The sequence below is a fragment of the Nerophis ophidion genome, linkage group LG03, assembly GCF_033978795.1.
Source record: "Nerophis ophidion isolate RoL-2023_Sa linkage group LG03, RoL_Noph_v1.0, whole genome shotgun sequence".
Lineage (NCBI taxonomy): Eukaryota > Metazoa > Chordata > Actinopteri > Syngnathiformes > Syngnathidae > Nerophis > Nerophis ophidion.
In genome coordinates this window covers 38703924-38776012 of record NC_084613.1, presented here as the reverse complement: position 1 = coordinate 38776012, position 72089 = coordinate 38703924, and the positions used below count along the sequence as shown (strand labels likewise).

At 41.5% G+C, this 72089-nt stretch overlaps 2 protein-coding genes across 4 annotated transcripts; both read right to left on the bottom strand.

Annotated features, from left to right (window-relative positions):
- Nucleotides 1–2389: 2389 nt before the first annotated feature.
- On the bottom strand, nucleotides 2390–9924 carry LOC133549566 (glutathione-specific gamma-glutamylcyclotransferase 1-like). 2 transcript variants are annotated; one of them, XM_061895100.1, is made up of 4 exons: nucleotides 9581–9924; nucleotides 9483–9518; nucleotides 4782–4914; nucleotides 2390–3402 (listed from the first exon to the last, which is right to left on the bottom strand). In XM_061895100.1, exons 1-4 carry the CDS (start codon nucleotides 9749–9751, stop codon nucleotides 3248–3250), a joined length of 495 nt encoding a protein of 164 aa, XP_061751084.1. In that variant the 5' UTR covers nucleotides 9752–9924; the 3' UTR covers nucleotides 2390–3247. The 2 variants fall into 2 exon arrangements, with proteins under 2 accessions (XP_061751084.1, XP_061751083.1); XM_061895099.1 differs by lacking the exon at nucleotides 2390–3402 and having other exon boundaries at nucleotides 4287–4914; nucleotides 9581–9909.
- Nucleotides 9925–22715: 12791 nt separating this feature from the next.
- On the bottom strand, nucleotides 22716–48651 carry LOC133549565 (delta-like protein 4). 2 transcript variants are annotated; one of them, XM_061895096.1, is made up of 11 exons: nucleotides 48267–48651; nucleotides 47929–48180; nucleotides 46139–46196; nucleotides 45459–45722; nucleotides 44816–44876; nucleotides 43737–43867; nucleotides 43467–43636; nucleotides 43012–43231; nucleotides 40535–41270; nucleotides 33802–33910; nucleotides 22716–24152 (listed from the first exon to the last, which is right to left on the bottom strand). In XM_061895096.1, exons 1-11 carry the CDS (start codon nucleotides 48318–48320, stop codon nucleotides 24147–24149), a joined length of 2061 nt encoding a protein of 686 aa, XP_061751080.1. In that variant the 5' UTR covers nucleotides 48321–48651; the 3' UTR covers nucleotides 22716–24146. The 2 variants fall into 2 exon arrangements, with proteins under 2 accessions (XP_061751080.1, XP_061751082.1); XM_061895098.1 differs by lacking the exon at nucleotides 33802–33910.
- Between the last annotated feature and the right edge of the window lie 23438 nt (nucleotides 48652–72089).

The following is a 72089-nucleotide window of genomic DNA, read 5'->3' as shown; positions in this document are numbered from 1 at the left end:
GGCGAGATCTCTTAATGGCTCCCCGGCCCGTCTCTGTCGGCTGTACAGCTCGGAGCGAAGTAAGCCAGCCGCTGAGCATTGTCCAAACCTCCTCTTTAATTCTCCCACTAAAGCATCATAGTCACTCCTGTCTTCTGGGCTCAGCAGCAGCAGGCTTGACAGAGCATCCCCGGTGAGGCACATAGCTAGCTGAAGAGCTTTCATTTCTGTGGACCACCTGCCGGCCCGGGCTAACAGTTCGAACTGGGCGTGAAAATCTTCCCAGTCAGCCTTGCCATCATACCTGGGGGCTTTCACTGAGGGCGGGGCGACATTCTCCGTCCTGACGGCGGCTGGCTCTCCACCTGCGGCACGTCCAGCTTTGAGACGGGCGGAGGAGCTGAACCCGGCATCAGCGGCCATCTGAGCAGTCGTTCTCCTCACCCGCTCTCTCTCAGCCGCATCCCAGCCTCCGACAGCGCCGTATTGTTCCGACACCCCGGCTCTCTCCTCCCGCTTCACTTTTTTTCCGTACTCCATTTCTCACCAGAGTGTGGACGTTGCGTCCTTCGTCCTTCTGTGTCCACACGTGTGTAACGGTGGTGTTTAGCGTCTCTTTTCTCTTCTCACCGTCTTTTTTCTTCTGACACCAGTGTAGCGTTTCCACAGAAACCAGTCGAGAGGCGTTGTACACTTGCTGTCTTTATTGTTTGACACGTAACAGGCTACTGTGGGGCGTGACCACCGCCAAAGGCACATTTGTATATCTCTCTAGTATTGCTGTAAACTTATCTCTCGTGCGTCTGTCTCTCTCACTCTCAACCTCCGACTTCTTCACTTCCGCATCCCAGCATACAAAACTCTCCCTCCTATATCTCACCCAATCACAGGTAACCCCCAGCATGCAACACTGAACATGTTGCCTTCACTGGCACTCTGTAAACTTCAGTGTCACAGAACAGTACATGAAACTAAGTACGTGAAAGTTGACACATTAACATTAACATCTCCCCTTAACTCAACCCGTTACAATATGTTGATGCTGTTACATTTTTGCAGTGTTCACTTACCTACTGCACTGATACTCTTGTGGCACACACACACACACGCATGCGCGCGCACACGCACGCACAAACACACACATACACACACACACACGCATGCGCGCGCGCACACACACACACATGCACACTCACATGCGCGCGCACAGACACACACACACACACTATTTTCCTCTGATCCCAAACCTTGAAATTAGAAAAAGCTTAATTAGACTTTGTGATGAGTATGCAATTAAAGGGTAACTGCACTTTTTTGGAATATCATTCACAATACTTATGTAGAACAAGAACCCATGTTTTTCTTTTTTTGTTGTTAATGCATTCTAACTAGTTGTTAAATGCGAGCAGAAGTCCGCTCACAATGGAACCTATGAGGGTCTGCCTATAAAGCACTTATAAAAACATCTAAACACTTACATCAAATGTTTATAGACATGCTGTAAGTATAAATGTAATGTAATAACAGTCATATTCATAATATTTAAGATTTATATATTTTGCTCATTGTAAGTATACGGCAGAGCATTAATTTAAAAGATGATCACATTGTTAGGTTTTTCTGTCAACAACATCACTGATTATAATTCACTGCAGACTTCATGAACAACATACATAATTAAATCTCACTTACTGTACAATGTCTGCTGTCACCAGGATGCCAACTGTTAGTATGTTGATATTTTTCCGTTGGGATGAAGAATGACTCGTGATCCTTGCAAAGAAAAAGAGGGGTGAAACCAAGCGTCTTTTCGTTTTTGTTTTTTCTTGCCATTTACGGGTCAAAGTTGGCTGTAAATGTGTACCATCTTCTCAATTCATTGCCACATTATTTTACCATCTAGGTGTGTGGCATGATTTATCATTTAGAATTAACTTTCATGGGTTCCGAGGCGAGAAAGCAGCTCACCAGCTCACATCAATACAGCAGCAAAAGGGAAGTGGTCTCTCTCTGATCAATGCGCTGCTGAATGTAGGTCCTTAATGTTAGCGCCTATTATACTAACATCAATAAAATTTGGTTAATATTTAAGTCACAAAGTAGATGAATGGGGTATTGTTGGCACTTTTTTGATGTTATTTATTGGGTTTCATGGCCGGAAAAGATGCAATTACCTTATTGCTCCCATTGCCTCTATTGTAAGCTGACTTTTATTTACATTTATTTACGAGTTAAAATGCATTTGGCTCTGTAAAAATTGTGATTTATCAGCAAAATTTAAAAAAAAAGTGAGGTTCCTCTCTAAAAATTGTGGTTGCAATGGGGCCTATTTGTCTTTACCGGTACAAGTTATGTTCAAATCAATTTCCAGCATCTTATTGTCATGACCAGAAATGGACTCCGAACACAGTTGCAGGATTTCAGAAGCAGTTCTTTATTATGGGAAGGGGCCCACAACAGGAAAAACAAAACAGGCTATTAAAACAGATGTAACCTGACCACTAAACTTACAAAATTATCAATAACTCAAAACTCCCCGGCTAAAGAGGGATACAAATTGCTAACAAAAACTAAGTACAACAAAAGGCAATCCAACGGAGGCAATGCTAGGAAGCTAATCTTACCTGACAAAAGCTACAAACCAAGAATCTCCCGTGGATACAAAAGGTACATAAAAACGTGGCTATGGCTGTGGACAAGACTGTGGGAAAGGAACGCTGGAGGTGCGCACAAGAAGATACAAAACTCTCTGGCACAGGACAGAAGGAAGACATTGGGGAACAGGTGAAATCCATCCATCCATCCATTTTCTACCGCTTGTCCCTTTTGGGATTGCGGGGGGTGCTGAAGCCTATCTCAGCTGCATTCACAAATTTGAAGGGGTCTTTGTAGAAAGAAGCGTGTTCTTGTTTGCTCCTTCCTTCTGCATTTCCCTACGTTTGCCTACTCTAGATCTCTTCCTGCAGCAAGTTTATGCCCTCCTTCTCGTCCTCTGTGGCCTTCCTCCATTGCTTCTTCAGCTGCTTCCTCTCCTTGACTTGGCGGTCTATTTCTGTCTGTCTTCTGGACTTAGTGGGGATAGATGGAGCAGATCATTTTCCTTCGACCACTCCAAACCGTTCCACTCCATAGGCATAGATGAGATCCCCCATTCTCTCCAACTTCTTCATGGTGGTGCCTCTGATCCCTTATTTGATGTTGCAGAGATCAGTGTTGACCTCCTTCCACAGTGTCCTGTCGCAGGATTTTGGCCACTTGACTAATGGCCTTAGCCCCTGGATCTTCTTTGCCGTTGCAGGTCGTAATGGGTTGGGTTCAGGTTGTTCTCCCATAACTGGTTCTTCCTCCTCAGGGACAGGGGCGTTGATGTCCTGCAAATTGTGGGTTTTGTCCTGCTGCTGAACTCCAGTCGACTGACTCGACCTGCTTCTCAGAAGGTAGCGGTCAATGCGTGTTCCCTGTTAGAAATTAATTCATTACATTTTGGAATAAGGCTGTGGAAAAAGTTAAGTGCTGTGATAGTTTTTGTCAATACTATTATCGTTGTTATTAATATTTATTTGTCTTATGCCCCCATGCATTCTGTGTACTTCTTTTTCTTTAAAAAAATAATAAAGTCAAATAAAATAAAGTCACATACAAATAATATAATTGTCCAACAAGTAAATCTGTACATCTATATCGATTTTTCAGAGCGGCTGGACGGGACAGATAAAAAAATGAGAATAATAATGAAATAACATACTGTATTTTGTGCTTTAATTTGGGACGTCCGGCGGTCCTACATGGTTGCTTCTGGTAGACACTGACCATAATTTGGGGATCCCTGGTATAGAGTATATAGTATAGCGCTAAGTTCTGTTGGCAACACTAATGCTCCTGAGTGCTTTGTATTCTTATTCTCTGGCAGACAAGGTTATAAAGTGTGTATGATTGAGGGCGAACACATAGCGCCCACTCTTTTCATGGCAGTACAAATGCGTTCATGGCAGGCCGCTGACATATGGGAAAGACTGAGTTATAATCTGCTTTGTATAAACGTGCCAATACTTCACACTGCCTCCAAAAGTGAACTGCATTATTTTTCTTGCAACTTGCCCATTATTTTGAATCCTACCACTAAGGTATAATGTATGGTATATAGGAGGTTCACGATGACATGCACAGAGGCTCCCTTCACGTTGTCGTTGCTTGTACAGTAGTCAGCATTTCCTAGAATGTTACAGCTGTACATTCCTGAGCCACGTGATGTGTGAGCAATGAACGTGAGGTCAACAAGAACCTAGGAAAGTCCATGCAGGAGTCACTGAACTTCAAGGCAATTTTATTACATTACAATTCTTCCATTTATTTACTTTTTTAAAAAGTTCATCACATGCTTTTGTATGCATGATAAAAAAATATGTAAGACAACATTAAAAACAATAATCTAATGTCCCAACGAAATGGTCATAATTCAGGCAACAATCTGCTACATGTCTCACATTACTGTCGAGTGACAGTAAAGTGTTGTAAGGTGCTTAATATATTTTAGACACTCTTCGAAAGGAGGGAGTTTTGTACTGCACAGTTGTGGTAAACGTTCAGAACGGCGGCCTCGATGGAGAAGAGATGCTCGTCCTCCACCTCTGGGCAGGATAGCCTCATGAAGTCAGCCAGTCGAAACAGATACTCCATGTTGTGGCCTGTCTTGCCCCTGCAGGCCACAATTTTGTCGGCGATCTCCTGGTGCGAAGCCGGGCCCAGGTATGTGGGGCTGTTTGCGGTGGCGATGTAAACAATGGCAGGGTGAGAGTCCTTACCCTTCTCCTGCGGGATGAACTCCACTGTTTTTGTTATGTAACCTCCGAGCACCACTTCTCTCACGTTGAGGTACTGAAAGGCCTCATTTATCTCAGCATCTGTCACTTCGTAGGCAACTCCCCACGTGCAAGCCTGCAGGGGACAGAAAATCATTAACTAAAAATATCAGTGGCACACATTGTGTAAGAGTCCAGCAACGATATTAAAAACAAATAAAGCGACGATAATGTCCGGATTGTGGTGGGGGCTTTATGGCAGCGCACCAGCTGGTTCTGAATAATAATCATTTGAGGATGTATGCACTGTTTAACCTATTTTATTTGTCATCAAAAACTTTTTTTTTTTTTTACACTATAGCTAGACCCTTGTGTAATACAGTGTTTGCTCATTAATCAATTAATAGTCGAAGGAAATGTTTTGTTTCAAAATTCTTGGAATATGTTGCCAGAATCCTACATTAAAATTTATATTTTGAAAATATAACAATGCTTATGTTGAGATAAAATTTAAAGTGCGATTCTACAAACCCTGTTTCCATATGAGTTGGGAAATTGTGTTAGATGTAAATATATTAACGGAATACAATGATTTGCAAATCATTTTCAACCCATATTCAGTTGAATATGCTATTTGATGTTCAAACTGTGGACACTTTTTTTTTTTGCAAATAATCATTAACTTTAGAATTTGATGCCAGCAGCACGTGACAAAGAAGTATGGAAAGGTGGCAATTAATACTGATAAAGATGAGGAATTATCATCAAACTCATATTTGGAACATCCCACAGGTGTGCAGGCTAATTGGGAACCGGTGGGTGCCATGATTGGGTATGAAGGCAGCTTCCATGAAATGCTCAGTCATTCACAAACAAGGATTGGGAAACGGTCACCACTTTGTGAACAAATGCGTGAGCAAATTGTCAAACAGTTTAAAAAGAAAAATTCTCAACGGGCTATTGCAAGGAATTTAGGAATTTCACCATATATGGTCCATGGAGGCTTCACGGTGGCAGAGGGGTTAGTGCGTCTGCCTCACAATACGAAGTTCCTGCAGTCCTGGGTTCAAATCCAGGCTCGGGATCTTCCTGTGTGGAGTTTGCATGTTCTCCCCGTGAATGCGTGGGTTCCCTCCGGGTACTCCGGCTTCCTTCCACTTCCAAAGACATGCACCTGGGGATAGGTTGATTGGCTACACTAAATTGGCCCTAGTGTGTGAATGTGAGTGTGAATGTTGTCTGTCTATCTGTGTTGGCCCTGCGATGAGCTGGCGACTTGTCCAGGGTGTACCCCGCCTTCCGCCCGATTGTAGCTGAGATAGGCGCCAGCGCCCCCCGCGACCCCAAAAGGGAATAAGCGGTAGAAAATGGATGGATGGATGGATGGTCCATGGAACCATCAAAAGGTTCAGAGAATCTGAAGAAATCACTGCACGTAAATCTGTATGAAAAACACTACTTTTTTAAACAATTTCCATAGACACAATTGAAAAATATGTTTATTATCCTGTATTGTTGTTGTAGTTTCCAATGAATTGACCAACGCTTCCATTGGTTCTGCGCAGTGATTCTCAAACTGTGGTACATGTACCACAAGTGTTACGCAGGCTCCATTTAGCCTAAGAAGTCTGTAAATATGTACTGTTTATGGAGTATCATTGTTAATGATGTTGTCGTAATGTTGCAATGGTCAAAAATATTAAATATACTTGCTAAATGAAACCTCTGCCTTGTTTTTTAATGAATACTTAGGCCTACTACATCACTGTGTTTTAATGTTAGTCATTATGGTGGTACTTGGAGAGCCAAGTGTTTTTTGAGGTGGTACTTGGTAAAAAAATTTGAGAACCTCTGAATGAGCGTATTTTGCCACAAAATATCATATTAAACAAAGTTCTATCAGTGTGACAACTATAAAAATAAACATGTTTTTAAATGAACATTTTAAAACAAAGGCACTTTTTCGGGGAGTTAAGCGCTTGTGTTGGATCCCATTAAATGTTTGGTTTCGGTTTTAGTTTATTTCGAACATGCATACAATTACACTGAACAAAAATATAAACACAACACTTTTGTTTTTGCTCCCATTTTTCATGAGTTGAACTCAGACATCTAAAACTTTTGTTATATAAACAGAAGACCTATTCCTCTCAAATATTGTTCACAAATCTGTCAATATCTGTGTTAGTGAGCATCTCTTCTTTGCCAAGATAATCTATCCCACCTCACAGGTGTGGCATATTAAGATGCTGATTAAACAGCATAATTATTGCACAGGTGTGTTTTAAGCTGCCCACAATAAAAGGCCACTCTGAAATGTGCAGTTTTATTACATAGCAAAATGCCGCAGATGTCACAACTTTTGAGGGAGCGTGCAGTTGGCATGCTGACTGCAGGAATGTCTACCAGAGCAGTTGTCCTTGAATTGAATGTTCATTTCTCTACTATAAGCCGTCTCCAAAGGTTTTTCAGAGAATTTGGCTGTACATCCAACCGGCCTCAAAATTGCAGACCACATGTAATCACACCAGCCCAGGATCTCCACATCCAGCAGGTGGATTTCAATGACCGTCTAGACCCTCTAACCGGATAAATAAATACAAATTAAAAATACACATTTCAGAATGGCCTTTTATTGTGGGCAGCCTAAGGCACACCTGTGGGATAGGTATTTGTGTATAAAGTACAAGTTGTATATCTTTGTGGGTTCAACTTATGAAAAATGGGAGCAGAAACAAAAGTGTTGTGTTCATATTTTGATCATTATACATTATGATACATCACACACTGTACCTACATATAAAGTTGTGGCCATATACAATATACAAAACTTTTGTTTCTCTCATGTAACTTGTTGCATATAGCCGACCCACAATCTATTTTGCCATCTTGTTTTGTATCATGGCACAGTTTTTGTCCAACACTGTCAAGTGAAAGACTGTTATTTAAAGGCCTACTGAAACCCACTACTACCCACCACGCAGTCTGATAGTTTATATATCAATGATAAAATATTAACATTGCAACACATGCCAATACGGCCTTTTTAGTTTACTAAATTACAATTTTAAATTTTCCGGGAGTTTCGTCTTCGAACCGTCGTGTAATGATGACGTGTACGCAAGACGTCACGGGTTTTTAGCAAGTATGAGCGCTGCATGCACACACATACGGATAAATGTCGTCTGATTTAATGGCATAATTATACAGTTTTTTGGACATCTGTGTTGCTGAATCTTTTGCAATTTGTTCAATTAATATTGGAGAAGTCACAGTAGAAAGATGGAGTTGGGAAGCTTTAGCCTTTAGCCACACAAACACACGGTGATTCCTTGTTTAAAATTCCTGGAGGTGAAACTTTCCTATGGATCACAGCACGGTCAAGAGAACATGGATCCCGACCACATGTCAACCAGCAGGTTTCGGTGAGAAATGTGTGGTTAAAAAGTCAGTTCTTACCGGAGAAAAGCTGAGCTTGTGCCGTCCATAGCTGCCGTCGACTCCCCTGAGACACTGCGCGTCAAGACAACCGTGGAGACACCCTTCCGACTATCAGGTAATATTAAACTCACTAGCAACACAATAGAAAGATAAGGGATTTCCCAGAATTAACCTATTAAATGTGTCTAAAAACATTGGAATCCGTCCCAATGCAACCGTGTTTTTTTTTTTTACTTTTTTTTTTTTTTTTCTAGTCCGTCACTATCAATATTCTCAAACACAAATGTTTCATCCTCGCTCAAATTAGTGGGAAAATTGTCGTTTTCTCGGTCCGAATAGCACTTTTTGTTGGAGGCTCTCATTAAAAACAATGTGAATATGTGAGGAGCCATCAAACATGTGGCGTCATCATCTGCGACTTCCAGTAGAGGCAGGGCATTTCTCTTAGCACCGAAAGTTGCGAACTTTGTCGTGGATGTTCTCTACTAAATCCTTTCAGCAAAAAAATGGCAATATCGCGAAATGATCAAGTATGACACATAGAATGGACCTGCTATCCCCGTTTAAATAAGAAAATCTAATTTCAGTAGGCCTTTAAAAAGAAACAAACTACTTTCCACACAACCAAAAACAACAGGTCTGCTTTTGACCCAAATATTTAAAATGTGATACGAAATTCAGAAAAAAATATTGTCCATATTATGAAAACAGTCCATATGTTGTCAGCCACATGTTTTGGTTGTGTGCATGTGCGTGGTAGAGGGAAAATAGGGATAAGTGGGGGCTGACTGTTTCAACCTGGGGTAATGTAATGAGGGCACAGGTTTTTAAATGTTTCAAATGAATTTGTGCTGCATTTTATATGAACAAAAAGTCCTTCACAAACAACGTTTGAGTGATTGTTTGAAAATGGGACTTATCCTGTGTGCACCGCCTTTTTTCCACTCAATACGTTTTTTCTAAAGTTGCATTATTTTTTTTAAAGTTATACAAATAACTATGCTACACTGTTACTTTTACTAATAACTGTATACAGGTTTTTGTCTATATTTGACCATTTTGCACCACACTTTGAAAAAACACTGCTCCACTTTATTAGTCAAATGTTTTGGATCAAATGTACGTTTCCTTCACGTTGCCACTTATTGGTTGTAAACAGCAGGGTGATGGCGATGATGTCTCAGTAAAGTAAGAACATGGCATGCTATTTATAAAGCAGTGTACAGTTCTGGCTACATATCTCATATCTGTATGATGACTTACCTCCTGGTCCTCTATCAGCGTCACCACCCTTCCTGGCTGTGGAGAATTAGGACACCATGTTAACTCAGTACTTACAGTATATGAAAAGTGCTTCTTACATTCTTCTTGTCTCCTCGATAAAAGTCATCTCCGTGCCAAAATCGTCGTTTGTAGCCTTCAACGTAGCCTATTTGTCTCCTCTGGTAGACAAAATCAGGTTTCCACACTAAGGAGCCGTAACCAAATATCCACTGACTACTTTTCCCTTCCAATATCTCCTGTGGTTTCATTGCTGGTAGTAGCTGCTTCTCACAACTAAAAGTTGTTTTTCTTCCCAGGCAAAAAGTCCCCTAGAAGTGATCGCTTCTCCTTATAGCTGCATATTGCTGCAGGGAGGATGCACTCGAAGCGCCTTTAAATGCTCCAGGATTTGTTTTTTTTTTAACCAGCGCTCCTTTGGTTTTTGCAAACACGTGTAGTTGTTGTCCAAGTGACGTCAGGGCCACACTCTCCCGTCCAATAGGAACCCGGAGGAGGCGGGCCTAGGACACAGATTTCATTTGTCTGGAAAACTGGTGATGATCTGTTCCACCTCCAGTTAAATCAAAACAAAACTACCGCGCCACTTCTCACAACGAAATTACTGTAATACCAGTCAGAACGAAACCATCCACAAGTGAAAGGAAAATAATTTTGGGCTTATGCAATCAGTATTAATATTTGTCTTGTGACTGTGTGTCTTATGATTATGTGTGGGTTTCTTTCTTAAGGTTTTATTCAGAGGTGGGTAGAGTAGCCAGAAATTGTAATCAAGAAAGAGTATTCTTACTTTAGAGATTTACTCCATCCATCCATTTCTACCGCTTATTCCCTTTTTGGGGTTGCGGGGGGCGCTGGCGCTTATCTCAGCTACAATCGGGCGGAAGTCGGCATAGCTCGGTTGGTAGAGTGGCCGTGCCAGCAACTTGAGGGTTGCAGGTTCGATTCCTGCTTATGCCATCCTAGTTACTGCTGTTGTGTCCTTGGGCAAGACACTTTACCCACCTGCTCCCAGTGCCACCCACACTGGTTTAAATGTAACTTAGATATTGGGTGTCACTATGTAAAGCGCTTTGAGTCACTTGAGAAAAGCGCTATATAAATATAATTCACTTCACTACACCCTGGACAAGTCGCCATCGCAGGGCCTAGATATTTATTATTACTCAAGTAAAAGTAAGGAGTAGTCACCCAAATATTTACTTGAGTAAAAGTAAAAAGTATGTTGTGAAAAAACGACTCAAGTACTGAGTAACTGATGAGTAACCTGTTCGTTTAATGATGACGGCAACAAATAATGCACATAAACATTGGAGTAGCAATGAAAAAATTCAGAGCCAGGAATATCGCTTAAGCAACTAAAACAATAAAATTTCAGAATCAGAAATCAGAAATACTTTAATAATCCCAGAGGGGAAAAATATATTATTTAAAAAATTGTATTAATAATATAATATTGTATTAAAATATATTAAGTAATAATACATTAAAATTAAAACAATTAAGGCAAATTGAACCACAATAACGTAACAGCACCATAGAATCAGAAGGCAGAGATTTACAAAGAAAATAAAAAGTTAGCCTTTACGCAAATCATAAACTCTGATAGGTGTGGGCTGCACCTGGGAACACAAGTGCACTTCTGATTGGTGTTTGTTTGCATGCGTGAGTGTGTGTGTCTCTGTCTGTCTATGAGGCTGCAGTACGTTAATAAATTATACCCAAACTACGTACATTTGACAGTGATTCATAGCAGGGAAGCTAACATTAGCCCGTTGTGACTGCCAAAATATCTACTAACGTTACTTACCGCGATGTGTATCCTTAAATTTGACGTTGACTCCATGTAAGCTGAAGTGTCCACTTGTTTGGGGAGACACATATGTCAACGCCTTACATAACTGTTTTTTGGTTGTCTAAAGCGTGAACATCGATTTTATGTGAGGACAGGGGTGTTTGCGTTCGTGTTGTGTCTGCCATTGTTGTTGAAACTTTTTGGGCAGTTAATCATGTGACCACCTGGCTCTGTTTGATTGGTGAAACGGAGTCAAACGTCACCAGTGACTGCATTTGATTGGTGAAACGCAGGCATGCGATAGATCCTACTTTGAAGGTCTGACAAACCAAAACAAAAAAAACATGTAATAACATCCATCCATTTTCTACCGCTTATTCCCTTTTGGGGTCGCGGGGGGCGCTGGCGCCTATCTCAGCTACAATCGGGCAGAAGGCGGGGTACACCCTGGACAAGTCGCCACCTCATCGCAGGGCCAACACAGATAGACAGACAACATTCACGCTCACATTCACACACTAGGGCCAATTTAGTGTTGCCAATCAACCTATCCCCAGGTGCATGTTTTTGGAAGTGGAAGGAAGCCGGAGTACCCGGAGGGAACCCACGCATTCACGGGGAGAACATGCAAACTCCACACAGAAAGATCCCGAGCCTGGATTTGAACCCAGGACTGCAGGACCTTCGTATTGTGAGGCAGACGCACTAACCCCTCTGCCACCGTGAAGCCCACACATGTAATAACAGATCGATAAAAATCAGTAGCGAGTAGCGAGCTGAATGTAGATAAATGGAGTAAAAGTAGCGTTTCTTCTCTATAAAAATACTCAAGTAAAAGTAAAAGTATGTTGCATTAAAACTACTCTTAGACGTACAATTTATCCCAAAAGTTACTCAAGTAGATGTAACGGACTAAATGTAGTGCGTTACTACCCACCTCCGGTTATATTGTGATACAAGTGGTAGTTCATCTTGCATCCACAATTAGGTAATCAGGCTAGTGGTCACCTTTCACATAAATAAATAATAATAAATCAACCTGCTCAACAGCCTTGTGGTCAGAGTGGCGGTAGGTCATACCAAAGACTATAAAAATGGGACCCATTACCTCCCTGTAATGGGTCAGCATCACTGGTTGAAATTGGGGATTAAATCACTAAAATGATTCTTGGGGATTAAATCACTAAAATGATTCTCGGGTGCAGCCACCGCTGCCGCTCACTGCTCCCCTCACCTCCCTGGGGGTGAACAAGGGGATGGGTCGAATGCAGAGGTTAATTTTACCACACCTAATGTGTGTGTGACAATAATTGGTACTTTAAGTTTAACTTTAAATACATTTGCTGTTGTAGCACAGGTTGCTCAAGCTCAATAAGTGTTTGTGGTTAGATCAGGTGATTGATCGATTGAAACTTTTATTAGTAGATTGCACAGTACAGTACATATTCTGTACAATTGACCACTAAATGGTACAATCTGAATACGTTTTTCAACTTGTTTAAGTCGGGGTCCACGTTAATCAATTCACAGTGCAGCATGATCAGTTTATGACCGAGCCCCTGGAGTTCATTGAAAATGTATTCTACCTCTCTTTTCAAACCTTTCACATTTTATGAGCTGAGGTTTTGATTGGAAAAATAAGTTTTGGAAGTTTATGTAAAAGCTAGTGCCATCAAGTGGTGAGAAGAGACATTGCTGGGTGGATCACAGACTGCTTGATGCTTAGTATTGGGCCTCATTTATTGAGAATCAAACATTCAAAGCCAGTCAGATTATTCTGTGTCGCTCGCTGTCCCAAAATCCCATTATATCATTGGTGACCAAAATGCTGCCTGGGAACCATACTCGGCCGATGGGTAGTTTTTTTATTTTAATTGGCCCTCGACATGTTTTGAAAATGAAGAGAATTGATCAATAACAAGGTATATTAGCTATAACAATGTGTGTCACCTAAGAATGTTATTTTCAAACAGCTCAATGCATATACCGTAATTTCGGTCTATAAGCAGCAACTTTTCCATCATGGTTTAAACCAAGTCTTTATAAAACGCTGCAGCTAATTTATGGATTTTTCACTGGTCACAAACTTCACATACCCCAATTGATTTAGTCTCATCATATATCAGAGCAGCGATGGGCAACAATACATCAACACAAAGTGGAAAAACAAATTGGCTTTACATGCTTATTTCCATCCATCCATTTTCTACCGCTTATTCCCTTTTGGGGTCGCGGGGGGTGCTGGCGCCTATCTCAGCTACAATCGGGCGGAAGGCGGGGTACACCCTGGACAAGTCGCCACCTCATCGCAGGGCCAACACAGATAGACAGACAACATTCACACTCACATTCAAACACTAGGGTCAATTTAGTGTTGCCAATCAACCTATCCCCAGGTGCATGTCTTTGGAAGTGGGAGGAACCCACGCATTCACGGGGAGAACATGCAAACTCCACACAGAAAGATCCCGAGCCTGGATTTGAACCCAGGACTGCAGGACATTCGTATTGTGAGGCAGACGCAATAACCCCTCTGCTTGTCTTTCAATATTTTCATTAAACCATATCCATTTGTAGCTACAATCCACAAAGTATGTGAAAACACAGTTTAAACATCACAAAATGCCACAAATTCAGTCAGCCATTTTGAATATTACGCTCTGAATCCTTTTGGCTATTTTCAGAGATTGACACCACAGTACTAACGCTTCTGCACTCTTACCATGTTATCAGATCAGTCATACTGAAAATACGCAAACAATTGGAAAGAGACATGCTGTTTAGCATTCACAATCCTTATGTAAGACAACATCATAAATCAATACCTAGCAATTGAGTCTACATATGGATGGTCCTCTTTTGCCCTCATTATACTCTTTGGAAAACATCCAGAAACCGCCAACAATACAATGTTTTAGCAGCGCATTGATAGCAGTGAGCTAATGCTAGCTTATGCTGCTATTGTTGACAAACTGAAGCGACGGCTGCTTTTGCTTTGTATCAAACTTGCTAAAAGTAAAATTCTAGATTATAATTCATGCATCTCTCACCTGGTAGGGGACTGACAGGCTGGTCGACTTTCACGTCCCAGAGATGGCCAAATAGACCCCAAAAAAATGCTACTTGCAAGAACTTTCTTTTAAACCCTTCGTGAAGACTGCGATTGAACCTTCATCTAAACAGAATTAAAAACCCCGTTTCCGTTTGAGTTGGGAAATTGTGTTAGATGTAAATATAAACGGAATACAATGATTTGCAAATCCTTTTCAACCCATATTCAGTTGAATATGCTTCAAAGACAACATATTTGATATTCAAACTGCTAAACCTTTTTTTTTTTTGCAAATAATCATCAACTTTAGAATTTGATGCCAGCAACACGAGACAAAGAACTTGGGAAAGGTGACAACAAATACTGATAAAGTTGAGGAATGCTCATCAAACACTTATTTGGAACATCCCACAGGTGTGCAGGCTAATTGAGAACAGGTGGGTGCCATGATTGGGTATAAAAACAGCTTACCAAAAAATGCTCAGATTTTCACAAGAAAGGATAGGGTGAGGTACACCCCATTGTCCACAACTGCGTGAGCAAATAGGCAAACAGTTTAAGAACACCGTATTTAGGGATTTCAACATCGACGTTCCATAATATCATCAAAAGGTTCAGAGAATCTGGAGAAATCACTCCACATAAGCGGCATGGCCGGAAACCAACATTGAATGACCGTGACCTTCGATCTGTATCAAAAACCGACATCAATCTCCAAAGGATATCACCACATGGGCTCAGGAACACTTCAGAAAACCACCGTCACTAAATAGAGTTGTTTGCTACATCTGTAAGTGCAAGTTAAAGCTCTACTATGCAAAGCGAAAGCCATTTATCAACAACATCCAGAAACGCTGCCGTCTTCTCTGGGCCCGAGATCATCTAAGATGGACTGATGCAAAGTGGAAAAGTGTTCTGTGGTCTGACGAGTCCACATTTCAAATTGTTTTTGGAAATATTCGACATTGTGTCATCCGGACCAAAGGGTAAGCGAACCATCCAAAATGTTATCGACTCAAAGTTCAAAAGCCAGCATCCGTGATGATATGGGGGTGAATTAGTGCCTAAGGTATGGGTAACTTACACATCTGTGAAGGCACCATTAATGCTAAAAGGTACATTTAGGTTTTGGAACAACATATGCTGCCATCTAAGCGCCATCTTTTTCATCTTTTCTAACTTTTTGCAACTCAACGCCAAAAAAACGGAAATGCTGATTATCGGTCCTGCTAGACACCAAACTCTATTTAATAATACAACTCTAACATTTGACAACCAAACAATTAAACAAGGCGACACGGTAAAGAATCTGGGTATTATCTTCGACCCAACCCTCTCCTTTGAGGCACACATTAAAAGCGTTACTAAAACGGCCTTCTTTCATCTCCGCAATATCGCAAAAATTCGCTCCATTCTGTCCACTAAAGACGCTGAGATCATTATCCATGCGTTTGTTACGTCTCGTCTTGATTACTGTAACGTATTATTTTCGGGTCTCCCCATGTCTAGCATTAAAAGATTACAGTTGGTACAAAATGCGGCTGCTAGACTTTTGACAAGAACAAGAAAGTTTGATCACATTACGCCTGTACTGGCTCACCTGCACTGGCTTCCTGTGCACTTAACATGTGACTTTAAGGTTTTACTACTTACGTATAAAATACTACACGGTCTAGCTCCATCCTATCTTGCCGATTGTATTGTACCATATGTCCCGGCAAGAAATCTGCGTTCAAAGGACTCCGGCTTATTAGTGATTCCCAAAGCCCAAAAAAAGTCTGCGGGCTGTAGAGCTTTTTCATTTCGGGCTCCAGTACTCTGGAATGCCCTCCCGGTAACAGTTCGAGATGCCACCTCAGTAGAAGCATTTAAGTCTCACCTTAAAACTCATTTGTATACTCTAGCCTTTAAATAGACTCCCTTTTTAGACCAGTTGATCTGCCGTTTCTTTTCTTTTTCTTCTATGTCCCACTCTCCTTTGTGGAGGGAGTCCGGTCCGATCCGGTGGCCATGTACTGCTCGCCTGTGTATCGGCTGGGGACATCTCTGCGCTGCTGATCCGCCTCCGCTTGGGATGGTTTCCTGCTGGCTCCGCTGTGAACGGGACTCTCGCTGCTGTGTTGGATCCGCTTTGGACTGGACTCTCGCGACTGTGTTGGATCCATTATGGATTGAACTTTCACAGTATCATGTTAGACCCGCTCGACATCCATTGCTTTCCTCCTCTCCAAGGTTCTCATAGTCATCATTGTCACCGACGTCCCACTGGGTCATTATTGTCACCGATGTCCCACTGGGTGTGAGTTTTCCTTGCCCTTATGTGGGCCTACCGAGGATGTCGTAGTGGTTTGTGCAGCCCTTTGAGACACTAGTGATTTAGGGCTATATAAGTAAACATTGATTGATTGATTGATGGACGCCCCTGCTTATTTCAGCAAGACAATGCCAAGCCACATTCAGCATGTGTTACAACAGCGTGGCTTTATAAAAAAAGAGTGCGGGTACTTTCATGGCCCGACTGCAGTCCAGACCTGTCTCCCATCGAAAATGTGTGGCGCATTATGAAGCGTAAAATACGACAGCGGAGACTCCGGACGTTTGAACAACATAAAAACAAGAATAGGAAAGAATTCCACTTTCAAAGCTTCAACAATTAGTTTCCTCAGTTCCCAAATGTTTATTGAGTGTTGTTAAAAGAAAAGGTGATGTAACACAGTGGTGAACATGCCCTTTCCCAACTACTTTGGCACATGTTGCAGCCATGAAATTGTAACTTAATTATTATTTGCAAAAAAAAAGTTTATAAGTTTGAACATTAAATATCTTGTCTTTGTAGTGCATTAAATTGAATATGGGTTGGAAAGGATTTGAGAATCATTGTATTCCGTTTATATTTACATCTAACACAATTTCCCAACTCATATGGAAACGGGGTTTGTATGTGAGCGTCCTGTCGGTTGGCATCACAGCGAGGGTGGAAATATTACAGAGTGTTTGTTTTATTCTGTTTTTTAATTGTTAGTTTGTATGTTTAGCCCTGAGCAATGCTCTAGTGTCACAAAGAAAACGGCACCCATCACTCAGCTTCTAAAACTTATTGCTCATCCTCTTTGAATTCGGGCTTAAAAATATATGGCCCTGTATCATAATTTTTCCAAATGTAATCATTGTTGGCTCTCACATAGTCTGCTTAATTAGCATTTTTGTTGATGGGGAAGGGCTCGGTTTTTCCTAGCGCGACACCACGCGATCACATGACTGGCTTCCTCATTATCTCTCAAAATGGCTCGGCAATCTCCGCGACATTAATACTATTTTGATCCTATCTATTTATCCGCAAACTTTGGATGTCTTTTGTTGTCATAAATCATATGTATGATTCTTGTTGTAAAGTTAGGACATGCTTAGCTGCATATATATATATATATATATATATATATATATATATATATATATATATATATATATATATATATATATATATATATATAACTCTACAACTCTGTTGTAGAGTTAGGAGACGCTTAGCTGCACATGTATATATATATATATATATATATATATATATATATATATATATATATATATATATCTATATCTATATTTATATATATATATATATGTGCAGCAGATATATATTTGCAGCTATATATATGTGCGGCTAAGCATCTCCTAACTCTACAACAGGTATGTCGTAGTGCTGCAGATTACTCTGTAGAATTTCAAACCTTGGCAGCAGGAAATTTTTTGTAAGGGTCTTAACGAACAGATAAAGGATGAGTTGGCTTGCAGAGAAGAAGAAACAAATTTCACTTCTCTCATTTCATTGGTTATTCGTATAGACAACCGTTTACGTGAGCGCCGCCGGGAAAATCTTGGTCGACCTAAAATCCCTCAGACTATTCACAGGCCAGCAATTGATACCGCAGAAATTCCCCGTCCTGCCCCTCCTGCGGATACTGAAGAACCCATGCAGTTGGGCAGAGCACACCTGACCCTTGAGGAACGGCAGCAACGCATGAGGCTAGGTCAGTGCCTATATTGCAGGAAATCGGGTCATCTAATTTCTTCTTGTCCAGTTAGGCCAAAAGACCGGACTCACCAATAGTCCTGGGAGTAATGGTGAGTCGTCCTGACATACTATCTAGTCCCAGGTTGTTACTTTCGGCTACCCTTAGTTTTGGTCAAGTTTCCCTATGCCCTCTCTCGCCAATTCACCTGTTCTGACACCCCCTCTGGCCCAGTGACCATTCTCCCTTCCACTCGCATTGTGGCAGCCGTTACTTGGGAAATCGAAGGAAAGGTGAAGGAGGCTCAACGCACAGATCCTGATCCAGGTAATGAAGCCAATAACCGCCTCTATGTGCCTAACTCTGTCCATTCTCAAGTGTTGCAATGGATCCACACTGCTCGATTTTCCTGCCACCCTGGAGTCACACGCCCACTCAACCTGCTCAAAAGTAGATTTTGGTGGCCTTCAATGGATGCTGACACACGGAAGTATGTCCTTACCTGCTCCGTCTGCGCCCAAAACAAGTCTTCACACCGTCCACCCTCTGGACTTCTCCAGCCGCTCCCCGTACCTTCTCGACCATGGTCTCATATTTCTATGTACTTTGTCACAGGACTGCCCCTCTCCCAAGGTAATACAGTAATACTCATTTTGTGGCTCTACGTAAACTGCCGACAGCTTTAGAAACTGCAAATCTCCTTGTAAATCATGTCTTTCGTTTACATGGACTGCCTATGGACATTGTCTCAGACCGTGGACCTCAGTTCACCTCTCAAGTATGGCGGCTGTTCTGTAAGTCAATTGGAGCTACAGTCAGTCTTTCTTCTGGTTTTCACCCCCAAACTAATGGCCACACGGAGCGGACAAACCAGGAGTTGGAAGCCGCACTGAAATGCGTGGCAGCAGACAACCCAACCCAGTGGAGCACCCATCTTTCCTGGGTAGAGTATTCCCATAATTCACAATTGAGTTCTGCTACTGGATTAACCCCCTTTGAAGCTTCTCTTGGCTATCAAACCACCACTTTTCCCGGAGCAGGAACAGGAGTTGGCTGTGCCATCCGTCCAACATCATCTGCGTCGATGTAAGAAGATATGGAAGGACACACGAGCTGCCCTCCTACGTACGGCCGAACGCAACAAGATGGTGGCCGATCGTCGCAGAGTTCCTGCTCCAGCCTATCAACCAGGATAATTGGTCTGGTTATCATCCCGGAACATCCCCCTAAAGACTGAGGCTCGTAAACTGTCTCCACGTTTTATTGGTCATTTTCCTGTCGACGTTATTGTCAACCCTACAACCGTCCGTCTAAAGCTGCCCTCTTCTATGAGGATACATCCTGTTTTTCATGTTTCCCAGCTCAAAACAATGACCGTCAGCCCTTTGTGCCCTCCGGCCAACCCCCCTTTGCCCCCCTGGTTCATTGATGATGCGCCTGCCTACACTGTTCGCCGACTGCTCGATGTGCGCAGACGTGGTCGGGGTTTGCAATACCTGGTGGAGTGGGAAGGGTAAGGCCAGGAGGAGCGATCCTGGGTTCCGCCATCCTGGACCCTGGGATGATCCGGGATTTCCATTGTCGGAATCCTGAGAAGCCTGGTGGTCGCCGGGTGGCTCCCCTTGGCTCCCCTCGTCAGTTGCAGGTGTGCTGCCAGCCATCCGAGCCCACCTGCACCTAATCAACGACCTGACTTAAACCCTGGATCTCCACCCAGCCAGTGCCAGTTCGTCCGTTGCCTGTGGTACACTCTAACCTGAACGCTATTATTCTGACCCTTGTCCTGAACCTTTTTTGATTCCTGTTTTTGTATTTCCTCAGATGCTGAACAGACTTTTGACCCCGTCTTCCTGGAGCTGAATTTTTGTTACTCTTAAATTATTTTCTCCATTTATTTTTTGTTATTAAATAGACTTTTTACTAATCCGCAATTGGATTCCTTTTTGAGACCGTAACAATTTTGTATATTGTATGATGATGTAACTGTGCGCTTGTAGGGATGACCTAGAAGAAAGGACTCTGATATTAAAAGAAACAATGAAATACACAACTGTGTTTGTCTGTAAATAAATAAAACGTGTTTTTCCACTCCACTGGTACTTTAACCCTAACTAGCTCCACAGAACCCATTTGAAAAGATACGACAGGAACCCCTATAATAGAAGATTTACAGGTCTTTCAACTCAAGCAGTGATTATCATCCCCCATTTTAATTTCAAGGAACATCAGTTTGACATGCATTAGGCTACATACCCCAATTTAATTTTTTTTGTCATATCACATGTATAATATCAATGTTCATATAACTGAGAGTGTACAAATCGACCCAAATAGAGCCATTTCAATAAAGTACCATCTATTACTATTAACTATCCGTCCTTTTGCTGGGGACACCCTACAACTCCCTCTATTTATTTCAGTTTGCCTTTTCTTTGGCCCACCCCTATAATATTAACTTTCTCTGCCTACAGTAAATGAAAAAAAAGCAGCTTTCTAGATCTTGACCAAAAAATACAATGACCTGTGCTGTTTGGGAACAGGTGATAATGGTTATTTAGAGGAAAACTTTTCATGAACTCAACTCACCCTAATGTGGAGAACGGTTTGGATATTGGTTTACCGAGTGAACAACTAAAAACTAAGGTTTTGGGCGTTGTTTTCTCTAAACGCATGAATGTGTCAAAATATGGCCAATGATACACATTATTGTGGGTTAACCTGATGATGTCTTCTTCACTAAAGGAAACATCTGCACACTACTTTGATAAAACAAATAATATAAAAATAACAGCTATTTTTACCCAAATATTGTTGTGTTCGACGGGGAAGGAGACGACACAGCAACAGGAGTAAAGCTCAACAGTTTTATTTGAACTTGATGATGCGGTGGAGTGTGTATGCTACTGTGTATGTTTTCAGGACTATGTGAAGCGTTACAATGAATATTTACCAGTGGTTGTTGTAAGTGCGTGTTGAGTGAGAAGGCAACCGGTCCAGTAGGGCGAGGCAGGTAGAAGAATCTGTGGTACAGGCAGGGGTCCGTGGGGCTGAGTGGGGCGTCAAGAGGTCCGAGTCCAAAGTGGGGGTCGAGAATTGAGAGAGGCAGTCAAAATCCAGAGGGATCCAGAGAAGTGAGGCGCACAGCTTACTTCCAAAGCAACGGAGGGAATTCTGGGTAAACAAGAGAAGCGACAGGGACAAAATGAGCACAAGGTCAGAAGGTCACTTGGAGCGAACACACAAAGGTGAGCAGCTAGGGACGAAAGTTTACTGCAAGCAGAGAATACGTTCCAGCGTTGGCTCTCTGGGTATGTTGGCTTTTATGGGGAGTCGTGTCATCAGCAGCAGGTGTGTTGAGTTACAATTGCACAGAGCTGTGCCGGCGCGTGACAACAGAAGCAGATAGTGTATGGGCGTGTCCTGCAGTGTGTGTTGATGAAAGAGCAACTGCCGTAACAAATATATTGGAACTCAGTCGTTACACCGAGCAATAAAATATGTCAAATTAGAAATAACCAATATTTGTTATTATGAAAATAAATAGTTAAGCTTATTACTTACATATGTAGCCTTCTCTTTGTTTGTTTTTTGCCATCATTTTCTAGCAAGCACAGTGTAATGTGGGACATTTCTCCTTCCCCTCGATACCTAGGGAGGTATCCGAACTCACCTCTTTTCAAGGGCTGTGCGGTCCCAACACTTGGCCTTTCCCCCTGCCTGACAAGGAATTTGGACGCCACTTGATTGATGTGAATGCGCAAAACCAAGTGTTAAGGGATAAGACAATGGGGTAGGGGTATCATTTGTGTTGAGCCTACATCTCACTTACTCTTGAGCTACAGTACAGTAGCCTTATGGCTTAAGTCTTTGACAGCATTTGGTCAAAGAGGACTTTGTTTAATCCTCAGTCAGGACATATGAAGTAAACGTTTAATTAATCATTAAGGCAATCTTAAAGACAAGAGTAAATTTGATTTAATTTTGCCAATTTTGTACAAAACATAATTAATTTAACATTTTTTTCCCCATATATTCATATTACTCCAAAACATGCATCAACTCCTTTAAAGCCACACCCCCGTACTTAAAACAATTGTGCCCATTCCAAACTTCGTAATATCTGCAGTTTTTTGTCATCTTTATAACACTGTCGTGTTCACATTTCAGCTCTAGTTAAACCAGAGCTCACTTGCAAGCGGACTAAGACCCATCTTCTCAAGAGATCTCAGTTGACGTGCTTGGTGCACACCAGATTTCCAATTATCATGTTCACACCCGTAACTTACCCTTTATCAGCGTTTTAGTTCTGTATTCAAGTCTGCGACGGTGCATGCAATTTTTGAGTAAATTGAAATCACTTTGAAAGACCACATGATTATTTATTTGTGCATACAGATTAGAAAAACAATTATATATCTATATATATTTATATTCATAAGTGATTGAGTAAATCTTTACACTGCTGCCAATTACTGTGGAGTCCACTGAATGATGATTGCTAACACACTGATTTCACATCACGCTCACAGAGATGTCGTGAAAACACAGACAAGGAATCCATAAAAATGCGACCAAATAGACTCTGGATCAGGAGTTTTCAAAGTGTGGCTCACTGCTCCTCGTCTCTAATAATAACAATATATCAGGGCCTTTCCTACACCTACAAAAAACAGATTTTCTGGGCATATTTTGTGGTCACCTCAGACTCCCTTTTTGCTCTGTCACTGTTGAAAATGTAAATGACTTCATTTTTCTCAAAATTGCTGCACTTCCCCCGAAGTCTGCTGACTCTGGAAACACCTGTTCTAGATCATCTAATCACAAATCCCTATTTGACCAACAAATAAACAGTGTACCACATATGTATTCAAGGGTTATTTCCCTATATATCTATATCGTAACAGCAACAGTAATAATAAACAACAACAAAAAAACACTTAAAAAAAAAATTCACACTTTTGGTGCATCAACTTATCAAACATACTTCTAAATTCAACTTACAAATATACACTATGTACAAAATAATCTTATGTATATACTGTAAATATATATGCATATATAAAACAGATCAGTGCGTCTTATTCTTAAATAATTAGTGAAATACTAACATTACATTATTGGTTCAGTAATTTCCATTGAAGGCGTCCTTGGTACAATAGTCACATATTTGTCTTAAGTATGTTTTTTGCATAAGATTAAAAAGTTAACAAGGCCTTATCATGAGTGTCCCTGCATGTGATTACAGAGTTGCATCGCTTTGCCTCTTTTTTTCTTCTGTGCAAAGGAATCAAGATAAGATAAGGCAGGGAGTTTGCTTGAATGTGATCTAAGGCTTTGCGATCTGGACGTTCTGTGACAACCAAAAAATGAACCGTTTTCAGCAGGTTCTCCATTGAGAGCTATGCAGTGTTTTGTTTTGACTGCATCACAAGCCATTAAAGAAACCGCAAAAGTTGACTTTTTTTGCAGGCTCGTCACAAGCACTTGAATGTGTATCAATATGCCAAAGGGGATCAACCTTGTCCTCGCATGAGTCTCTGGGCCTGCTGTCCTTAGAAGAATCTAGATAAAAATGGATTCCAATCATAACAAATGTCCAGATGTGCATCGGCCTGTCCCAACGTCTTTACATTCTTCTGGAGATTTAGTTCTATTGCATTCGATGAGCACTCGGGCTCCGTCCAGTTATCAAGTTTTCAAGAGCAGCAACTTTGCATTTAAATAAATCCCAGTCTCTCCACGCTTGTAAACAGTCCACTACAAGAAATGGTGGTCATGTCTTCCATTTATTACACCTACGAGAAAAAGAAAATACTGTTAGTGACCTGTAGGAAAGAACTGAAATGATAATCCACAAAAGCGTAGGAGCAAAACTTCCATGTGACCAGTGCTAATAGTCAGCGTTTCTCAAGTCTAACTAAATGCCTGGTGCATCATCCATTTGAACAAATAAATGTCTTCCCCCAAAGAGACACCACCCTTTCTCATACTACAAGTATTTGTGCTAATAAACACCTTCCTCAAAAAAGGTCTACCTTCAAATATTTGCCCAGCATGCTAGACAATTGAGTAAAGTATGTTTATTTGAGAAAATATGACACTTAGGGCATGATTTACTAAAGATTTGCGTGTACTAAAACATGTGCAAACCTGACAGTACTCACAACGCTGATCGACTTCAAACGTGTACGAAGTGGATTTTGTCTGTTAAGTGGTCAGAGTAAGGTGCGCAATCAATTCTGTCTTCATCAAAATGCAGAATACATGCTGATCATCAAAACGCCCACAGTACTGGGAGGAGAATGTGCAAATATTTAGCACACGCAATGTAATTTATCAACACCCATCACCGTTTTGCGAGCACTATTTTGCGTTTCATTGAGCACGTGTCAGAAGTACGTGCAAACTGACACTTCCACACACAGCGGCAGGATAAGTGCTGGCGTTGCACAGACAGGCGATGGACAAATGAGCATCCTCTGTCCTACGTGTGTGTCAGCATTTTAGAGGGTTAGTTAGACTTAAACTCTATTCAGCAACATTATAACTTTATAGCTGCTCGAGGATTTAAAGGGGAACTGCACTTTTTTAAGATGTTGCCTATAGTTCACAATCATTATGAAAGAGATGACGACTGATGTATCTTTTTCTATTGCATTTTAACTCGTAAATTAAATAAAAGTCAGCTTACAGCGGAACCAATTGGCGGTCCGCCGATAATATCCAATAAATAACCATCCAAAAAGTGCCAACAATACTCCATTAACATTTTGTGACTTGAATATTAACCAAGTATTAGTGAAATTGTTGTTACAAGGACTAACGCAGACAAATTATTTATAGCGGCGCCGTGATCCCGAGCTGCTTCCTCGTTTCATTGCTCATCAAACTTTATTGTAGATCATAAACAATGCCTTCTACCTCGATAGTAGAACAAAGACATTTTCCGACAAGTTGGTACACAGCCAATTTAAAATCGAAACAACACAAAAAGACGCTTGGTTCCACACCCATTTTCTTCGCAAGGATTATGAGCCATTTTTCATCTCAATGGGAATATAAGGAAATCCTAGCAGTCGGCATCCTAATGAAAGAATACTTTGTACAGTAAGGGATGTTTTATTATGCTTGTTGGCTCTCATGAAGTCTGCAGTGAGCAGTAATCAGTGATGTTGTTGAAAAAAAAAAGAGAGAACGTCATGATGCTTTTCTGAAATTAATGCATCGCGTAGGCTTAAAATGATCAAAATACATACATTTTAAATGTTGTTGTAAACGTGTCCATTCTTACATTAAATGTATACTTGCTTCATGTATATAAAACCTTAATGGAGGTGTTTGGATGTGTTTTAAGTGCTTTATAGGCAGAATAGAGTGGCTACCATAAGCTCCATTGTAAGCGGACTTTTGATCGCATTTGTTTGATATTTAAAATGCAATAAAATAATAAATCCGTCTTCATGTCTTTCATAATGATTGTGAACAATAGGCAAAGATACCCCAAAACTGCAGTTCCTCTTTAGGGACCTACTAAAGTGAAATAATTGTATGCGGTTTGGTGTCATTTAATATTTTTTTATGATATTGGCTTCGTCTCACCTCCAAAGATGTGCACTTGGGGATAGGTTGAATGGCAATTGAATGTTGTCTGTCTATCTGTGTTGGCCCTGCGATGAGGTGGCGACTTGTCCAGGGTGTACTCGACCTTCTGCCCGAGTGCAGCTGAAATAGGCCCAAGCACACTCTGTGACCCCGAGAGGGACAAGTGGTAGAAAATATGTGGATGGATGGATACTTGTTTATTTCACATAGAATATATAATATTAAAATGTAGCTTATACGAAAAAAACTTATGCATTCGTTGGCGTCTTGAGCTGAATAAGTGCAGCCTCTCTCCAATGGGTGTACCTTCCACAATAATAAAACAAAAAAAAAGCGATATCATTGTAGATTTACTGCAGGTCTGCTTCTAAAATGACCATTAAAAATTATAAATGTCTCCTGATTGGTTGAAAACATAACAAATTACCAAAGGTATGAGCATGATAACATGAATGTGGAGTAAAATAAGGATTATATACGTGGTAACAACTTGTATATAATCCTTATTTAAATAAGGTGGTACGCACCAAATTACAATTGTACACACAGTTTTAGTAAATCGCGCACAACACTCACAAATAGTACCCGCTATTTTATAGATTGCTCATGCTATTTGCCGCACGGTGTTTGGATCTTAGTAAATCAGGCCCTTAGAATCTTAAAATAGTTGAAGAGTCTGATTTGACTTGCAACCTAGCTGTCAAATCCTTGGAAAATAAATCCCCCTCCTATTGAGTACCAGAGGTCCCCCATGTATGTACAGCGGGTGTGTTGGGAGGATGTTCCGAGATGGGGGACGCGGAGAGCTCTGTAGTTTCCCCCCATTTCAAACACCTAGCACGCCATGCACACGCGCGCCTCATTGGACTCGCCGGAAATTAGAGCCGGCAAGCTTAGACCAGTTCACTTAGGCCTCCTCAGGAAGCCTCCCTCACGGCTCCACTCTGGCAACAGTAATAATCTTTCAGCAGGTTCACCTACTCGTATTTGGTTTCGACTCAAACGTCCTCTAAATAGTCAAGTTTGACTGTCTTGTTGGCGCCCTGCCAGAGCCAAAGCCAACCTGATCAGAGAACCTCACTAAACCATCTAATCTCTGCAGTGTTTATTTGAGTTGGAAAAGTTTGCAAATGAGATTTATTAGTGGACATCCCCCTTAGCATTGTATTGACATAATAAATGTAGCATACAAGCTAATATACACAAAAAAAATTGAGCTGTCAAAAATACCAAGCTGACCCATGTGATTAATAGCAAAAAGGTTTTGCATTATTCATGTCTACAAAGTATGTAGAGTAATCACATTATCACGATATTACCCTTCAAAACACCCAAATGAGACTTAAGATTAAACTGTAACCAAGTTTTGAGCAAGTAAATCACATACATTTAAGTAAAACATAAAAAAAACAACCTGTATGACATTCTGACAATAAAATAGAATTTGTGTCCAAATATCAATATATATAATTTGTGATAATTCTTGATGATCCAAATTCAAAAGTGTGAATAAAAATAATAACGTTCAACTGCAAATTCGAATCAATCAGATATGACTATGAAAATCCTTAGTCAAAGACAGTCCGCCTATATACACTAAAACCCCTCACATTTTTGCGCACATTTTGTTATTTTTTCACAGAAACTTGGATATTTTATGGAGTAGTCAGTGTAAGCCTACCGCTTCTACAGTATGACGGACTTACCATCCACTGAACATGACTTGGAGGTCTTTAGTGTCTGAATAGCTGAGTAAACGTCATAGTGAACATGTTCCAAGTGTGAATATAATTCTTATGTGGCACTCACATAACACTAGCACCACTATACTTGCTAATGTTTGTGTTGAGTAATTCCACTGGATAGTAAATCTACATAGGTGGGTTGTTTGACGTATTGTGGTTTCAAACGCACTTCCAAACCATAATTTGGGTTCAGTCAACACCAGATGCGCTCTAGAAGTAGTTGGGGAAGAATACAGTAGCTTGTATACATGCATGCGGAGCAATATACTGTGTGTGCCTTGCTTTAGGGCACAGGCACACACTGCATTCTTCTGCCATTACAGCTACTGCAAAATGAGTAGGAATAATGTACATTTATTAGTTCACTTTTTGCTCTTTGTTATACCTCTCAAGCAAAAAAGTAGACTCTTCGGGTGGAACTTTCATATGCCTATCGTTCACAATACTTATGGGAAACAAAAACCCATGGTTTTGGGGTTATTTGCATTATAATTTCTAACCATGGGGTTTTTCCTAGGTGGCTAGAAATGTAGCAAATGCCATTCATCCATCCATCTTCTTCCGCTTATGTGGTTGGGTCATGGGAACTGCAGCCTAAGCAGGGAAGCCCAGACTTCCATCTCCCCAGCCACTTCATCCAGCTCCTCCCGGGGGATCCCGAGGCGTTCCCAGGCCAGCCAGGAGACATAGTCTTCCCAGCGTGTCCTGGGTCTTCCCTGTGGCCTCCTACCGGTCAGACGTGCTCTAAACACCTCCCTCGGGAGGCGCTTGGGTGGCATCCTGACCAGATGCCCAAACCACCTTATCTGGCTCCTCTCGATGTGGAGGAGCAGCGCCTTTACTTTGAGCTCCTACCGAATGACAGAGCTTCTCACCCTATCTCTAAGGGAGAGCCCTGCCACCCAGCGGAGGAAGCTCATTTCGGCCGCTTGTACCCGTGATCTTGTCCTTTCAGACATAACCCAAAGCTCATGACCATAGGTGAGGATGGGAACGTAGATCGATTGGTAAATTGAGACCTTTGCCTTTGGGCTCAGCTCCTTCTTCACCACAACGGATCAATACAGCGTCCGCATTACTGAAGATGCCGCACCGGTCCGCTTGTCGACTTAACGATCCACTTTTCCCTCACTCGTGAACAAGACTCCGAGGTACTTTAACTCCTCCACTTTGGGCAAGATCTCCTCCCCAACCCAGAAATGGCACTCCACCCTTTTCCGGGCGAGAACCACGGACTTGGACTAGGAGGTGCTGATTTTAATCCCACACTCGGCTGCGAACTGATCCAGTGAGAGCTGAAGATCCTGGTCAGATGAAGCCATCAGGACCACATCATCTGCAAAAAGCAAATACCTAATCCTGCAGCCACCAAACCAGATGCCCTCAACGCCCTGACTGCGCCTAGAAATTCTGTCCATATAAGTTATGAACAGAATCGGTGACAAAGGGCAGCCTTGGCGGAGTCCAACCCTCACAGGAAACAGGTCCGACTTACTGCTGGCGATGCGGACCAAGCTCTGACACTGATCATACAGGGATCGGACCGCCACAATCAGACAGTTTGTTACCCCATACTCTCTGAGCACTCCCGACAGGACTTCCTGGGGTACAGGGTCAAATGCCTTCTCCAAGTTCACAAAGCACATGTAGACTGGTTGGGCGCTCCCATTTACCCTCAAGGACCTTGCCGACTGTATAGAGTTGGTCCACAGTTCCACGACCATGACGAAAACCACACTGTTCCTCCTGAATCCGAGGTTTGACTATCCGGCATAGCCTCCTCTCCAGTACACCTGAATAGACCTCACCGGGAAGGCTGAGGAGTGTGATCCCACGATAGTTGGAACACACCCTCTGGTTCCCTTTCTTAGAGAGAGGAACCACCACCCCAGTCTGCCAACATAAAGGTACCGCCCCCGACGTCCACGCGATGTTGCAGAGTCTAGTCAACCAAGACAGCCCCACAGCATTCAGAGCCTTAAGGAACTCCGGGCGGTTCTCATCCACCCCTGGGTACTTGCCACCGATGAGCTTTTTAACTACCTCTGCAACCTTATCCGCAGAAATAGGTGAGCCCACCACAGATTCCCCAGGCACTGCTTCCTCATAGGAAGACGTGTTGGTAGGAGGTCTTCTAAGTATTCCCTCCACCGATCCCCAACATCCGCAGTCGAGGTCAGCAGAACTCCATCCTCACCATACACGGTGTTGACAGTGCACTGCTTCTCCTTCCTGAAGCAGCGGATGGTGGTCCAGAATCTCTTCGAAGCCGTCCGGAAGTCGTTTTCCATGGCTTCCCCAAACCCCTCCCATGTCTGAATTTTGGCCTCTGCGACCGCTGAAGCCTCACGCCGCTTGGCCTGTCGGGACCGGTCCTATGAGCCAAAAGAACCCGATAGAACTCCTTCTTCAGCTTGACGGCATCCCTCACCACTGGTGTCCACCAACGGGTTCTAGGATTACTGCCACGACAGGCACCAACCACCTTAGGGCCACAGCTCCAATCGGCAGCCTCGACAATAGAGGCACGGAACATCGTGCCTCCCTCGTGACATGTTCAAAGTTCTTCCGGAGGTGGGAATTGAAACTCTCTCTGACAGGAGACTCAGCTAGGAATTCCCAGCAAACCCTCACAATACGTTTGGGCCTACCAGGTCTGTCCGGCATCCTCCCCCACCATCGCTGCCAACTCACCATCGGTGATCGGTAGAAAGCTCCACCCCCTCTTCACCCAAGTGTCCAAAACATGAGGCCGCAAATCCGATGCCACAACTACAAAGTTGATCATGGAACTGCGGCCTACGGTGTCCTGGTGCCAAGTACACATATGGACACCCTTATGTTTGAACATGGTGTTTGTTATGGACCTGTGACGAGCACAAAAGTCCAATAACAAAACACCACTCTGGTTCAGATCCGGGCAGCCATTCTTCCTCTCCAGGTTTCACTGTCATTGCCAACATGAGCGTTGAAGTCCCCCAGTAGAACGAGGGAATCACCCGGGGGAGCACTCTCCAGTACTCCCTCGGGTGAATCCAAAAAGGGTGGGTACTCTGAGCTCTTGTTTGGCGCTTAAGCGCAAACAACAGTTGGGACCCGTCCCCCCCACCTAAGGCGTAAGGGAAGCTACCCTCTCGTCTGCTGGGTTGAACTCCAACGTGCAGGCTTTGAGCCGGGGGGGAAACAAGAATTGCCACCCCCGCCCGTCGCCTCTCACTGCCGGCAACGCCAGAGTGGAAGAGAGTCCAGCCCCTCTCGAGAGAACTGGTTCCAGAGCCCTTGCTGTGCGTCGAAATGAGTCCGGCTATATCTAGCCGGAACTTCTCCACCTCGCGCACTAACTCAGGCTCCTTCCACCCCAGCGAGATTACGTTCCACGTCCCAAGAGCTAGCTTATGTAGCCGAGAATCGGACCGCCAAGTGCCCTGCCTTCGGCTGCCGCCCAGCTCACATTGCACCCGACCTCTATGGCCCCTGCTATGGGTGGTGAGCCCATTGCAGGGGGGACCCACGTTTCCTCTTCGGGCTGTGCCCGGCCGGGCCCCATGGGAACAGGCCTGGCCACCAGTCCCTCGCCATCGATTCCCACCTCCGCGCCTGGCTCCAGAGGGGGGCCCGGTGACCCGCGTCCGGGCGAGGGAAATCTGGGTCCTTCATTGTTATTGTTCATAGAGGTCTTCAAGCTGCTCTTTGTCTGATCCCTCACCTAGGACCTGTTTGTCTTGAGTGACCCTACCAGGGGGTACGAAAGCCCCCGGACAATATAGCTCATAGGATCATTGGGACACACAAACTCCTCTACCACGGTAAGGTGGCAGCTCAGAGAGGAATCCATGGATTTGGGGTTTTTTGCATTATAATTTCTAATTATAGGCTTTTTCTTAGGTGGCTAGCAATGTAGCAAATGGGAGCAATCAATTCTGCCTATAAATCACTCTAAAAATGCATCCCAAAAACAGCAACAATACTTAATTTACATATCTTCTGTAACCTGTAAAATAACCAAGCTGTAGCGACATGGTTTTTGTCAGAGTGAACACTGAGAGACATTTTTTTTTTGCATAGTAACACATTGCCATGCTCACAGACACACTCACAGTACTACGGCATTAACAAAAGGAAAGCTAGCTTCTCCAGCATCTGAATTACTTTTGCATTTGTAATGTACAACACAATTTGATGAGCACCAATGTGTACTATTTGAAAAACTTGAGCAATTATGGTAAATGGGTTATACTTGTATAGCGTTTTTCTGTCTTTTTAAAGGACCCAAAGCGCTTTGACACTATTTCCACATTCACCCATTCACACACACATTCACACACTGATGGTGGGAGCTGCCATGCACGGCGCTAACCAGGACCCATCAGGAGCAAGGGTGAAGTGTCTTGCTGAAAGACACAACGGACGTGACTAAGATGGTAGAAGGTGGGGATAGAGCCAGGAACCCTCACGTTGCTGGCACAGCCACTCTCACAACTGCGCCACGCCATCCCCCATTATATAACAGTATCTATAAAGCATTAGCTCACATTTCATGGTTTGTTCATACACAGTTAGCTCGAGAGAGTATGTAGTTGTAATAACAAGCTGCATGTATCATGATCAATATTATAGCGCCTTACTCGATGAACCACTTGGGCCAGCTGACCGGGGACGTTTCCATTTAGTTTTGGGTAGGTCGAAAAAAGTTTTTACCACTGCAGAGCAGCTCAAACAGTCCATGTTCTTGTTGTGATGCAGTTTATTTGGACAATGTCCACCTCGCCAGACTTTAAATCAAAAATAAGATTGTTTGCCACTCAGTGCAACAGAACAACATTTCTGTTGGCTTAGCTTTGACTTGAAAGTCCATATTTACACCGTGATCAAGTCATGCCAATGTTCTGTCAAATTGAGCTCCTTCGTCGAAAACAGCTACCAGTTGCTATTCCTGTTTAAACAATGGTGATGAAAACGAAAATGTAGGCTGCCATTATTTGTGTGAACTTCTTGAGCTGCAAGTTTCTACATGTTTGCTGGTCAGAAAACACAATGAAATAAATGTAATTTAGAATAATTACTTACTTGTAGTCAGAGTGACAAAGTCTTCACAAGGTAAGTCTACACAAAGTACTTCATTTTGATGTTTGAAAAAAACTTTGGCGTTGATGCGCATGCAGTAGCGTTGGCTAGCTCTTTTTTCTTAGAAGTGTAACACCGGTCCTGACTCTTTTGTCTGCTCCATTGTTTCACCCTCTCTTCATGCTAATTAGCCTCCATAAATAACAGTTCATCCTCCGTATATTCAGGTCAAGAAGATAAGGTTGTGAACCCTAATTTTTCCCAAAATAGAAGTTTTGTCATCTTCTAACAGGTCTGCTGTATTAATATTACTGAAAGTGTCTGTTACTACGTTATATATGTATATATACTTTCAGCTTGAATATAAAACGTTGCAAGAGGGTTTTGAAGTTGTTTAGAGGGCCTTGATGGCAATGTAGGGGACTCCCATTAGCCGCATTTTGCAAAAGTTTTTTTTATCTCTAAAATCCTAAAAAAAAATGTATTCTTTTCTCTCAAAATGATTGTGAATGAAATGCAAAATTTCAAAAAAAAGTGCACTTCCCCATTAAGGTTCACTGCGAAGCTGCTGCTGTGGACAATAAAGCAGCAATATGATTTACGGATTATAAAAGCAATAAAGGTGACACATTTTTCCTTCTTGCATTGCATTCATTATACTTTTTGTTACACTGTATACTATTCCATAATCTATCTGATTCTATATTTTATACCCTTCATTATATCTATGTACAGCGTGAGTGACTTTATACTTCATTTAATTAAGAGTCCTGACTTACACTAAAATTCAACTACAACTAGGATCGGAACTCGTTTGACCACTTGTAATGCTGTGCAACTGTACCCAGACTATTTTAAAGTATATCCATGTTTCACTTCTCTCGTATTGTCTTGTGAAAAGATGTACTGTGATAAAATGGTTGCTAAAATGTGACGGGTGTAGTGACCTTTGTTAAATACTGCTTTTAATGAGAAGTCAAATGTCTTCAACATCGAAGAAGAAGTCCATTTGTCTCTAATAATGAGACCGTACCTCAGTTGCAATGATGCAATCATGTTTCTCGTCTGCCATCACAAAGACAGATTGGTACATTGACTCTCTGGAAGAACATATTGTTGATATTCTGCATTCTGGCCTTTCACTGCAAATACATATCATGGTGATTATTATCGATATTGATTTACAAAACCCAAAACAGTGAATTTGGCCTGTTGTGTAATTCGTAAATAAAAACAGAATAAAGATTTGCAAATCCTTTTCAACTTCTATTCATATGAATACATTGCAAAGACAATATATTTAATGTTGGAACTAAGAAACGTATTTTATTTTTGCAAATAATCAATAACTTAGAATTCAATGGCAGCAATACATTGCAAAACATTTGGCAAAGGAGCATTTTTACCACTGTGTTACATTACCTTTCCCTTTAACAACACTCAGTAAATGTTTGGTAACTGAGGAGACCAATTTTTGAAGCTTTTCAGTTGGAATTCTTTCCCATTCTTGCTTGATGTACAGCTTAAGTTGTGCAACAGTTCGGGGTCTCCGTTGTATTTCAGGCTTCATATTAATGGGCATGCGTCGAGCTAGACGGCCGCTGCTGCAGTTCGCCCTGTCTTTGTCTTTTGTCTTTGTTCTTTGTTCGTTTTGTACGTTTGTATACTTTTACATTTAATTTACATTTACTTTTTATCAAGTCGTGCCCTTCTAAACATGCAGTTTAGAAGTGTTTTGTTTGTCCTACTGACGGTGGGGACGCTACTGATGAGCTCAGACGGACAACAACAGTGGAGAAGCCCTTTCATCTACACCAGGGAACAGTTGTTTGTGTTAGCGGCACCAGTTATTACTATCCAGCTAACGGACCCGGCGCTAACTAACCAGATCCCGGAGGAGCTAAAAAGGACTTATGGAGGTGCTTGTGACTGTCGAGGGAAAGGGAGACACTCGAGACAGAAGAGGGCTGAAGCAAGGAGGGAGAGAAGGAAATATAAGCCATATATTCCTTCCGTCGTCATGGGTAATGTGCGCTCTCTGGCAAACAAAATGGATTAGTTGTCCGTGCTTGCCGATAGTCAGAGAGAATATCGTGAGTGTAGCCTAATGTGTTTTACTGAGACGTGGCTGCACGACGACGTTCCGGATAGTAACGTCTCTACAAACGGCTTTGAAATGGTGCGCGCTGATCGGGACCGAACCAACGGCAAGCGGAAAGTAGGGGGGCTTGCTTTGTTTATTAATAAGAAATATTGTCATCCCGGTCATATTACAATAAAAGAGCGCCACTGCGACCCGAATATAGAGATGTTAGCTGTAGGGCTCAGACCATATTATTTGCCTAGGGAGATTCCGCATGTTATAATGATGGCGGTATACATCCCCCCTCTGTGACGTCATCCACAGCTCCATAGCCAGACTACAAACCCAGCACCCGAAAGCTCTCATCCTCATCTTGGGGGATTTTAACCATGTTACTATGGACAAATCACTCCCCAACTTCACTCAGTATGTCAGCTGCCACACCAGAGGAAATAAGATCCTGGACCTGCTGTATACAAATATCACAAATTTATATAGCTCCATAGCACTCCCACAGTTGGGCCGGTCAAAACACAACCTTGTTTATCTCAAAGCCCTGTTATGTGCCTCTGGTCAAAAGACTGTCTGTGACCAAAAAAAAAGCTTTGAGAAGGTGGTCAGAAGGGGTCCAAGAGACACTACAAGGCTGTTTTGAGGTAACTGACTGGCAGGTGCTCATGGAGCCTCATGGTGAGGACATTGACGGTCTCACAGATTGCATCACCGACTATATCAACTTCTGTGCTGACTCAAATGTCCCATCAAAGACGGTCACCTGCCACCCAAACAACAATCCGTGGGTGACCAAAGACTTCAAAGCTATACTGAATGAGAAGAAGAGGGCATTCAATGCTGGCAACAGGGAGTAGGTGAAAAGAGTTCAGGTGCTGCTGAAGACCAAACTAAAGGAAGCCAAGGAGGACTACAGGAGGAAGCTGGCAGGGAAGCTGAAGGACAACAACATGAAGGCGGTTTGGAGAGGTATGCAGACCATCATTAATGACCGGCCTCAAACCGTCGGGGTGTAGGGGGGTGGACGGAGACAAAGAGAGGGCCAATGAGCTAAACCAGTTCTTTAACAGGTTTGACACAGTGGCTCCAACAAGCTCCTGCTCCCCCTCCAAAACATGCCAGCCGGCCCCCTGACAACTTCAGCAAACCAATCCACCCCCCTCCCCTCCTCACAGCCCCCTAACTCCAATGACTACCACCCCCCACCTAACAACTCACCCTCAGAAGGATGACCTCGCCCTCCCCCAACCACCTGAGACCACCCCAGTGTGTCTGTCTGCAGAACAGGTGAATGCACAGCTAAATAAATTACACACAGGCAAGGCCACAGGTCTTGACGGTGTGAGCCCCAGGGTGCTCAAAGCCTGCGCCCCATAGCTGTGTGGTGTGCTCCGGCACATTTTCAACATGAGCCTTGGGCTGAAGAAAGTCCCCACACTGTGGAAAACCTCATGCGTGGTCCCCATCCCCAAGTGCATGTGACCCAGCAGTCGAAGGACTACAGGCCGGTGGCTCTAACCTCCCATATCATGAAGACCATGGAGAGGTTGGTCCTGGAACAACTTCCCCCTACAGTCAAGCCCCACCTGGACCCACTCTAATTCGCCTACCAGTCCCGACTGGGAGTGGAGGACGGAGTCATCTACCTGCTGAACCGAGCCCACGCCCACCTGGACAAGCCTGCGAGCAGTGTGAGGGTCACGTTTTTTGACTTCTCCAGTGCTTTCGATACCATACGGCCTGGGCTACTGGGTGTGAAGTTGGACAAGATGCAGGTGGAGGCCACCTTGGTGTCCTGGGTTGTAGATTACCTGACTGACAGACCACAGTACGTGCGACTGCAGGACTGTGTGTCTGGCAGGCTGGTCAGCAACACCGGGGCCCCTCAGGGCACAGTCCTCTCCCCCTTCCTCTCCACCATTTACACCACCGATTTCCACTATCAGTCAGAGTCCTGCCACCTTCAGAAGTTTTCTGATGACTCTGCGATAGTGGAGTGTATTGAGGATAGTGAGGACGAGGAATACAAGACACTGGTGTAGGACTTTGTGACATGGTGTGGAAAGAACCACCTCCAGCTCAATGTGAAGAAGACCAAGGAGCTGGTTGTGGACCTGGGAAGGAGGAGGAGTACTTCCGCGACCCCTGTTTCCATCAGGGGGGTGGATGTGGACATGGTAGAGGATTATAAATACCTCAAGTGTACACATGGACAACAAGCTGAATGGTTCAAAACACGCTGAGGCACTCTACAAGAAGGGACAGAGCCGCCTCTACTTCCTTAGGAGGCTAGGATCCTTCAACGTCTGTACAAAGATGTTGAAGATGTTCTACGAGTTGTTGGTGGCGGGCGCCTTCTTGTACGCCGTGGCTTGCTGGGGCAGCGGGCTAAGAGTGAGGGACACAAACAGACTGGACAAGTTGGTAGAGAAGGCTAGTAACGTGGTGGGAGTGGAGCTGGACTCTCTGGCGGTGGTATCAGAGAGGAGAAGTCTAGCAAAACTCCTAGCCATTATGGAAAACACCTCCCACCCACTACACTCAGACCTTGCGGAGAGAATGAGCACTTCAGTGGAAGGCTTAGACTCCCTAAATGCAACACGGAACGACACAGAAGGTCCTTCATACCGACAGCCATCAGATCTGATATTGATATCGGAATTCAGTCCGATATTAGCCAAAAAAGTGAATATCGTATTTTATCGGACTGAATCTAAAACCGCAGATATAAGCGCTCCGATATAAGCTGTCCATTTACCGCTGCAGCACTTCTATAATAGGTGACTCTGGTTTGATCACACTCCAACACAGTAGGTGGCAGCAATGCCCCTTAATTAACGTTGGTGCCGGCCGCGGAAAAAAGAGCGTCTCTGATCCAGCATGCACAGTCCACGTGATCACAACAAGGACAACACAACGCAATCACTACTAGTGATGTCAACTGTGTGGAAGTATTTTAATGTAAACTCGGACAAAGACGTTGCCGCTAAATGCAACATTTGTCAGGCGCAAGTGTCCCGTGGAGGGACAGAACCGGGAGGGTTCAATACAAGCAACCCCATCGCACATTTGAGAGCAGCAAGGCGAAGCAACAAACCTCTGGCTCGCTTTAGCAACCCACGCTGGCCGAAAGCTTTGCAAGACGTGACAAACTACCACGGGACAGCAAAAAGGCAATGGCCATAACAGAAAAGATAGCCCAATTTATTGTGCTTGATGACCAACCCCTGTCGGTGGTGAGTAATGTCGGGTTTAAACGCTTAATGGAGCACCTCGAACCTCGCTACATTATTCCTAGCCGCCACTACATTGTAGACAAACTATACCCCAGATGCACAAAGAGCTTAAAAAGTGTATTGCCGCATACGTGGAGAAGGCAAATGCTATAAGCTTCACCACAGACAATTATTATTGAAGAACACAGGAGCAGGCTGACAGCACAGCATGCCGAAATGCTTATCTTCTTAAAAAAAATCTCCACATTATGCTTGGACTGCAGAAAGTGGAGAAGGAGGAGGAGGAAAGGTAAGAGTAGTCAGCACTGACTGATTATTATTTGTTTTATGCTCTTGTTATTAGAGTGGTATATTTATTGTGTTTACACTATTCTTCAGTGAAGACTAAGAGTAATTACTACATTGTTTTGGTGAAACTGGAGCTGTGAACTCTTAACTTAGAGCAGTTGGACAGTGGACAATATTGTGTTGTTTCTGTTCCTGCCCACAGTTGTTTCCAACATATGCTGACAGTAAAAAAATAACTGAAGTGAACTTGAATTGTTTGCACTTTAACACGTTTTTTTTAATTGGATTTATTTAGGTTATTTTTCAGGGTCTTGTAATTTATTTTTATTTTATTCCATTCAATTGTATAATTATGTTGGTATTTGTGGTTATTTTTCACTTTAAATATAACATTTTGTTTTTATTGGATTTGTTGAGGTAATACTCTTATTTTGAAGGTTAAAATTTATGTAACTAATTGGTTAATAATAAATGGGTCAGTTTTTCCTATACGTACTCTTGCTGACTATTGTTTTCTGTTTTAACACTACAACATCAGTAAAAGTAACAACACTTTATCAAGCCTTTTCTAACATTCCACACAACAAAATAAGGAATTAATATATGTATGATCCGTGCCTATATCATATCGGTATCGGCCAATACTCAAGGCTACAATATCGGTATCGTATCGGAAGTGAAAAAGTTGTATCTGGACATCCCTAATATATATATACTATTCATATATTATATATTATATACATAATATAAGTTATGTATTATTTATTATTATTATTGTCTATTGTGAGCGAACTGTGGTGCTGAATTTCCCCAAGGGATCAATAAAGTACTTTCTATTCTATTCTATTCTAATCTATATTGCGCCACACATTTTCAATGAGAGACAGGTCTGGACTACATACAGGCCAGTCTAGTACTTACACTCTTTTACTATGAAGATACACTGTTATAACACGTGGCTTGGCATTGTCATGCTGAAATAAGCAGGGGCGTCCATGATAATGTTGCTTGAATGGCAAAATAAGTTGCTCCAAAACCTGTATGTACCTTTCAGCATTAATGGTGCCTTCACAGATGTGTGAGTTATCCATGCCTTGGGCATTACTAATACACCCCCATACCATCACTAATGCTGGCTTTTGAACTTTGCACCTATAACAATCCGAATGGTTCTTTTCCTCTTTGTTCCGGAGGACAGGACGTCCAGAAATTCCAAAAACAATTGGAAATGTGGACTTGTCAGACCACAGAACACTTTTCCACTTTGCATCAGTCCATCGTAGATGAGCTCGAGCCCAGCGAAGCAGGTGGCGTTTCTGGGTGTTGTTGATAAACGGCTTTCGCTTTGCATAGTAATTTTAACTTGCACTTACAGATGTAGCGACAAACTGTAGTTACTGACAGTGGTTTTCTGAAGTTAAAGTTAAAGTACCACTGATATTCACACACACACACTAGGTGTGGTGAAATTACCCAGTGTTCCTGAGCCCATGTGGTGATATCCTTTACACACTTATGTCGAAGGTCTGTATTATCATTGCTTATGTGCAGTGATTTCTCCAGATTCTCTGAAACTTTTGATATTACAGACCGTAGATAGTGAAATCCCTAAATTCCTTGCAATAGCTCTTTGAGAAATGTTAAACTTAAACTGTTCGACAATTTGCTCACGCATTTGTTCACTAATGGTGACTCTTACACTGTTTAACAATTTGCTCACGCATTTGTTCACAGAAGTAGTGACCCTCGCCCCACCTTTATTTGTGAATGACTGAGCATTTCATGAAAGCTGCTTTTTTTACCCATTCATGGCACCCATCTGTTTCCAATTAGCCTGTTCACGTGTGGGATGTTCTAAATAAGGGTTTGATGAGCATTCCTCCACCTTTTCAGTCTTTTTTGCCACATGTGCCAGCTTTTTCGAAACATGTTACAGGCATCAAATTACAAATGAGCTAATATTTGCAAAAGATAAAAAATTCCATTTCCATTTTGAATGTTAAGTATCTTGTCTTTGCCGTCTATTCAATTGAATATAGGTTGAAAAGGATTTGCAAATTATTGTATTCTGTTTTTATTTACGATTTACACAGTGTACCGACTTTACTGGTTTTGTATATTGTTTTATTATTTATATGGGAACTTACCTGTACATTCTACTCAGATGCTTTGTATCTTCAATCATCTTTTCACAGTTTTCCTCTTTGTCCAAGAGGGATTGTTCATCTTTGTACCTCGTAGAGGATTTGTGGTCCATGTGGAAGTGATTGATTTGTTTGTGGTTCAACTTCTCGCTGGGGTTGTCCGCCTCCAAATCCATCTTCTTGTTGGTGTTTTTGAGATCCAGCGTGGATATAAGGTTCTCTTTCTGGAAGTCTGCCTTGGAGAGGTTGTTCATGGTCTCAGAGACCTGCTGTTTTCTCCTCTGTTTCTTCATTTTATGCATGACCACCAAAACCATGCAGGAGAGCACCAGAGCCACCACCAGACCTATGCCTAAGCTGACGGCCACCCAGTTGAGCTTCTCACTGGACTCCCAGGCTGTGTTGGGGCTGATGGAAGAAGGCACGTTCATGGACAAGCATTGGGGGCCACTGTAGTGGGCGAGGCAGACGCAGGAAGGCCGGGCTTTGGCGGCGACGGTGCAGGTGCCGCCATTGTGGCATGTCCACGAAGCGCAGCGGTCTGTCGGCTTGTCGCAGTGGCGCCCGGTGTAGCCCGGCGGGCAGTTGCAGGTGTAGTCGTTGATGCGGTCTATGCAGGTGGAGCGATTCGCGCAGGGGCTATGGGCGCACTCGTTGATGTTCACCTCGCAGCGCAGGCCTGTAAAGCCGGCGCGACAGCTGCAGAAGCGCAGGTTACCACGTACCACGCAGTGTCCACCTAATGAACAAAGAACATGATCCGTCAGGCTCTTTTACACAGAAGTCCTCCAAAACGGGCGGCATGGTGTAGTGGGTAGAGCGGCTGTGCCAGAAACCTGAGGGTTGCAGGTTCGCTCCCCACCTATTGCTATCTAAAAAATCGCTGCCGTTGCGTCCTTGGGCAGGACACTTCACCCTTGCCCCCTGTGCCGCTCACACTGGTGAATGATTGATGAATAAATGATTGGTGGTGGTCGGAGGGGCCGTAGGCGCAAACTGGCAGCAATGCTTCCGTCAGTCTACCCCAGGGCAACTGTGGCTACAGATGTAGCTTACCACCACCAAGTGTGAATGAATGATGGGTTCCCCACTTCACTGTGAGCGCTTTGAGTATCTAACAATAGAAAAGCGCAATATAAATCTAATCCATTATTATTATTATTATTAAAACAACTGTGCTTTTAATACAGAATAGAGCAAGTAACAGATTTTGCTGAGCACTTTTACAGCTACAGCGTCCGACAACCAAATATTGACTGTATATGCGTGCTTGCTGACAGCTGCACCAGCACGACATAGTAGTACTTTCAACACAACAGGAAGGCAAAAGTGAGTGTTATGGTTCTGTTACCACCATCCCATTCAGTGCCTCAATCTGGACTATAGTGTGCACCTAAATATTAGCAGCACTTACTTTTTGGATGAGTTCTGTTTTAGACATATATACACTGCACAAGTCAATTTTAAAACATGACATTTCGACAAAGGAGCTTGTGTTCATTCACGAATTCAACAAAAGACGTGACACAGCATGCGGTGGCCTACAGAAATAGTAACTCAGCGCGCTCTTTATCGTCGTCCTTCTTCTGTACTCTGAAGTTGTCTTCTTCGGAGATAAAAAGACTCTAACTTGCTTTGTGCACCATTTTCTCAGCCTCACTTTCGTCTTGGCGAGGGGTCGGCAACCTTTACTGTCAAAAGATACATTTTCTCATCTCTGCCACTGAAGAAAAATAGTACAGAGACGCAAAACGTAACACAGCTTACAAACTTTTACAAGTGACCGTCTTTTTTATGTGTTCTCATATGGGAAAAGCTATCCGTCCAACTCTTTTTCCTTTTTCTTTTTTGTCAAGGTTAGCTTACTTGAGGAGTTGCATACCCGAGAAGCTGAACTGAACACAAAGGCTTCCAGTCTCTTTTACTGCCTTCCTTGCTTCTCAGGACTCAGCCACAGATATTCAGAAATTTGAGAACTGAAAAAAATGCAAATGTTTCTCAGTCCTGTGTTAAAAAAAGCCACAACAAGGAGGCAGAAAATCCACATGCGGCTCCAGAGCCATGGGTTGCAGACCCATAGCCAAATTTGCTGTTTTGTTGACACACAGCTGTCCAGATTTCAAAACCCATACGTAATAGTGGATTTTTGTTACATGTAGTAGCTCCATTTCATTTTTAGATAGCCAGGTCGATCATCTTCAACTTGAAAGCTGTATGGCATGCATCTCATTTTGTCTTCTCCATGATGAGGGTGAGTGCATATCACACCAAATGGCTGACAGAATGATTGTGTAAGTGCGTTAAGTTTACTGTGAACAATTTCACTGTTCCACCCAGACCCGTCCAGTGATTTTAATTGGTCTGATGTGACAAGGCAAATTCTATTTTTGGCTTGAGAACAAATTAACCCCTCAGGATTATATATGCTACAGGGTTTAGTTGCAGGCTATAGTCTGAAAATTATAAGATCAAATCATTACCATTGGTGCATTGCAGGGAGGTGCATTTATCGACTTTCTTCTCACAGTTGAGTCCAGTGTAGCCTGCCGGACACTCGCAAACGTAACTATAACCATTTTCCGTCTTCCTGCACTTGCCGCCAAGCAAGCAGGGTGTGTCCATGCATGTCAGCGTCTTTTGTTCACAGTGCGTCCCAGCAAAACCTTGTGGGCACTCACACCTGTAGCCATTCTCTGTCTCCTGAAGGCAGAAAAAGAAATCAAAAAAATGTTTTATTTTCATATCCTGTACACAAATGGTCCCTGAACAAGTCCCGCCTTGCATCCTATTTACAGTACACTGTAAACTGGGAACTGGGTCATTCAGGACTTGACAATCAATGGCATCCTCCTGGACTCGCAGATAGGCGAAGGCAACAACAAAAACAGGAAAGCCTGTGCTGTGGGAAAGGAGAGAGAGGGACTTCCGCACTCACTAAGCAGTTGCCTCCATTGCGACACGGCCGTCTGTCACACTCCTTGACCTCCGAGTCACAGTTGACTCCGGTGAAGCCCGGCAGGCAGGCACAGGTGTAGCTGCCCTGGCCTGTGTTCATGCACGTGGCTCCGTTGTCGCACGGCTTGTGATGAGTGCAGTAGTTCAGATCTAGAAAATTTAAAAAAAAACTACTATAAATTACATATTTATATTTATAAGTTGTCATTTCTTCTGAAAGGCTTCATGAAAAAAGATGAGCATTATTTACCTTGGTCACAAAATATGCCCCCCCAGCCTTCTTTGCAGGCACACTGCCATGGCTCTGTGCAGGTGCCATGTTTACATGATGGATGGAGTTTACACACATCACAAAAAACTCCCTGCCAGCCTTCTCTGCATCTGTTCACATGTGAACCACCACTATTGTTATTATCGCTCAATGAACACTTACAACAACAGAGACCAGGTAGGGAAACTCATTCAATTATCAGCACTATATTTAACTTGGAGGCATAAAAAATAATGTGATTATTATAGTAAATAATTGAGGTAATAAAAACGGTGGTGATAAATAAGTTTATAATGAGACCAATTGTTTATTTTTTTTTAGAAAAAACACTTTAAATAGTTAATGCTACATAAACATTTATTTTTATACATACATATAAACACATAAATAATTTTAAATAATATGTATTAATAATATTTAATTATGTAGTACAAATATACATGTGTATACATTTACATTTGTGCTATATATTTAAAGAATTAATATTAAAATAAACTGTCTATATTGGGTAAAATTATCTTTATTAATAATTCATACATTAGAATACATGTATATGTATAGGTTAATTCGCATTTTTATTTCAATTTTTTTTTCATTATTATTACATTCAAAATCACCATTAAATATTTTTTAATAGACTGGCGCCACAAAACTTGTAACTTCCGAAGAGAAGAACCTTAACAAATATTCACGAGGAGATTTTTTTTTTCAAAATGGTCTTTTATTATAATTATTATTTAAATTAAAATGACTCTTTACATGTGAACACATTAAAATATATACATTTCAAAAAGTAACTGGTGTTTAGAAAGTGTTTAACATTCTCTTACATTTTTACATACATCAAAAATGGTAAAATGTTAAAAAAAAAAAAAAATCCATGTATATATCAGATTTTATGCATTTGACCTTGGAACGGATTAATCCAATTTACATTACACAATTATCATTGTCATACAAAATGTTCTTAACTTCATTTGCTATTAGATGGATCCAGGTGAGAAATAAATAATGAAAGAATAGATGACTAAATGGAAGATGTCTTGCTAAATACTCACTTGCATTCTCCAGGTAATGTGCAGTTCCCATTACTTTCCTTGCATCCTTCAAGACAGATTGCTATTAAAAAAATAATAGAGGGATGTTAAAGGTTAACCTTATTCATGTTTGGGTCTTTTTAAGCAAACTTACTTCCTGGTGTTTGAATAGAGAGGCCCAATTTGCCCACTATGTTCTACATGTGACATTGATTTTGCATGCTGTTAAATGGCTGGTTGCTTTGGTGCAGAGCAGATGCTTGTTCTTATAGAGGCAAGAAAAAAAATCAGGACAGCTGCCCTATTGTTGATGGTGGGCAGTTCGAGCCCCGTTTGCAGCTGCTGCTCTATACCGCCGCGACAATAGAGGCCGCAATTTAGTGGCGCGTGGCGGCCTATAATGCTGCGATTAACCCCGCGTGTGCTGTTCACCGAGCCCCTCAATGGATTAAACGTGCCTACTTAAAGAAAGTACGCCAATCATTAAAATGGCTCCTTAGCTGACACTTTCATCTACTAGTCAATTTTGCAGCACATTTATTGCAAAACCAAAGTCAAACTGCATACTACAGTACAGCCTAGAAAGCAAACCACGTTGACCTTTTATGACAAACAAAAAAGGGACAAAAAACGAGTCCATATGGTGACTTTTACTCGTGCTTACGTTCTTGGCAGTATTGTCCCTTCCATCCTGGCAGACACGCTATTTGCCCATCAAGCTTGCAGGTGTAGTGGCCAAAAAGGTCGTCTCTCGAGGCGCATATTTTGGAACAAGTGTCCCCGTAGTAATTGTCATTGCAGATGAAGCGGTATGAGTACCTTAGCTCCGTCTGCGCCCCGCTCTGCACTTCCTGGGACCACTCATTCCCTATTCCCAACTGTCTTTGGATGGCAAAAGAGCCAATCAATAATTCAGGGTTGGTGGTGTCTGCATGGAAGGAAGACAAGGGTTGTTGATAGCATCATATGTGTAATACATGTAGATATGACTGAAAGCATTCTGATTCCATTTAAGACAACATGAAGGGTGGGGATTTTCTTCCTTTTTTTGGCAAAGTCCCCTGTGCTCTCTTAACATGGTCCACTTTCCCACGCAGGGCCAAAATAAAACAAAGGAAGTTGCGATTGTGTTGGAGAGCTTTGCTTGTTGTGTGAGTCACAAGACATCCTAGTGAACACAAGTCCAAGGTTCGTACAATACCAGATGGCTTTGTAGACACCTGACACCTCCATTGGTTATATTATTGATTTGGGAAATGCATGATGTAATATGTCAGGGGCGGCATTTGTGCTGTGGATGTCTCCCTCTAGCGGTAATTTATTAAATATATTTTTGCCATTTACCTCCAGGCTCCTGTGTAGTCTCTGAATGCCAGGCTTCAATAATGAGAGAGAAAGCACCCTGGGGGGAAAAACTTTAAATTAGGAAATAACTTCAACAACTTTCAAGTCACTCTATTTAATCTCACAGTACAATTTGAGAGCGTAAAGTATTGTAAAAGTAAGATGCATATGAAGAAAAAAACAACGTCAAATGTGAGCTATATTGTTTTATTTTTCTGTACGCACTGTATTACATTGACTTGTTTATGCTCAATTGTCTAATTCATGAATAAAAACATGGAACTTGTGATGTATTCAAATTATATATATATATATATATATATATATATATATATATATATATATATACAGTACAGTCCAAAAGTTTAGACACACCTTCTCATTCAATGTGTTTTCTTCATTTTCATGACGATTTATAGAAAACTTAAACAACATCCATGTTCTACCGCTTGTCCCTTTTGGGGTCGCGGGGGGTGCTGGAGCCTATCTCAGCTGCACTCGGGCAGAAGGCGGAGTACACCCTGAACAAGTCGCCACCTCATCGCAGGGCCAACACAGATACAGACAACATTCACACTCACATTCACACATTAGGGCCAATTTAGTGTTGCCAATCAACCTATCCCCAGGTGCATGTCTTTGGAGGTGGGAGGAAGCCGGAGTACCCAGAGGGAACCCACGCATTCACGGGGAAAACATGCAAACTCCACACAGAAAGATCCGAGCCCGGGATTGAACTCAGGACCTTTGTATTGTGAGGCACATGAACTAACCCCTGTACCACCGTGCTTTTATATATATATATATATATATATATATATATATATATATATATATATATATATATATATATATATATATATATATATCTTGATTGGATTGTCCAGAGAATAGTGCTCGATACCTAGTAGAGCGCAATATGTAGGTGTGGGAAAAATCACAAGACTACTTCATCAGAGATGAAGTAGTCTTGTGATTTTTCCCACACCTACATATACATATACATATACATATATATATATATATATATATATATATATATATATATATATATATATATATATATAAGCACAGTGGTACAGGGGTTAGTTCATGTGTTCATGTTCATATATATATATATGTATATATACACACACACACACATATATATATATATATATATGTATATATATATATATATATGGTCAGCACGGTGGAACAGGGGCTAAGTTTGCATGTTCTCCCCGTGACTGTGTGGGTTCCCTCCGGGTACTCCGGCTTCCTCCCACCTCCAAAGACATGCACCTGGGGATTGGCAACACTAAATTGACCCCCGTGTGTGAATGTGAGTGTGAATGTTATCTGTCTATCTGTGTTGGCCCTGCGATGAGTTGTGACTTGTCCATGGTGTACGCCGCCTTCCGACCGTTTGTAGCTGAGATAGGCACCAGTGCCCCCCGTGACCCCAAAAGGAATAAGTTGTAAAAAATGGATGGATGGATGGATGGATATATATATATATATACACACACATACATACATACATCCATTTTCTACTGTGTGTCCCTCTCGGCATATAAATAACATCTAATTCATATCTCTAGTACTTAGTATTAGTATGTGTAATATGAAAATATATAGAATAACCGGTATAATGAATGCATTAGTTTGCATTGGTTATGTTTTAGAAAATAATATTGATAATTTTGACCAATTATATTATTTCAAATTAAACATACAGTGTACAATTACCATGCTGTCATACAAACATGACATAAATGAATAATGGTTTATCTACAGCTGCTTCTTACCGGCCAGGTGAAGTTGAGGGGCAAACGCAGCCTGCCGTCGGCCTGCATGCTGAAGGAGTCTGTGCCCCAAACAGGTGTGTTGGCTTTGCCAAAGAGACATCCTCCAGGAGACACCACCGTTTGAAAGTTCTTCAAACAAAACGTGAAGAAAGTCCTGCAGCCTGTCATGCCGCAGCTCTTTCCGTTGGCCAGCAAACCTTGGGAATTGTCAAAGTGATGCAAGTCGAGCTCGAACACACCTGATCCAGAAACCTAGACAGGGAGCGACATTTAGCACCGAAAACAACTATTTTTAAACAAAACACCATTTGTTTGTTTTTTTGCGAGGGTGAAAATACCTGAGTAAAACATGGTACAACTATTGCGACGATAGATGTGAACCAAACGGCCATCCTTTAGAACTTGATGTGCGTATCCTTAGAAGTGTACAGGCTTAGTCCAAAATGCGCACCAAAATAATAAATATAATCCCGTAGTAGAAGATCCAGCTCCACAAAAAAAAAACGTTATCCAGTACAAAGAAAAGATTAGACCGATATCAAGAAAGTCAATATCCACAAGTGAGTCATTCTGCGGTCTTTGTGTTGTCCATCCATCGTGCCGGTCACTTCAGGGACTTTCTTGTGCTTCTTTAGTGACACTAATTGTGTAGTCTGCAGTGATGCGTGTGCATGCATGTGGACGAGCATCAGTGCATGGTGACACCCACTGTGGGGTTTCCTCGTCCCCCATTGGGTTTATATACCCCCGCTGCTAGAACAATAGACACCGCCCACTCTCATGCACGCCCATCACGCCTTCTTCTTTTTATTGACGTTAAAGTGCGTGCATCTCTCATGTTTTGCATTTTTATTCACAGCGCCTCACTTTTTCCACAATGTGCTATGTTAAAGCCTTCTTCTAAAATGGAATAAATTAATCTTTGTCCTCAAAATTCGACACACAATACCTCATAGTGCTAAATTGTAATCGTTTTTATTTTGTAATTGTATTAAAACTAAAAAACTAAAAACATCACATGTTCATACATATTCACAGTCTTTGCCCAATACTTGGTTGAAGCACCTTTGGCAGAAATTACAGCCTCAAGTCTTTTTCAATATAGATGCCAAAAGCTTGGCACACCTATCTTTGGGCAGTTTGGCCTATTCATCTTTGCAAGGTCCATCAGGTTGGATGAGAAGTGTTGGTTTTCATCCAGGATGTCTCTGTACATTGATGCACTCATCTTAGTCTAATCAGGGAGGTGACCAATAACCTGAGGGTCACTTGTCAGAGCTATAGCATTGCTCTATGGTAGTGGTTCTCAACCTTTATTCAGGGATGTACCCCCGGTGAACATTTTTTTAATTCAAGTACCCCCTAATCAGTGCAACGCATTTCTGGTTGGAAAAAAGATAAAGAAGTAAAATACAGCACTATGTCCTAAGTTTCTGATTTATTAAATTGTATAACAGTGCAAAATAGTGCTCGTTTGTAGTGGTCGTTCATGAACTAATTGGAAAAAAGATAAAATAATAACTAAAAACTGAAAAATAAACAAGTGATTCAATTATAAATAAAGATTTCTACACATAGAAGTAATCATCAACTTAAAGTGCCCTCTTTGGGGATTGTAATAGAGATCCATCTGGATTCATGAACTTAATTCTAAACATTTCTTCACAAAAATAGAAATCTTTAACATCAATGTTTATGGAACATGTTCACAAAAAATCTAGCTGTTAACACTGAATATTGCATCGTTGCATTTCTCTTCAGTTTATTAACTTACATTAATATTTTGTTGAAGTATTATTCAATAAATATATTTATAAAATATTTTTGAATTGTTGCTATTTTTAGAATATTTAAAAAAAATTCTCAAGTACCCCTTGGCATACCTTCAAGTACCCCCAGGGGTACGCGTACCCCCATTTGAGAACCAGGGCTCTATGGAGAGAGGAGAACCTTCCAGAAGGACAACCATCTCTGCAGCAATCCACCAATCCGGCCCGTATGGTATAGTGGCCAGACAAAAGCCTGAAAGCACAAGATCACAGGTACAAGCGGTCAAAATGAGTTTCCTCCGCCGGGTGGCGGGGCTCTCCCTTAGAGATAGGGTGAGAAGCTCTGCCATCCGGGGGGAGCTCAAAGTAAAGGCGCTCCTTCTCCACATTGAGAGGAGCCAGATGAGATGGTTCGGGCATTTGGTCATGATGCCACCCGAACGCCTATGTAGGGAGGTGTTTAGGGCACGACCGACCGGTAGGAGGCCACGGGGTAGACCCAGGACTCGTTGGGAAGACAATGTCTCCCAATTGGCCTGGCATCGGGATCCCCCAGGAAGAGCTGGACGAGGTGGTTAAAGAGAGGAACGTCTGTGCTTCCCTGCTAGGGCTGCTGCACCCGCGACCCAACATCGGATAAGCAGAAGACAATGGATGGATGAATCATTTGTTAAAAACACATTTTTTGGCCACTTCTGTGCTTACTTGCTGCACGTTTATGTATTTTGTAAACAGCCAAAAGCAGCTTTCGTAAGCGGTTTTGACAAGGTTCAATAAAAATGTTCTACCAAGTAATAAATTGCAAGAATCGTTTTGAACTAATAATCATGTTGAATTGGTACTCCAAGAATTGGAATCGAATTGAATTTTGAGTTGTTCTAAGGTACACATCCCTGATATTTATACTTTAACGATTCTTTATTGTCAATGTTTTCCATATATCTATTGTAAGACATACAAAAGAATCGAGGTACCGTTTCTCCATCTCTCACCCTGTACTCTGGAGCAAATTTTTAGGCTTGAAGAGAGAGTGACCGCTGTGTAAACACGCACTGCCATCGTCAAAATGACGATTCTAACCAGGGCCTCCACACCTTGTACGCAGTTTAAGTGATGTGTGTTGGGCCTTGCAATCCGTGGGAGCATAGTTTTGCATGAATAAGTGCATGTAATTGTTTTTATAGGGTTTATGAATAAAGTTGGTATGGCATGTTAATTTATTTCCTTATTGTCCCCCATAGCACCCAGTGTTATTGCTAGGTTGGTTAATAGTCATAAAGGGGTTCAATCCCTGCTCGTGATTTGTAAGGAATTAATGCAAATACATTTTTGTTTTAGCACTTTCCTTTCAGTTAATTTGTTTTAGTACAAATCAGGCCTCAAATTCAATTCAAATTTGAATAAATAAGGATTAAAAATAGTTTGACATCAATTAAAAAGTGTGAAAACATTTTCTAATGAGAGGATGAAAGTGAGGGAGAAACACATATTAATTAAACATCTCTACAACCAAGAAAAGATTAAATTAGTAGTCGAGAACATGCTAAATTAAACCTAGACATCGCTAATGTTTTTATATGTACAGCACTATTGCAATGTTTTGGATATTTCTACCAAATTTGAATAGCTTATAAAGACAACTTTGCGTATTAGACACTCACTGTCAATATCGCACGTTCATATTTGCAAAGTACTTCGCAATACACTACTAGCGAAACAAAACATTAATGGGTAATTTTAGTTGAGCTTCATCTTATTTTGACCACATCTTACTGCTTTGCTTCATTCTCCCTGATGTTTATTCTGAGCAGATAATGAGCTCACAGCTGTACAGTAAACACATTGTCTCACCCATAAATCAAGTGAGGAATTCAAGTTTTGAAAAAGTGACACATAACCTTGCAACTATTTATCCAATACTGTAATCCAGTGGTTCTCAAACCTTTTTCACCAAGTACCACCTCAGAAAACACTCAGCTCTAGAAGTACCAGCATTAAGACATACATTAAAATATAGTAGCATAGTCGGCCTACATATTTATTGAAAACAAGGCAGATGATTTCTTTAAAAGGTATATTTAGTATTTTGGGCCACTGGAACATTGCACCCAGTTTAAATAGTAACACTGTTTGAATATAGGAAAATAAAACACTGTACTTTAATCAATGATTTGTTGGCGTATCACTAGATGTAGACTGGTACGTGTACCACAGTTCGAGATTCCCTGCTGGAATATAATGGGTGTGAAGACGTTACATTCATGGTATTAATTTTTCCCAATGTGAAAAAAATCTGTATATGACCATGTTGTTTACTATGGTTAGGAAAATGTGGCAAACAATAGCAAGCACCCAGCTGCTAGTGTACAATATTTTACATTACAAGCAATAATGTCAACAATTGAAAGCCCATTTGTTTCAATTGAACTCTGTAGTACCACACTGTTTATTGAAATAACAAATACTCAAGCCGCTTTAAGAACACTTTCATCTTCTTTCATGTCCGTTTGTGATTGTTGCAAAAAGGGGGAAAAGAAAAATGAAGTGGAAAAAAATAACATTATATAAAAGCTTGCTGAGCACATTCAAATGCCATATACACTTTTGCAGCTCATGCTGGGCGCCGGCATTGTGTGATTTTTATCACTCCTGCAACAGGCCAACTGTTCCGCAGAGGGTTTACAGTGAGGGAACAGGATTTCGGCAGCGTTCCCTGGCCATCAAGGAGCGTGGCTCCACAGCTCTCATGCAGAGATGACTTCATTTACAATCAACTTCTTTGACTTATTGGTTCAGTCCAATTTATAGACCAATGGACAACTGAGTCTGACTCTAAATCAATGTTTAAATACCTCACTATTTGACGTTCCCACCACCGACTCTCTCCTCGTATTTACCTGGCACTTAATGGTTTAATCCAATTTTCAGGTTCTTGTATGTGAAAATAACTTAATTTGCAGATGCATCTCGTGGGTGTACAAGGTGCTATGAATCTCCCTACTTGCACAGAAATGGATGTTTTTAGAACACAGGTGGTCTTCAGTGTTTATATACACCAACACATTCATACACTTTAATATTTGTTGTACCGTGGCAGTTTCTTGTTGGGAGCTCAGGTTTCAGTCATTTTAAATGCTTTGAACGGTACTGAATGCAGGCTCCAAGGAAAAAGTCGGAGACTGACGTATTGCCATCTTTGAAGGGGAACATCATCACCAGACCTATGTAAGCATCAATATATACGTTGATGTTGCAGAAAAAAGACCATTTATTTTTTTTACTGATTTCCGAACTCTAAATGGGTGAATTTTGGCGAATTAAACGCATTTCTATTTATCGCTCTCGGAGCGATGACGTCAGAGCGTGACGTCACCTAGGTAATAAAGCAGCCATTTTCTCAAACACATTACAAACACAGCGTCTCAGCTCTGTTGTTTTCCGTTTTTTCGACTATTTTCTGGAACCTTGGAGACATCATGCCTCGTCGGTGTGTAGTCGGAGGGTGTAACAACACTAACAGGGAGGGATTCAAGTTGCACCACTGGCCCAAAGATGCGAAATGGTCTGTCGTTTGTTCCGCACACTTTAGCGACGAAAGCTATGCTACTACAGAGATGGCAAGATTGTGTGGATATCCTGCGACACTCAAAGCAGATGCATTTCCAACGATAAAGTCAAAGAAATCTGCCGCCAGACCCCCATCGAATGTGCCGTAGTGTCTGCACATTTTACCGGCGGTGCTAAGGCAGACATGGCACAGAGATGTATGGATAACCCGCAGATGCATTTCCAACGATAAATTAAACTAAATCACAAAGGTGAGTTTTGTTGATGCTGTTGACTTATGTGCTAATCAGACATATTTGGTCGCGGCATGACTGCCAGCTAATCGATGCTAACATGCTATTTAGGCTAGCTGTATGTACATTTGAAACTATATTTACATCCAGCGTTTCCCTCCACCCACATTTAATGCCAAACAAACACTTACCAATCGATGGATTTAAGTTGATCCAATGTCACAAGATGCGAAACTTCCGATCGTTGGTCTGCACATTTTACCAGCGATGCTATGGCAAACATGGCCGAATAGCGTCCATAGCTAATCGCTCAATAGCTTCAGTTTCTGCTTCAATTTTGTTTTCACTATCTGCCTCCATACTCCAACCATCCGTTTCAATACATGCTTAATCTGTTGAATTGCTTAAGCCGCTGAAATCTGAGTCTGAATCCGAGCTGATGTCACTATATCTTGCTGTGCTATCCGTATTGGTATCACTGGATGACGTCACAAGAAAATGGACGATGGCTTCACAGATAGCGAAAATCAGGCACTTTAAAGCTTTTTTCAGGGATATTCCGGGATGGTTAAAATTTTGAAAAAAACTTCAAAAAATAAAATAAGCCACTGGGAACTGATTTTTATTGGTTTTAACCCTTCTGAAATTGTGATAATGTTCCCCTTTAAAATGACGGTAATAATCAGGGGCGCCCTTCCCTATACGCGGATCAAGCGTTGTGTGTAGGGCCCTGCAATCCGTGGGGGGCCCCGTTTTACATGAATAAATGCATGTACAATATAAATTCATATGAACTTTTACCACAAATCTATTCTTATACTCTTCCTGCTGGGGAGCATTGATAAGAATATAATGGTAGATTTCCTAAAATGTCCCTATTGTCCCCCATGGCGCTCAGCGTTAATGCTCGTTTGGGAAACAGTCATCATGGGATCCCGGATATATGCAAATTCATTTTCTTTAACAATTTCCATCCAGCCATCTATTTTCTACCGCTTGTCCCTTACAGGGTCGCGGGGGTCTATCTCAGTTGCACACTTCATCCAGTTTACTTGTTATAGTACAAACCACGCCTTAATTTCAAGTCAAGTTTTATAAATAAAGTTGGTATGGTGTGGTATGTTAAGATATGAATGACAGGGCGCTTCATAAGAAATTTCACCACAAACATATCCCTAGACTCTTCCTGCTTCATCACTGATACGAATAAAAATGCAAATTTTTTTAAAACGTCCTTATTGTCCCTCATGGTTATTAATCAGAATGGGATTCAATCCCGGCCCGTGATGTGTAAGGAATATATAAAAATTAATTTTTTACAAATTCCTTCCAGTTAATTTGTTTTAGTACTAACTATGACCCATACTCAATTCAAGTTTGATTAAAGAAGTATCAAAAATAATTTCATGTCAATAAAAAAGTGTGACAACATTTTGGGTATTTTGTGAGGGGAGAACAAATATTAATTAATCATCTCAACACAAAAGAAACAATTACATCAGTAGTCTACAAAATGCTAAATTAAACCTACATTTCAAATGTTTTCATATGTACAGCACTATTTAAATATTAGAATATTTCTACCCAATTTTAATAGCTTATAAAGAGAAATGGAACAATACACCTTTATAAGCTGGGATAGGCTTCAGCACCCCCGCAATCCCATAAGGGACAAGCGGTAGAAAATAAATGGATGGAAGTATTTATACAATACGATTTCCATGGATTTTTATTTTCATGCAATATATAAAGTTAAAGTTAAAGATAAATATGCAGCTATAAATCAACAAATATGCAATACTTTGATGCGACTATCCTTAAAAATGTGGTAATCTGAATGAGAATCATATTCAAGTATGTTTAACACACAGGGAATTTGACTTGGTAGACTTTGCTATCTTTGTTCAATGTAAGAAACGAGGAAGCACACAACTACAAGAGAGCACAGTACCGTGGCGGCCATCTTTGTATGAAAACAAGACGGAAACATTAAAGAATACAAAAGACATAAAATACTTTAAAGGAATTCAGACCTGATTCAACCAGCTGCTGTCTCGGAGGAGCTCTTTCTACACACAGCTACAGAATAAAACATAACAAACAACAAACTAATAAATATAGCATTAAATATTACCTGCTGTGCACTTAAAACTGCACAATGCATTGACAAACAAAAAAACTAAACAAAAAAACAATTTAAACACATACTGTATCTGTTGTGATGTAATGGTAAAGGCTGCTGCCTTTGAATGGCATATGGCATGGTTTACATTCCCATCCAAGTATGCATCAGAAAAGGGACGCAACGTAAAAACTAAGCCAAGTCATGAAGAATGACTCGTAGTGACCTGACGGTGAAAATCGGGGAAGTGGAGCAAAAAAATTGAAATGCCATTCCCAAGAAGTAGCTTATTTGAGGAGGCCACCAAGGAATGTTTTTTTAGAAACACTGGCAGCATAAAAGTTGTATTACCATGTAGTAGTACCTCAACTTACAAGCTCAATTGATTCTCCGACGGAGTTTTATTTCAAATCACTGGTATCTTAAATCTATCCTGCCCATTAAAAAACTATTGAAATAAATTTAATCCATGCTTGGCCACTCAAAACAGTACAATTTAACATGTATCATGCCTGTTAAAAAGAAAAACTAACTTTTGGATAAGAAATATATTTTTTTGAAAAACAATAAAATAGAATGTTTACTACAAACCACTACAGTATATTTATCAAATAATGTCATACATTTTTTACAACATTACCTTGGAAAGCAGACTGTTTCTCTGCGTTTCCTTTGGAATAATTCTCCCTTGTGTAACAATAGGAATTGTTATTGTTGATTATGTTGCACACGGACATCTTTGGGTTTGAGAGTTGACCGCAAGCAATATTACGTCTGTACAGTACCAAGGGGAATGCTAATTTGTCCAGTTTGCAGTCAGGAGACAAAACAAACTAAAACCCGTCAGACACAACATTGGCAGCTTTTCCAAATTTTCATGGATAAATGTCCACTGTTTGGATGTTTGCCCTTTGTGGCTGCATGACTCCTGTCTGTGTGATGTGACTGCCCTGCCGGGTCGTCTCTATGGTAAGTCATAATTAGTTTGTTTCTCTGATTAGGTGGTTGTATGCTTCATCTTCTCGGCCCTCTACTTCACACTCACTTCTCTAAAAGTTAGTTTTTCTTGGTTGGAATAGTTAAACAAATTGAAAACCTTGTAGTGGGCAGCACGGTAGGAGAGGGGTTAGTGCGTCTGCGTCACAATACGAAGGTCCTGGGTACTATCCCGGGCTCGGGATCTTTCTGTGTGGACTTTGCATGTCCTCCCTGTGACTGCGTGGGTTCCCTTCGGGTACTCTATCTTCCTCCCACCTCCACAGACATGCACCTCGGGACGATTGGCAACACTAAGTTGGCACTAGTGTGTGAATGTGAGTGTGAATGTTGTCTGTCTGTCTGTGTTGGCCCTGCGATGAGATGGCGACTTGTCCAGGGTGTACACCGCCTTCCGCCGGATTGTAGCTGAGATAGGCTTCAGCACCCCCGCGACCCCAAAGGGAATAAGCGGTGGAAAATGCATGGATGGATGGAAAACCTTGTAGCAAAAATTAATGCTCGCAACTGAAAGCATAACAAACAGCTGAGAGACAACTTGAACCTCAAAATAGTCACAAGTAGGGGTAGTCTTAAGTTGAGGTTCCCCTCTAATTACATTTATAGATGCATTGACTGACAGGCAATATGTTGTTTTTACTATTTTGACCTAAATATAAGACCTTTTGCAAGACTTGATTTTGGAAAAATACGACTGAAAACTAATTTAAGCTTCTATTTTTAAATCATGTTTTAAATATCTGTAAAACAACAAAATATGACATTATACTCCCGTAAATTACGGACAATAAGGCGCTACTTTTTTTCTACACTTTGAGCCCTGCAGCTTATACAACAGTGCGGCTAATTTACGGATATTTATTAGCTAACAGCCATAATGCAAATAGTTTTCATAAAACACAAGCGAAGGCATTGATTGTGCTACGATGCCATATTATGGACGAGTTTGCTCACTGCAGGTGCTGCAGGGTGAACCTCTACTGTATATCCTTCTGTTTAATGCTTTAATCCGGAAGTACAAGTGCCATTCATCTTTTAATCTCCCATAGTGTTTCTACTCGTACAGATTTTTTATTCATCACTCCAAACAACGTTTGTAAAATGTAGTATACCTACAATATTACAGTATACAGTACAGTACAGTATAACTAAAACTTTTCATACTCACTCAACCGTCTTATGTGTGATGCCTGTAAGAGTGTTTTCATGTACATGTACATTTGTACGTGCTATCGTAACGTAAGCAAGCAAGAATTGTTAACATTTGCTAATATGCTAATATGTTTAGGAGTGTCTGTGTTATTATTATTAACTTACAATAGCATTGTGTTTGTATTATTTAAGTTTAACAAAGTCCTCAGTAAATTCACCAATACGTCACTGTGGAGTTATTGAGTCTGTTTAGCTGATTGGAGAGCAAGTTTCAACATCTCGTGGTTTCAGGATGACGACCACTGTTTTGTTTGATCAGTCGTTTTACTGCCATGTTAGAGGCAACGTTTGAAAACAATTAAGATATATAAATAAACATTTACAAAATCTTTCCGTGTAAATAACTTATTTTACAACATATACATCTGTGGCTTATAGTCCAGTGCAGCTAATATATAGAAAAATATTTATTTCTTCTTAAATGTAGTGGGTCTCCCATCCATCCATCCATCCATTTTCTACCGTTTATTCCCTCTAGGGTCGCGGGGAGCGCTGGTGCCTAACTCAGCTACAATCGGGCGGAAGGTGGGGTACACCCTGGACATGTCGCCACCTCATCGCAGGGCCGTAGTGGGTGCCACTTACTGCAAATACCAAGTGCGCTCCATATTCCGGAAAATACGATACCTATATCCCCAACAGTTGTTTGAGGCCTCTGTTTCAAACAGTTGTTTGAGGCCTCTGTTTCAAACAACTGTTGATGATGTCAATTTTAGGTACAGGTGAATTCTCCAGTACCTAACATTGACATCATCATTACTCATCTTGTATTGTGAGTGACTGGAAGAAAACCTTGGGGAGAAGTGGGAGAAGTCGTTCCTTGCATGTACAGTATAAATGTTTAGACCCAAAATATAAGACGACACATCTTTTCCAGACTTTTTTTGAGGGAAATCTGTGTGCTTCATAAGTGTCTGACATGTTTATATATGTTGTCCATAATTCTTTTTACACAGTGATCTATGACTATGAATTGTACTCAAACTGTACACGTGGACGTAAACATGGCATGAATTGATGGTATGTTCAGTGCTGCGGCTATTTACCTTTGGCGAGTACAAACAATTATCTCACAGGGCCCTTTCTGCTGTTCTGCTCTAGAATAAACAGAGTTTTGGAAACCTCTACGGTTCCATCTGCAACAACAATAGGAAATACTTTTTCTCTGTGACAGTGTTTTGTAAAGCTGACTTCTGATTGTTCAATGGATGTACAGCTGGCATTCCAACCTTAAACACAGAATACTGATTGGGTAATGAAAATTTGCAAAAAAATTATCCCTTGTGTTGAGATGAGTTGAGTTGAGTTTGAGTTTATTTCGAACTTGCAAGCATACAACATGATACATCACAATTTCCAGTTTCGCTTAGGACTGTAGGACTGGACTGGATGTTTCTAATTGTTTAAAACTATCTGATGCTATTTGTTTAGTTGAGCTACAAACTTAAAGGGGACCAATGATGAATTTCGTCTTTTTCCCACTTATAAATGTAGTTACAATGCTGGATACTCATGTTAACAAATACCAAAGTTTCAGATCATCAAGTTCATGAATATGGCTGTGAGCTTACACACAGTTCTGGATGCCTTCGTATTAAAGAGTGTCAAACTCATTTTAACTAAGTGGTCCGGGGGCCAGACTGGTAAAATCATAGCATGTTTGCTTACAAATTAATAATATTTAAGATTATTTTCTTTGTTTAAAAATAGACAACGCAGATTCTGAAAATTTTAAAAATCTTAATGTTTTATTAGTAGTAGTATTTTATCTTCATTTGTCATTATTTATAGTTGAGTTGAGTTGAGTTTGAGTTTATTTCGAATATGCAAGCATACTACATGATACATCACAATTTCCAGTTTCTCTTTTCAACATGTTCGAAAAGGAGTAGGAAGAAGCAAAGCTTATTTAATCCTACCCTTTTTCTTTTACATAACAGTTGCTAAAACTTTTGTTCACTTCCTGTTCTCAATGTATTCACAATATACTCCATAAGTAATCACACTAAAAATAAATAAATAAATAATTGGTGAAGTAAGTTTTATTCCATACGATGAGATAAGTAAGATTATTTTGAGAATGAAAGAATGAATGGGTGAATAAATTCTGAATGCTTATCATGGTTCTTCTTTTTTGTACTTTGTAAACACTTCCGGTGTTTATCATGGTTCTTCTTTTTTGTACTTTATAAACACTTCCAGTTTGAAGAATTTCTTGAAGTGGATCATATTAGTACATTGTTTGATTGCTTTGCTTAATCCATTCCATAATTTAATTCCACATACTGATATACTGAAGGTCTTAAGAGTTGTACGTGTGAACAAATGTTTTAAATTACATTTTTCTCTGAGATTATATTTCTCCTCTTTTGTTGAGAATAATTGTTGTATATTCTTGGGAAGCAGGTTATAGTTTGCTTTGTGTATAATTTTAGCTGTTTGCAATTCCACAATGTCGTGGAATTTCAGTATCTTTGATTCAATAAATAAAGGGTTTGTATGTTCTCTATATCCAACATTATGTATTATTCTAACTGATTTTTTTCTAACACTGTTAGTGAATGAAGTGTACTTTTGTAATTATTTCCCCAAATTTCTACACAATAACTCAGATATGATAACACTAGTGAGCAGTAGAGAATATAAAGTGATTTTTGGTCTAGAACATCTTTGGCTTTATTCATTATTGACGTGTTTCTTGCTACTTTATGTTGTATATTTTTTACATGAGATTTCCAGTTCAATTTATCATCAATCATTATACCTAGAAAATTTGGTTTCATTTACTCTTTCAATTTCTATTCCGTCTATTTGTATTTGTGTTTGACTTTCTCTTCTATTGTCACATTGTTTCTGAATAAACAATGTGACAATGTTCATGAGTCAAATAGGTGGAAATGAGTCTGGCAGAGTTTTAAAATGCTCCCATTAAAATGTGTTTCTAATCCATCAGAAGATGAAATGAATAATATGGAAATTAAAATACAAGATGCCATCCATCCATCCATCTTCTTCCGCTTATCCGAGATCGGGTCGTGGGGGTAGCAGCCTAAGCAGGGAAGCCCAGACTTCTCTCTCCCCTGCCACTTCGTCCAGCTCTTCCCGGGGGATCCCGAGGGGTTCCCAGGCCAGCCGGGAGACATAGTCTTCCCAACGTGTCCTGGGTCTTCCCCGTGGCCTCCTACCGGTTGGACGTGCCCTAAACACCTCCCGAGGGAGGCGTTCGGGTGGCATCCTGACCAGATGCCCGGACCACTTCATCTGGCTCCTCTCATGTGGAGGAGCAGCGGCTATACTTTGAGCTCCTCCCGGATGGCAGGGCTTCTCACCCTATCTGTAAGGGAGAGCCCCACCACCCGGCGGAGAAAACTAATTTTGGCCGTTTGTACCCGTGATCTTGTCCTTTCAGTCATAATCCAAAGCTCATGACCATAGGTGAAGATGGGAACGTAAATTGACCAATAAATTGAGAGCTTTGCCTTTCGGCTCAGCTTCTTCTTCACCACAACAGATCGATACAACGTCCGCATTACTGAAGATGCCGCACCGATCCGACTGTCGATCTCACGATCCACTTTTCCCTCGCTCGTGAACAACACTCCGAGATACTTGAACTCCTCCACTTGGGGCAGGTCTCCTCCCCAACCCGGAGTTGGCACTCCACCCTTTTAAGGGTGAGAACCATGGACTCGGACTTGGAGGTGCTGATCCTCATCCCCGTCACTTCACACTCGACTGCGTACTGATTCGGTGAGAGCTCAAGATCTTGGCTAGATGAAGCCATCAGGACCACTTCATCTGCAAAAAGCAGAGACCTAACCCTGCAGCCACCAAACCGGATCCCCTCAACGCACTGACTTCACCTAAAATTTCTGTCCACGAAAGTTATGAACAAAATCGGTGACAAAGGGCAGCCCTGACGGAGTCCAACCCTCACTGGAAAAGTATCCGACTTACTGCTGGCAATGCGGACCAAGCTCTGACACTGATCGTACAGGGCGCCGACAGCCACAATCAGACGATACCCCATACTCTGAGCACTCCCCACAGGATTTCCCGAAGGACATGATCGAATGCCCTCTCTAAGTTCACAAAGCAGCAGTAGACTGGTTGGGCAAACTCCCATGCACCCTCAAGGACCCTGCCGAGAGTATAGAGCTGGTCCACAGTTCCACGACCAGGACGAAAACCGCACTGTTCCTCCTTAATCCGAGGTTTGACTATACGGCATAGCCTCCTCTCCAGTACACCTGAATAGACCTTACTGGGAAGGCTGAGGAGTGTGATCACATGATAGATGGAACACACCCTCCGGTTCCCCTTCTTAAAGTGAGGAACCAGCACCCTGGTTTGCCAATCTGGAGGTACCGCCCCCGATGTCTACGCGATGTTGCAGAGTCTTGTCGACCAAGACAGCCCCACAGCATCCATGACCTTAAGGAACTCCAGGCGAATCTCGTCCACCTCCGGGGCTTTGCCACTGAGGAGCTTTTCTAATGACCCCAGCATCCTCAGCCCTGTCCTCAGATTCACTAGAAACTGCTTCCTCATAGGAGGACGTGTTGGTGGGATTAAGGAGGTCTGAAGTATTCCCTCCACCGAACCACAACATCCGCAGTCGAGGTCAGCAGAACACCATCCTCACCATACACAGTGTTGACAGTGGCGGCGGATGGTGGTGCAGAATCGCTTCGAAGCCGTCGGGAAGTCGTTTTCCATGAATTCCCCGAACTCCAAAGCCGCACACCGCCTGGCCTGTCGGTACTTGTCTGCTGCCTCCAGAGTCCTATGAGCCAAAATAATCTGATAGGACTCCTTTTTCAGCTTGACAGCATCCCTCACCACTGGTGTTCACCAGCGGGTTCTAGGATTACCGCCACGACAGGCACCAACTACCTTGCGGTCACAGCTCCAATCAACCACCTCGACAATAGAGATGAGGAGCATGGTCCACTTCAATATCCAGCACCTCACTCCTGACATGTTTAAAGTTCTTCATACAATACAGCACTGAAAAAAGGACACTTTGATGCAGTGTAAAGTAGCCAGTGCATAGATGTTATCCATCCATGCATTTTCTACCGCTTGTCCCAATCAGGGTCGCGGGGGGTGCTGGAGCCTATCTCAGCTTCAATCGGGAGGAAGGCGGCGTACACCCTGGAGAAGTCGCCACCTCATCACAGGGCCAACACAGATAGACAACATTTACACTCACAACTCAAAATACTCAACACACAGCCAATATTGTCTAAACTGCTGACCACAAAAAAAAGTACACGCCTGAGTGAAAATGTCCAAATTGGGCTCAATTAGCCACTTTCCCTCCCAGGTGTCATGTGACTGGTTTGTGTGACATGAATTTAGGTGTGAATAGCAGCAGATGTGTCAAATTTGGTGTTTGTGCTCTCTCACTCTCTCTTACTGGTCACTCGAAGTTCAACATGGCTCCTCTTTGAAAATTATTTTTTTAAGATGTGAAAAAAAAATTGTTGCTGAATATAAAGGCTATGAAAAGATTACAAACACCCTGAAATGAAGCTAGAACACAGTAGCGAAAGTGTTTGCTCAACATTCATGACAGATGACGGACAGCAAGTGCCGAATGTGTCGACAGTGATGTTGATAGTAACACAGTATATTTTGCAAACATGTAGGCCCTAGTAAAAAAAAAAAAATCTAACTTAAATGCCACTATGTTTTACTGTGACTTCATTTTGACTCTCGTCGACTCTGGTGACCTAATATGGGCCACACTTCCAAATAGTATCACATGTCTTTTGGCCAAGAGCAAAAATATAATGAGCGGCAATTCTCACCGTTGATCAGCCTGTCCTGTTTAAAAAGCGGCAGTTTAACACTTCTTCACAGCACATTTAATCTCAATGCCCAAATCTGTCCACACAATCAATGAGGCTTTTTTGCCAGGGATCTAAAATTGTTGACCCCCTAAAATCATCCCCATTCAAAAGAATAAAGAAAAACACCTCCTGTTTTAATTGGAAATAATTAGCATCTTACAGTAGCATGCCATTATGACATGCTGCAACAAATGATAAAGTTTTTATCATGAAGCATTAGTTATGACTTTATTTGCTTTTGTAGCATCCAACCCCCCCAAAAGAGATTTTGCTAGTTTTCTGCTTTCCCCAAATTCTCACCGTAGGAACTAAATATTAATCAATTTTGCCTTTAAACACAATTGTAGTACACTAAAAAGGGACAAAACATTTTTTCCTCAAGTCTTTATCCTCACAATTAAGAAGAAAAAACAGTGATATAAAATAATGCAATGCCTTGACCCTATCAGCAAACTACAGTAATACCTCAACTTACAAGCTTAATTGGCTCTGTGACAGATTTCTTAACTTAAAACACTTAAATCTTAAACCAGCGTCAACCATTGAAATTAAGTGAAATCAATTTTATTGGTGCATAGCCATCCCAAAACAGCACAATTTTAAAATGTAAAGGGCCTTTTAAAAAGACTAACTAAGTTTTAGATGCCAAATATTGTATGGAAAACAATACAATAGAAAAAGAGAGGTAAAACTAAAGTAGCAAACAGTAGGAAAATTGCTAAACAAATAATGTGACAATGTCGAACAAGGAGAAATGCCATGTTTGTTTATAACGGAAGTCACTTCTTCTTCTTCTTCCACTTCTGGATAGTGGCCATGCGCAACCCGAGGGTCCCTGGTTCAATCCCCACCTAGTACCAACCTCGTCAGGTCCATTGTGTCCTGAGCAAGACACTTCACCCTTGCTCTTGATGGGTGCTGGTTAGCGCTTTGCACAGCAGCTCCCTCCATCAGTGTGTGAATGGGTAAATGTGGAAGTAGTGTCAAAGCGCTTTGAGTACCTTGAATGTAGAAAAGCGCTATACAAGTACAACCCATTTATCATTTTATTTATTTAGTGTGGCACGCAAGTTTTATATGAATGCCGCTTGACAGCGTTGTGTTATTTGGGTCCAAAATTGCTTTTTCAACGTTTTGGGTTCCCTACCCCTGCGTTAGTGGAAAAGCGGCAAGTGAGGGAAAGCGACAGAGACATTGCCCTAGAGACGAGGGTTTTCTTACATGCCTGGCTGCAGTATCACAGCGACAGTAATAACAGTCCCTGATAACCTGGAACAATTCAAATTGTTATTTGTTTGTTTTATTGTTTAATTTGCATTGCCTCACATGATGAACACTATATATTTTTCTATATGATATTTCTATATTATCTTTTTGGCGCTCGCTATCCCGCTGACCGCCGTGTTGCTCTAGGGAGGAAAAGCGGAACGACACACATTGCGGAAATAACATTATTCTCCGTGCGTCGGCTGAATACAAATATATTCCACATCCCCAAACATGTCTTTTTTCAAAGCCTGCAGTGAAGAAAAAGGTTAGGGATGAGCAAAGACAATTCCAAGAAACGTGAGGGATGCAATATTTCTTTGTTGAGAACAGTGACACCCCGATGTGTCTTATTTGTACAGAGAACGTTGCGGTACACAAGGGATACAATTTGAAACGTCATTATACAACTAGACATGCTGAAGAGCATGGAATTTTTTTTGGAAAATGTTTTCTTGCGGCTCAGCCTCACCCAGACGCTGCATCCAGTGGTCTCAAGGTAAAGTGAGTTTGAGACCTCTGATTCAAGACAAGCTGCTTTGTAGTCACTGACATTCTACTTGCCTGTCCAGTATGAGCAGTTGTGGAACTTTCCAGACACCCTCTTACTAGAGTGTTGCCACAACAGGGCAATGTCACCACTCCTCTATGCCCGTACTCATTGAGAGACAACACACTGGTCACTTTCAGCGATGTAGGTTGGTGTTCCTGTACATAGGTAAAAGCTGTTAGGCGTCAGCTTGATGACTGCAGGTGTAATTTACACCCCAAAAACACATAGTTGGACACTCCCAAGATGCAAAAGACTGTCATTAGGCTGGGCAGAAGGAGCACGCACCCCTGACTTCAATGCTTATGTTGATTCAACCGAGCTGCTTCACCTTTGACACATGAGTTGGCATCTGTCACTCTCGTTTAACGAGGGTGCCACTTTCTTAAACTTTCTCTCCTTTTTAGCCAACTGTTTTGTGATTTGAGGTGGGGAAATAATAGATTTTTGGATGCATCGAAATTTGGACATGGGCAATTATAAACGTGAATAATCAATAATTTATTTATTGTAAATAATGTAATGTAAACCCTTCTAAAATTTTGCTGATGGCAGTGAGCCACCTCACAGAGAGATCTGACCAGCTCCTTTATTTTAGGGCACTACTATTCCAGTTTTGCACACATTTCCATTATTTAATGAATGTAATGAGAATTAATTTACCCGTCTCTTATTACAAACACACAGTTTTTAAAAGTTGCAAGTGATGAATGCTTATTTAGTAAAATGAAAAGAAAAGTAGAACTTTATCAATATACAGTACATGTACTAAAGATGCATCAATAATGGACTTTTGATCAAATTGTAGCTCCTGAATCATAACTTATAATAAAATTTTGAGGTGCCCAGCCTCTAATTTTAGAGAAACATACCTTTAGACTTTGCCATTTTTAATAAAAAATCATGTGTATGTTGCCCTTCTGTACTTGTGCCCTTCCATTGTAATAGTTACCGGTATTTTTTATGTATTTCAACTTTAATGGAAAAAAATGCTCTGCTTTGTAACACTAATACTCTCACGTCGCGTGGCTTGTGTAAGCGACACCGTCGTTTCCCTCCTCCTGCGTAGCCTACATGAACCTCCCAAAAATTCTAGGTTCACATCGCCAGCGACGCAGAATGCAGAGCTGTGATTGGTCAGCTTCTTGTTTCTACCCTTGGCATAAACTAAAAAAATAAAATCAATTATTATAATGAACTATATTTCACTGGAACGTTGATTTATGAACACCTCATTGTATGAACTTTTTGATTTATGAACTGCAGACAGAATACAAATATGTTGCACAAAGCTTGTCTCAGTGTATGAAAGTTTGATTCATCCATTGTGGGCCTCCTAGCACAGCCATTGCAGGCGGGCTTATTGATCTCCGGCGCTTATTCAGTCAGCACCACTGCTGTCGTTAGTTACTGTGCTAATTGTTACTTTGTGTGATTTTTAATTGTTTGTTTACCTTTTGACAACATTTTTCTGGTTTTGCTGGCTCAATGTGTCCAAAGAAAGCAATCGACAAGCCATGCGTGGTTTGAGACATTCAGGACGTATTGTCACAGCGTCCTCTCCGCCCCTTTCTTCTAGTGGACACAATGAAGAAAAATGTGTTTTTATTTCTAATCATTGCAGTGAACTGGCTGTTAAAGTTAAGGGGAAAATTGATCCATCATCTCCCAGTTATACTTATTTTATAAAAACTAATGTATAGCATGTTATATTGTGTTCAAGTGTACAAACGTTTACTAAAATATGGACTTTTGTCAAGACTGGAACCCATCCATTCATTTCTACCGCTTGTCCCTCTCGGGGTCGCGGGGGTGATGTAGCCTATCAAAACATTGTTTCTAATGGAGCAATGTCATTCAATAAGAACCAATGAACTAACATGTATTATTATTCAAATCAATGCTGTATTCTTCACTTAATCCTGTAAACTGACATTAAGGGGTTAGACATATACAAACACCTGTGACCTGTGTTCACCATTTTTAATTTTTGAAGACTTTGTTCCAGACATAACACAACTATAAGGCTGTGAACACAGCCTAAGAAGATGCAACCTTGGCAGCAGGAAACAGGCTGGGGTGTTAATTGGGAAGAGGGAAGATCGTGCTGGTGTGAAAAGGACTCTTGGGAAGACTATGGGGGAAGTTAATTGCCATTTGACTGCAATTCACACACTGCGCTACCTGCTTTGTGAACATTCTGTCGCATTCGGAACGCATTGTGATGCGCGGAGATGTCACCCTCAGATGCAGTGGGACCAGACAGGCAGCATTACAGGTAAGAAGCTGATTTTAATATACAAAAGATAAAAGAAAACTGGTGCAAACAGAAAAGAAAGTGCATGCCTACGCACGGAAGCTAACGCTAATATTAGCAGAGAGTCCAAACTTTTGAAAAGCGCGTGCCGAGCGCCTGAAAGCTAAGACAAGACTTAGAGAAAGCATACGTGACTGTTGCGTGTAGCAAACCATGAACCAAGAACGAACTGAGGGAGAATGCAGGCTTAAATACTAAAGTAAACAATTGCCAACAGGTGTGCGTCAAAAAGCAAGTGCAGGTGGAGCAAATGAAGTCGCCATGGTGACAAATACAAACAAGGAAGTGCTCAAACAAAGGGATCGGAAGAGTCCAAGAAATAATCAAAAGACAAAAAGGGACTCAAACATAGACCAAAGATGTGATCCGGGAACCGGATCACAACACATTCACCCTTTTACTGTATAACTTCCAACACACATTGTAGTTATTTGTGAAGAAAACATAAAGGGACAGATTGCCATTACCATTCATCACCGAGAGATATGTCCATCCATCCATTTTCTACCGCTTATGTGGTGACTAAAACTGTGCTTTTACTTTTTCCACATTATGTTACAGCGTTATATCAAAATGGAATAAATACATTTCTGTCATCAACATCCTACATACAATACCCCATAATGGTAGTCTGAATGTTTTCTTTAAAAAAAAAAAAAGCATATTCATTAAAAAAAAAAAAAAAAAAAAAAATATATATATATATATATATATATATACCTACACATGTAAGTATTCACTGCATTTGCTAAAATACTTTGTTGACCTTTGGCAGCAATTACAGACCCAAGTAATTTGGAATACAATGTCACAATCTTGGCACACCTGTCTTTGAGCAGATTCGCCCATTCCTCTTTGCAGCACCTCTCAAGCTCCATCAGGTTGGATGAGAAGCGTTGTTTTTTTAATCTGGAAATCTCTGTACATTTCTGCATTATTCTTTCCCTCTAGCCTGACTTGTCTCCCAGTGCATGCCGCTGGAAAAGCATCCCCACAGCATGATGCTGCCACCACCATCAAAAACTTCACTTCCTGTCAATGGGAGAGGACGCAAAGAAAAAAGGCTCAGCTTTTGCTACCGGGTCTTTTTGTTAAGTTTGAAGATCTTTGACGACTGATTTGCGATCACAGCCACAGGAGAGCCACCTGGCATCCGAGGACACGCTGCAATAAGGCAAGTTGGAAAGCCGTGGGCTTGAGGCTAACGGCCTTACCGTAATTCAAAGTGGTTGCCTAGCAACCATATGCTATTTTGCTTTTTTAAAGTGCTTCCGACGACGCAGAGTGATATAGGTTGACAGGCTGACACCTCAACAGCCCAAAGTTCGAGATTGTTGAAATAAACACGTTAAAAGTGCCGCAAATCGCTAAAGAAGCAACTGCCGTTAGAGAGCTGAGACAAGAGGCACTGACGTCAGCAACCTGCCGCAAAGCCAAAATCTAAAGGAATAACTCAACTCCCGAAACCTTCGGTGTCATCTGAAACAACTGATTCTCTGGACACAGGACACAAGGTGGACCAAGATTGGATGTTGGACACAGGACATGATGGGAATCAAGACGTGATGCTAAAAAAAAAAAATAGTCCATGACATAGAAAGAGTAAGAGTAGAACACAAACAAGCTCTGAATAAATAGAGCAATGAGAGAACTTAAAGAATAATTTAAAGAAGATCTGAGAAAAGCAACAACAGAATGCAAACAAGATCCGAGAAGTCCATCCATCCATTTTCTACCGCTTATTCCCTTTTGGGGTCGCAGGGGGCGCTGGCGCCTATCTCAGCTACAATCGGGCGGAAGGCGGGGTACACCCTGGACAAGTCGCCACCTCATCGCAGGGCCAATACAGATAGACAGACAACATTCACACTCACATTCACACACTAGGGCCAATTTAGTGTTGCCAATCAACCTATCCCCAGGTGCATGTTTTTAGAGGTGGGAGGAAGCCGGAGTACCCGGAGGGAAGCCACGCATTCACGGGGAGAACATGCAAACTTCACACAGAAAGATCCCGAGCCTGGATTTGAACCCAGGACTGCAGGACCTTCGTATTGTGAGGCAGACGCACTAACCCCTCTGCCACCGTGAAGCCCAGATCTGAGAAGTCTGCAGAAAATGTAGAAAGTCTGCAAAGTCAGAATAACAACATAAGAAAGGACTTCCAAGTGTAGCTGCGTACGTGAGGAAGAACCTGCACTACAAAGTGGTAAAAACATGTATTTTGCTATGGATCATATCTTAGAATGCATAACCATTGAAATATGTCAGTAAAAAAGCAAAAACATTCATCAGTTGTATCTATATATCACCTAAGTCAAGTATAGAAACATTTGAAGAATGATTCAAGGCAAATTATATGGACTGTGTTGGATCCATTGTGGATTGAACTTTCACAGTATCATGTTAGACCCGCTCGACATCCATTGCTTTCCTCCTCTCTAAGGTTCTCATAGTCATCATTGTCACCGACGTCCCACTGGGTCATTATTGTCACCGATGTCCCACTGGGTGTGAGTTTTCCTTGCCCTTATGTGGGCCTACCGAGGATGTCGTGGTGGTTTGTGCAGCCCTTTGAGACACTAGTGATTTAGGGCTATATAAGTAAACATTGATTGATTGATTGACAATGGTCAAAAAATAATTTTCTAATGTGGTGTCTTTAATATTGACTTATTGAACCCTAACAAGCAAAAGTCTATTGGTACATCATTAGTTTATATCCTAAAATCACAAAACCAAGCAGAATCACAGGACACTGTGCAACACTTAAAGATACTATTTTTACCAATGATTTTGATTACAACACTACAAATGGTCAACTTATAACCGACGTTAGTGATCATCTGTCAATTTTTGCAATATATGATGGAAACTACAAGAAGAAGAACATGAAAGACAAAAATACATTTTGAACACTATGCACAGAGAACAGGATGATTGCTTTAAAAATGAGCAAGAAAAACAAAATTGGGACAATGTGTACAATGAAAATTAACAAGCAGGATTGCAGGTAGGAGCTGGTTTAATATACAAAAAGGTAAAATAACACTAGTACAAAAGCAAAGGCGTGCCGGAGCGCACGAGAAGCTAATGCTAAACTAGCATCGAGTTTAAAGTGTCCAATGTAGCGCATGCCGAGGGCACGGAAGCTAAGATGTAACTTAGCAAACAAACAAGGACTTAGAGAAAACCAACGTGAAAGTTGCCTGTAGCAAACCACAAACTAAGACCGAACAAAGGGAGGGGGCAGGTTTGAATACAGAAACAAACAATTACCACAGGTGTGCGTAAAAGGCATGGCAGGAGGAACAAATGAGGAACCATGGTAACTGAACAAACAAGGAAGTACTCAAACAAAGGGATCGGAACAGTCCAAAAATAATCAAAACAAACAAAAGGACTCAAGTACTAAAACTATGTCAGATCCGGGAGGCGGATCGTGACAGTCAGACCAGAGAATTTTATTTCTCATGGTCTGAGAGTCTTTCAGGTGCATTATACTATAAAATGGCTTCCACTATACCATGCAGGTCTGATTGGATGGTTGTCTGCACAGATGGTTGTCCTTCTGCAAGGTTCTCCTCTCTGTAGTTCTGACTGAGTGAACATCAGGTTCTTGGTCACCTCTCAGACTAGACTAAGATAAATGCAGCAATGTACAGAGACATCCTGGATGAAAACCAACACTTCCTATCCAGCCTGATGGAGCTTGAGAGGTGCTGCAAAGAGGAATGGGCAAGAGGAATAAGCAAAACTGCTCAAAGATAGGCTTGCAAGCTTGTGGCTGCAATTGCTGTCAAAGGTGCATCAACAAAGTATTGAGCAAATGCTGTGAATACTTATGCATATTTTTAGTTTTGTTTTAAACAAAATAAAAAAAAAAACAACAAAAAAAAACGTTTTACATTGGCTATAGAATTTTGAGGACACAAACAAATGTATTCCATTTTGGAATAAGGCGGTAATATAACAACATGTGGAAAAAATTAAGCGCTGTAAATACTTTCCGGATGCACTGTATGGCTGGCATTCTGTATCATACTGCCAGTTATGGCCTTGAAGTCAGGTCAAAGGAAACTTGACTGTAATCAGTGAACACTATCAATGTGATTAGTCTGTGGTCATTTAACCTTTCATGTCACTCATTGTTGGGTGATCTGGCTCTGCTTTGATTATCCAGCAGCTTAATGATGTCTTATCTGTTGTTCTTCCTCCACTTCCCGACCACATGACATCCTTAGCACAAAGTTACATTACTATTTTCCCAT

Excerpts from the sequence above, each read along its gene's own strand:
- LOC133549566 (XM_061895099.1), bottom strand. The coding sequence starts at position 9,751 with ATGAAACCACAGGAGATATTGGAAGGGAAAAGTAGTCAGTGGATATTT. Across the intron at positions 9,519-9,580 it reads ATCGAGGAGACAAGAAGAAT|CCAGGAAGGGTGGTGACGCT; the intron begins GTAAGAAGCACT and ends AATTCTCCACAG. Across the intron at positions 4,915-9,482 it reads CGCTGATAGAGGACCAGGAG|GCTTGCACGTGGGGAGTTGC; the intron begins GTAAGTCATCAT and ends TGTCCCCTGCAG.
- LOC133549565 (XM_061895096.1), bottom strand. The coding sequence starts at position 48,320 with ATGGCCGTTTGGTTCACATCTATCGTCGCAATAGTTGTACCATGTTTT. Across the intron at positions 46,197-47,928 it reads CCCTCAACTTCACCTGGCCG|GGTGCTTTCTCTCTCATTAT; the intron begins GTAAGAAGCAGC and ends TTTTCCCCCCAG. Across the intron at positions 44,877-45,458 it reads GGGACAATACTGCCAAGAAC|CAATCTGTCTTGAAGGATGC; the intron begins GTAAGCACGAGT and ends TTTTTTTAATAG.